Source organism: Polyodon spathula, chromosome 1, assembly GCF_017654505.1.
Source record: "Polyodon spathula isolate WHYD16114869_AA chromosome 1, ASM1765450v1, whole genome shotgun sequence".
NCBI lineage: Eukaryota > Metazoa > Chordata > Actinopteri > Acipenseriformes > Polyodontidae > Polyodon > Polyodon spathula.
In genome coordinates this window covers 84,559,940-84,632,028 of record NC_054534.1, presented here as the reverse complement: position 1 = coordinate 84,632,028, position 72,089 = coordinate 84,559,940, and the positions used below count along the sequence as shown (strand labels likewise).

Sequence of the window (72,089 nt, the reverse complement as noted above, 5' to 3'; positions counted from 1 at the left end):
TATAGCGAGGTGACCAGAACTGAACACAATATTCAAGATGAGGTCTTACTAGTACATTGTACAGTTTTAACATTACTTCCCTTGATTTAAATTCAAATCAAGGGAAGTAGGGGCTGCATGGTGCGATGCTGGGATCTCTGCAGCAAGCACTCCTCCCAGTGTCCAGATATTGTACTAATGTGTTATCATTTGTATGAGATGTTAAACCACATGTATTTATGTATCTCGAGTACACTACACATCGTAAACATACTCAGACCAATTTGTGTACATAGTGTGGTTACATGAGATGGCAAACATGTGATTTAGAGAACCTCGTTTAAAGGGGCTTGGTTTGGACTTGTCGAACATAACATCTATATCTACCGTTATTGTATAAATAACCTTTTGCAACAATGGGGTCCTATACTTTACCCTGACCTAACCAACCTAAATTTAATTCGCATTAATAAAGCTACCAGTACAAAACTATGTTATGTACAATACATTTTTATTATAATCTACACGTGTGTGTTTTATATATATATATATATATATATATATATATATATATATATATATATATATATATATATATATATACATCACATACACGCACACATAGCTAACTGGTTTAAATTACATTAAAATACTGAATAATCACACAGTGGCTCTCAAAAGTATTCACCCCCTCTTGGACTTTTCCACATTTTATTGTGTTACAACATGGAATCAAAATGGATTTAATTAGGAGTTTTTGCCACTGATCAACACAAAAAAAGTCCATAATGTCAAACTAAAAAATGAAATCTACAAATTATTTTAAATTAATTTCAGATATAAAACAGAAAATAATTGATTGCATAAGTATTCACCCCCTTTGCTATGACACACCTAAATAAGCTTGGGTGCAACCAATTGTCTTTAGAAGTCAAATAATTAGCTGAATGGAGTCTACCTGTGTGCAATTAAGGTGTTTCACATACTTTCAGGTTAAATACACCTGTGTCTGGGAGGTCCCACAGTTGGTTAGTACATTTCCTAACAAAAACTACATCATGAAGATGAAGGAACATTCAAAGCAAATCCGGAATAAGCTTCTTTAAAAGCACCAATCAGGGGTAGGATATGGTCTGATGAGAACAAAATAGAGCTTTTTGGCCTCAATGCTAAGAGCTATGTTTGGCGCAAGCCTAACACCACACATCATCCTGAGAACACCATCCCTACCGTGAAGCATGGTGGTGGCAGCATCATATACAGTATAATTTGAAATTTATTAAGGTGAGTAATAAACTGACTTCATTACGATTTAGCAGTTAGTTCAAACAATTTAACAGCAAATGCTGGAATGTTTCTGTATAAATAAACAAAACTATTAAGAAGGGGCAACAATATTAATCCAGAAATAGGACAATAATATATTATATATATATATATATATATATATATATATATATATATATATATATATATATATATATTGTTTTTTGGTTAATAATACAACAACAATATAATACAAATTTCACTTACATAGCGCTCTTCATGCAAGCATTCCAGGGTGCTTGACAAAATAAATAAAAAAAAGCCTGTGTCTAATATATAATCATAGCTACAAATAAACAGACCCAAACAAATATGTTTTCTAATAGGATTTAAAAGATTCAATTCATCCTGATATGAACTGGGAGCAGGTTCCAAAGATGAGGGGCATTATAACTAAATGCCCTGGCTGCAACAGAGTTCAAACAAATCTTAGGGACTGTCAAAAGATTTAGCATTTCGGAACGACCAGGGGCATATGGGGTCAGATCTTAAAGATAAGAAGGTCCAAGACCATATAAGGCCTTATAGGTAATAAGAAGAACTTTTAAAATAGTAATAATAATCAGTAATAAAATAAACTAATGAGATGGATGCAGTAATTGTATCAATTAAATATGTGATTAAAACCAAGATTAAGATTACAATTTTTAATTGAGATTAATCAAATGTTAATCAAGATTGATCTCTTGACAGCCCTACTGTAAATAGATTAAATAGGGATTTTGAAATTATATAATGATGGGATTTTTGAAGCTGCGTTCACATCACTTCCTGAATGCTGTTAATTGAGAAGGATTGCAAATATGCAGTTTGTAGATGTGCTGAATACAATGCCCTATTGTAGTGTAATTTATATATAAATGTGTGGTCATGTCAAATAATATAAGAGTATTTTTGGAGTGTGCAACCAGTCTTGTCTACAAATATCAACACTCAAGCAAGAAGGCGAGATCCTGGGTTAAACAATCGATCAACCCACACTACACCTTACATATCACAATGCTGAGCTTTGATCTTTGAATAAACAAAACACTCAAAGGAAATACAAATGCAATTCCTCGCAGTTGCATCAGGAAAAAAAATCAAATCTAATGCAAGATGTGAATTAGTTTAACTGAATCAAGACAATTGTAAGAAGGGCCTTCTGTATGAGTGATTGAGTACTTTAATGTTTATGCTAGTACTATATATTAATCAAAACAGTTCAGTTAGAAAGAATATCCTATTGAGAGAAGTATTTTTGTAGAAGAGGGGTGGAGTCAATGGTGTAAAAAAAACAATTAGGAGTTGTTAAATTTATAGCAAAACATTGTTAAATTATGAACAAATAATAATATGCCTTTATCCAACTTTTTAATCCATCTTAAAAGAAGTGCGTTTATATATTAATCATCATCACATTCATACCAATGGCAATCAAGACAGACATAACTAGGAACCAGATTGAAGTTAGACTATAGCATTGCTTCAAATACTGTATCTTTGCTTCGGTTTTCTTTCCCTGGGAGACGTGGTCTATCGTCTTCATTGCCTGACTAGAGTATGGGGAGAAAGAACCCACCACATGGTTGTGGTGGGGAGGTTGAGGCTGGATGATGAAAAGACAAGTTATAAAATAGCATATATGGTCAGAGGAAATACAGAAATTCTGATTTGGATAGGTGAAAGTCTTATTTCTGAACCTCAACCACAGCCACTCTAACCCTAAACTACACTCCTCCAGAACCCCCCCCCCCCCCCCCCAAAAAAAAAGAAACTAATTTCTGACAATTAAGTGAAATATTAAAGGTTCTCCCAAACCATTCCTGCAGTTTCAACAACCAGATCTTCATTTCAGTGTGTCAGTGTTTATTTAGAATGGATCGCAGCCATTGGTGTTCTACATATTATCCAGTAATTGAATCACTCTCTCCTAAAATGTCAACCACCTGAAACTCACTCTTTTACACTGACACCGTTGTTTGTTCAGGCCCATGCTCAATGAGGTAACATCTCAACATCAACAACCTGGATCTCTGTATGGACAACTAATACTAATACAAGGCTCCAAGTTAATGTACATTTGGTAGCATTTGGCTACCCAAAGCTCTAAATTTGCTATTATATTTTTTTGTGCTGTAGCATTTTTCTGATACCTTACATTGCAGTTTATATGACTGGCCCTGAGTGAACACGTACATAATTACCAGTAATAGTTTTTTTAAACATGTACATTATTAGTATCTTTCACAAAAAGGGAAATACTGTATATATCCCCCATGTAGATAAATGTGAGGCCCACAATGTAAATCGTATTGGACTCAGAATAACATGGATACAATTACAAGATATAAAGTTTATTTCATAGAATATAGAATATTTTAAAATAAAATTAAATAACTGTTAAAACATTGATTTTATAAGATAATGACCTAACAGAGAACCTTACGTTTATTCAGTGTCTAAAATGTTAATTTAATCTGATTGGTTGATATTCTTTATTCTGTTATTACTTCTTAGTTAATTTCTTTAATTGTATGGCATTTAAAAATGCAATGAAAAGTCAGGGTACATATTTATGAACAAACCAGTTAGCATACCAAGCCATACATTATGATTTTCTTGTAGTGTAGAGGTACCATGCTGGAATTAGCCTTCATTTTCAAAACGGCTTGGTTGTGGTTGTAACCTTATAATTTATAAGGTCATACAATGCAGGATTTAATGATAATGTGGCACATGGTACTTTATTATTATTTTTTAAAATCAGGTCTTTATAGGTGTGTAATTTGTTAGTCTGAAATCTCAGTCAACAACCGATGACAGATAAGAGCATAATTTCGTACCACTTAATTTGTACAGATGAAACATAACCTCGTTAACCATACTGATGGCATATCAAATGCTTAGATGACAGATACGGTTACATTCTTGAAGAATTTAAGGATTAAACAAAATACATTTTCAGAAAGAATAATTCCATTAGTTTCATTACTTAGTTGAGCACAAGGTGGTTTCATTAAATGCTTTCTGATTTAAATATAGGCCTGCATTGTGATCATTTGGGATATTCAGTATATTTAAAACAGTAGGTACAGTAGTTTAATTTAAAACTATTTTTATATATATATATATTATTTGGATAAACTGCTACAGAAGAAGACCATTCAGCTACCTACTTTCCAGGCAGGTAGCAAATCCTCACTACTGCATTAAACCGTTAACTTCCATCCCTGCTAATATCACAGCAAGATTTACTGGAAGATGGTTCTTTGTGAACTGTCCAATTTCTTGTTACTTTTGTATTGACAAAAACAGTGGAGGTAAGTTATCTGTATTTCACTTTCACACACAAATTTAGAAGTGCATTGAATGTGTTCAATGGGTTTTGGCTGTGACTCGCCATCGCCGTTGGCTGTATTGGCACACATCACTAACAAAGGATTGTTGAAAGGCTCATCTTCCATATGTCTCTGCCAGGCTTCCTGGCTGAAGTATCTTGGGATGTCTAATTACCTTCTGCTTAATCATCCCTTTAAAACTCATTCACACTCGCAAACATTTTGCCTACTTCACTCTGCAATTTTGATGTTTATCTGAGATGCATTTTGGAATTCAGAAGAGAAATAATTCTGTTTTGCAGATGTGCACATGTGAGTTTAAGGCCCGTCACTCCTGTTGTATCTTCACAACTTGAGAGCAACGAGGAATCTGGGAACTGGAGTTTTTTTCTGAACACTTTGCAGTATGAAAATAGCTGAAGTTCAATGATTCACTGGTTTGTTCAAGTCGCTAGATTCGAACAGCAGATGTTTGAGTTTGCATCCTGCCTCAAACTGAATTTGAGTACTGAAATGTTCTGGTTAAATGTCCATAAAATGCAATAACTTCTAAATAACATATTGTTTTACAACAGATATTGACTAAGTCTTGTCATTCATACTTGGAGCAATGGATGCCAGTATATTAACCTTGTATGTGTTGTCATCCATTTGAAGCTCAATCTATTTCTGCAGTAGAAAATCTGGCAATACTCTTCTTGAATTTTTCTAGTGATTAAACATGTTTTACAAGCAATATCACTGGCATTTAACTTAACTTGCAATTGATGCCATTAGACAGTTTTCTGTCTGCAGAGCATGTACCATGTACATTTGAGGACTTTGCATCAGAGAGGTATAAAGTAGTAGTAATACATTTTGAGTTGTTTAAAAAAAATGCACCAAAGCATTAGGGGTTTTTAAGCATAATGTTCTGTTCTGAATACATGTCTTGAGAAACACAGGTTTTAAAGCAAATTATGTCTTTAGTCAAAATAAAAGCTGTCTGAAGCACATAGTGATGGCACTTCAACAACACCATGTCCTGCAGTCACAGTCTTTCTATGTGATTAGGTAAGCTTGCAGATAAAACATGCAGATAACGGTCCTTCTCACTTACAAAAGCTAGTGGCAGAACCTAAAATGTGCATCAGAAGACACACATATATCAGTGAGAACAGTACTAGCTTACAAATTTGATACTGAAACACATTAGACCCAACATATCAGGTCATCTCCATCCTCAATCATAATCCTAGATGAAATATGAACTGCTAATAATTTTACATGAGCCCATTTAAGTAAAGTCAAAAGAAAGTTAAATCTACTGCAGTTTCACAAGACACACTTCATGTGAAAAGGGATTATATAAGAGTCGTTACACAGGTTTTAATATACATGTTATGATAAGTCCCTACTCATGCAAGTAAGTTTCCTCTGTTCCTTGGTTAACTATTCAATAAGGGCAATGACTATGCAGGAGAGTTTTCAAGAAAATAGTATGAAAAACAATATAGATTTCATCTATCAGCATTGTATAGCTGCATGGTTGTACATCCTTAATTAAAAACTTAAAGTGCCCTTTTTACCCCAAACAAAATCAGAATATGTGCCAAGCGTTTTCAGTATAATTCCTTTCACTAACAGAAATATGTTCCAAACGATTACTTTGCTTTATTGAAGCTGCGAGATCTTGTTTTTAATTGCATTGTAATTATGGCAGACTGCCCATGCATTTGCAAGTGGGGAATTATAACTGTTAAGCGATCAGTAGCTAAGCATATTAGCACATTAGTCTACTGGTGCCCTCTGCTACTGCTGTAGATTTATATCAATCAAAAGTTTATGGAACAAATCAGGTCTAATTTAGGTTACATTAGTTTTCATTCAATAACAGGGTTTGGCAGCTTAAATATTTTATCAGTAAAAAAAAACAGTGAAAGGGCCATGTATTTGTATGACTTGGTCACATGCACTGTAATTCTGTATGGCCCTGTAACACCTGTATGTAGCCTTGGATAAAGGCTTCTGTTAAATAAATACTAAAAACAATAACTTGAAAAATATACAATTTATTGGTGCACGGCATTATGTTATGCTTTTACCAGTAAATAACTATAGCCATTTAGAAACCTCAAAACTATAATGCACCGTGGCAAGACAGAAACCCTGCGTGTAAATAGTGTGAGTCTGTTTTAAATGAAGATTGAATTATTTTGAATGTAAGTATGGGAGAGATGGGGCAAATATCTACTATGTAGAAGATCTTTGGATAAGGTTACTTCCCGAGCAAGTAACTTAACCTCCTTGTGCTCCGTCTTTCAGGTGAAACGTTCTTGTAAGTGACTCTGCAGCTGATGCATAGTTCACACGCCGTAGTCTCGTATCTTGTAAAGTGCTTTGTGATGGTGGTCCACTACGAAAGGCGCTATGTAAAAAATAAAGATTATTATTATTATTATTATTATTATTATTATTATTATTATTATTATTATTATTATTATTATTATTCCTGCCAAAGTCCATGTGTGGAATGTGTCTGGGTCTTGATAGAATAGTTAATCATCAATCTTACCATATGGTATACAAGGGAGACAAATATTTTGTTTAGTGGGAGAATTTTCAGTGAAGTCGACTGCTCAGCCTGACATGATAAGTTGTGTTTATTTAAAGTATTGTAGTGTTTTGGTTAAACATTTTATTTTGGCCCCTGAACCCTGTTTATTGGTTCCAGTGTTTCGTTCCTGTTTGGTTTTGTTTGGTAATAAATGTGCACAACAGTGCTTTCACTGCAGCTCTCCCATCTCTGAGTCGCTAGGGGGCGCTATCCCACTTCTAAAACCAAGTGTGACAGGATAGCATCATGACCCAAACTGAGACTTGTAAAGTAAACATATTCAGTGTCTGTTTCAGGGTGTCACTAACACAAGACATGCTAGTGAGTTCAAATAATAAAGCATTTTTATTTATTAGCAAAATAATGTACATAGATGACAGATGATGGACAAACCCTAATGTTCCTATGCGCAAGAACAATATTTATTACCAATAAGATATCCAGAAGTGTAAAACAGATCTTGTTGATGCAAAACAAGATTTTTAAGGATTTCTTTTTTTTTTTTTTTTTTTTTTTTTGTGTAACCTTGAGTCAGTGTTGGGATTTATCTGATTAATTAAGGAATACAATTTGTTTGAACTCTAGCATTTATTTATAGTTCACAATATAGGCAACAGCAGGTATTTTATTTTAGGCATATTTTGAAAGTCACAGAAGTGTAATTTTTATTATACAGCGCTGCTTTGCTATAGCGCAGGTCTCGGGACACACAATATCAGCGTTATAAGCCGAGGGACACATAACAACACACATCTAACTAAAATACAAAATAAAATAACTCCCTCTCTATAGTGCACATATAGTGAAGCAAAAATGTAACTTTCCTTGAATTAACCATAAAGCACCATGTAATCAATCCTATATTTTTTACCTAAAAGGTAACGTTCCCGCTCGTGGATTATTTTAATTATAAATATAAATATAACTATAAATAGCCTGGCTGAACAACAGTCGGGTGTTCAGTTCTAAGCGACAGACAAGCAAACCAAAAGTGTGAGAATGAGAGCGGGTCGGGAGAGGGGAAGAGGAATGGGCTCGCCCCAAGTTCGGCTGCCGGAGCGGGGCTGAAGCGAAGCTGAAGCGTCTCGTCTCCCCGAGAAAGCTGCAGCTCCTCTCGCAACAAAACAGTGAATACATTAGGAAAGATAACCACATAATAGACCTAATATTTATTTAGTTATAAAACGAATGCTGAATAAGATGTCTGTGTTATAAAGTGCCAGTGCAGCTTTTCTTCAGTTCAGATACTGTATCAAAAGGGAGAGACAAAGTTATACATTCCTATGTTGCATTGCACTGAATGTTGTCAGAATAGGTATCATATATTGCAATAGATGCTTAAAAAAAAACATTTTTGCATTCTCTACTACTCAAAATATTAACACCTATGAATTGCTATAAACAGAAAATGTGTTTTACAATTTCTCTTTTTTGTCGTTGCTTTTCTACCCCCTGACCAGGAAGGGCGCTAAGTAAGGTTGGTTGTACGCCTTCACAGGGATGGACCGGCTCGATGGTACGACAGAACCAGAAGTTGGCCATCTTGGGGAAAGGGCGTAGCTGTAAGACTGCTGAACGGGTCTATTGTGATCAGCTGTGTTGTGTGCGGCTGTTGGATAGAGTGTGGTGCTGTACTGCTCATGGGAAGGAGTTTAGCAGTACAAAGGGGATGCAGCTAGGTGAGTACAGCCCCTTACGCTGAAACGTTAATTCAGCCGGAGCACTGTGTTGTTGTTGGTAGGCGGAGACCATTTCGGGAGCTTTGGCTATCAAGCCAGCACTTACACTTGGAGCACCTGCACTGCCACACCACCACAAGCTGTACCTGCACCTGGAGCACCTTCCCTTGCACAACCCTTCAACCCATGCTCATGTGGACCACAGTTTTGTTATTTATTGTTGTGAAAGCTTTTTGTTTGGGACTGTAAACCCTCCATATGACCCCCAGCTGAAGCTACAGCAGATGATCCTGGAGGATGATCCTGAGGTCTACCTTGTCACTTTTGAGTGTGTGGCAATGGTGGCGAGATGGCCTCGGGAATGGTGGGCCACCCAATGCCTCCTGCTTGATCTGGGAAGAACAGGTGGCTTACCGAGCCGTGGTGGATGAGGCCGCCTTGTATTACAACCTGTTCAAGCAGGCAATCCTCCAGCATCTAAATGTCACCTTGGGAGACCTATTGCTGCTGACTCCGGGAGTACCAACGCCACCTCTGGAGTCAAGTCCCACCCGAACTGTCGATGAGGTGGTTCAACTTGTAGCCATGGAACAGTTGTATGTTACTGTTGTCATGAGTCCGGTCGCGTCACTCAGAACTGCCCCGCAGCCATGGAGTGTGTAACGCAATTGCGTGTCAACATCGCAGGTGCCTCGCCTTGTGATAAGATGTGATTTCATTATTTTTAATTTCAAGCAGAAATGAAAAAAAAACAGCAATTTAATTTTGTTTAGGAATAAAAAAACAAAAACAAAAACAAAACATTGACTCGGATTTTAAATTATGTATCTTTTTTTCATTAAGAAACAAAAAAAAAATTTAACTAAGGTCCTCCCAAATGCCTCTCGTTTAATTTGGACAGCTGCTAAAGTGGTGCCGACTGTATCTTGTTTATTATACTACAGCACGGAAAACTTGAAAAGCTTTGTTAAATCTGTTCTAGTTGTATTTCACTTTAGAACAGAAACCCGAGTAAATTATGCTAATGCTTTAATTACATTCAGGTCACATTCGGAAATAATTTATTTTACACAGTACATTAGTTTGGTAGGCTATATGACATGCGCCAAACTGTGAAAAGAAGAAAATCAGAGCATAAGGTTGATTTGTACTTTCAATTCATTATTTTATTAGTTTGGAATGGGTATCATAACTGACCCAACTCAAGTCCTTCAGCATTTGTTTCATTATTTATGCATTTGGAACATATTCCATCAGTCTGGTTGTGTAACTATATGCAGATGACCAGGTATGTTGCAACAAGGTAAACACAGTACTAGTTTGCATTAAAGTTGTCAATTTTGTATCCTCCAGTATCCCAAAATGCTCTTTGATATGTTTGGTGAATTACAGGTGGCTGTAGGACTTGCCATCAGTGTATACTTTGTACTGGGTATTCATTTTTATGCTTAAAAAAAAAAAAAAATCTGCCAGGACATCTCTGTTGAACTAGTGGGAAAAATAACAAAAGCACAACGTTAAATTAGATGACTGTAAAAATGAAATGCAAGTAGGAGGGTTGAATGATTTGCATAATTTGTCAGCTATGCTTGAAATAAAATGAGGGGACCAGAGTTAGGCTCAGGCAAGTTATGAAGGTAAAAACAAAGATTGTTTTGTAATTAACAGCTCTGAGTTAAATTATGAAACAGAATCAGCTCAATTTGTTTAAAGGGACGTCACCTGATTAAAAATAAAACCTGAAAACTTCAAGCCCTACTTGTGTGTGGGCAGGTTTTACTGTGGCGTCAAAATTTGAGAAAATGTCCCAACAAAGATAGTAACTCCTGAAAAAACAACTTTGTGGGGACATCCCCACTTTGTAAAACACCTTCTAAGAAATAAATATGCTTTTAAAAAAAAAAAAAAAAAAAAAAAAAAGTACCAAAATATTTAGTTTGTCGACTTTCACCTTGTGTGGAGTTTGTCCGAATTGAGTTAGAAATAGTAATATATAGTGAGAGTCAATGAGAAGTCCCCATAAATACAGGAATACAAACGTGTGCGTGTGTTAGCATTTACTTTTTCAATAATACTTGTTTTATTTATTTTTAGCAATATGGACCTCTATTAAAATGGATCATAGCACATTATTTTGAATTAAAAGTACAGTGGGATACTATTGTATTCATTTCCACTGTTCATTGTGCTGCTAGGAACTGTAACTGAACTGTTTTAATAATGGTTGCGTTAAGCCAGACTAAACATGAACTGGTACTTCAGTGTGGGCGATTTGAGCTGGACTAAACAGAACGGCATTGAGTACGGTTCTCAAGATCCATTATGTAGTGTGGAAAAGACAACTAGCATCCCATTACATTTTCATTTTTGTAAGCTTGTTATTTACAGTAAACAAAACAATGCACGTTAAATTAACTTGAAATTACTGCCTGAAGGTTTCAGGTATGCTTAGCGAAGCCATAGGCAACGAAACACTACACTCAAAGGTACATTATTTGCCTAATGGGTGATACAAATCAAAACTCATTAATTACAAACTGTTTAATACCTTTTTTTCTTGTGGAAGTACATTGAAAAGAGCGAGACTTGAGTCAGACTTGACTGTCTGCCATAGAGGTAAAACACCTGCGACCCCCAAGTGTCACATATCCAAATTAAAAAAAAACAAGCATGTACATTTTAGATTTTTAATTAAACTAATAAAGTAGCATTTCAAAAAGTTTTGTTGCATCTTCCCAACAATCCTTCAGCAAGCCCTTTTTTTTTTATAAAACCTGCGATTTCATGTTACTTTAATGTTTTGTCAAGTCATACCATTAAAGTGTTTTTTGTTTGTTTTTTAATGGACATATCAGTCACAAAAAGGACTTCACATCCCAGGTCTTCTGTAACATGAACATTGTGTCACATGCTTGGCAGCTTGAGTCACTTTAAATCAAGTTGTTCCTTGTCTGATATACAGTTTTGCATGGCCTGTACTACGGCTACCTACAATGTAAGGACACTGAACACAGACTGCATAGAAGTTCTTATGAGAACACATGCCCCTTTTCAAATAAGATACTGTATCTCTAAATTATGCCTATTCATAATTAATGCATAGAAAGCTAAATGCATCACTGCGCCTAAATCAATTAAGTGGCAGTTTAGGATGCTAATTTGTACCGTACATTGTGTTTAGAAGGAGTTAGTGTGGAAAAACAACTGTCAAGCACTCTTCCTTTATAGTCACAATGACAAACATACGATCAAAGAAGGCAATCTGCAGGTTTTCAATTCATCCTGAGCAACCACACTTGGAATAACATTTGTTATACTATCTAAGACTGAATAGCAATTTTGCAATCTGATATTGACTTTAAGGGTAGGATTATAAATATCATATGGGAGATACTGAAATTGGAGAAGGAATCCATGAAAAAGACCTAGGAGTTTTTGTGGGGAAGCTATAAAAAAGGCCAACAAGATGTTCGGATACATTGTTAAAAGTGTTGAATTTAAATCAAGGGAAGTAATGTTAAAACTGTACAGTGCATTAGTAAGACCTCATCTTGAATATTGTGTTCAGTTCTGGTCACCTCGCTATAAAAAAGATATTGCTACTCTAGAAAGAGTGCAAAGAAGAGCGACCAGAATTATTCCAGGTTTAAAAGGCATGTCAATGCAGACAGGCTAAAATAATTGAATCTGTTCAGTCTTGAACAAAGAAGACTACGCGGCGACCTATTTCAAGCATTCAAAATTCTAACTCAAAAATGTCGACCCAAGGGACTTTTTCGACCTGAAAAAAAAACAAGGACCAGGGGTCACAGATGGAGATTAGACAAAGGAGCATTCAGAACAGAAAATAGGAGGCACTTTTTTACACAGAGAATTGTGAGGGTCTGGAATCAACTCCCCAGTAATGTTATTGAAGCCGACACCCTGGGATCCTTCAAGAAGCTGCTTGATGAGATTCTGGGATCAATAAGCTATAACAACCAAACGAGCAAGATGGGCTGAATGGCCTCCTCTTGTTTGTAAACTTTCATATGATTAAGCTAAAGATTTAGTGTAACATTGTGAAGGTTTGTATGTAGATGATCAAGGAAGGCTGGATGGTTCTGAAGCATCTGTCACTAGTGAAGCAACAACAGTTAATGAGCATAATGGTGTGAAGCGGCTTCATAATGAACCGTTCCTGTGATTCAGTCAAATTAGATCTCAGAAAAAGAAGTATGTTAAAAAAAATCATCAGACTATGCTGTGCCTCTCTTCGGTTTATTGAGATGGTAAACTAATGATTTTGGCCTCAGAAATATACAGTACCTAGATGAACCACTAAAAACATTGTATAGTGCTGAAGTGACTCCCGAGAACATGTGAATAAGGCATAAACCACGATGGGTCGTGCGGTTTCCATTAAATATACGCACGCCTGGGTGGTGATAAGGCCCGAGGCAAAGCCAAGGGCTTTTAACCACCCACACGTGCATTTATACTGCTTATAACATGTCTAGAATTGTTATTTGGATGAAGAGAAATAATTAAACCCTTTTTAAATAAAATAAAAAAAAAAAAAAAACTTTTATTGTGTATAGATCCACAGTGTTATACAGTCCTAAAGGACATAACCTTTAATTTGCATTCAAGAATTAGTATTACGTTTCAATTGTTAAAAATAAACTGCACATTTCCATGAAGTGTCATCTCAAAATATATTAAAGAAAATGGGTGCAGTGTCGCTCATTTTGGAGCAGTGGTTTTCTAAATAAAATAGCAGGTTGTCATGGAATTTTGGGATGGAGTTTATAATGTGGTGCGTGTTGATTTATACAGTGTGAAGTGGCTCATTAGTATGCAAGCCGTGCATATTCGCTATTTTTACAGCGCGGTCAAGTGATGCTGTTTTCAATCAGAGATTGTTATTTTTCCAAGTCGTTTTCTAAATGTATAATAATAAATCATAAATGGGAATCACACATATTGTATATTGTAAAGCAATCAAAGTTATTGTTAATATTATAAAAAATGGGTTGTCTATTCATCACTGTATTTTTGGTATAGTTTTCTTCTTTGCTAGCCCAATGCTAGTGTAGAGCTACAAATCTTAAAATGCAAGTTTACATTATGAGTATAATATACTCGCATTCAAATATTGACAATTGCTGAATCCTGACACACAAGCAGCAAGCATTGTATTCACTAATAGTTTCATTGGAAATATAACTCAGGAATAAAACACAAGCTAACGATGTCCCCAACAGCAAGACCACCATGTGAAAACAAACCGTGGTGCAGACAACAAAAATAAATCATTAAATTAACTTCAAATTGAACTCAAGTTAACTTGAATTTTCCAGATGTGAAATGTACTAAAACAAATCTGTTATTTTGTTTAGTTTGAAAACTTCTTAACAATTTTTAAAGGACATGATCCTCCCGCTGTGGTTTCTTGAAACCCAGTTACAGTATATTGCACATTATACAAAACTCAACTACAGCTGTCTATGAATAGGTATATGTTTAGTCGCCGTTTGAGTAAATTAAATATGTTTTGTTAAAATCAATAAAAAGGCTTTTTGTAAAACAGTCTGGTACAAAACTTTTTTTGCAATCAGTTTCTGGATCCAAAAGAAATTATGTTTCAAAATTGCAATTTGAAATTAATTCCCCCTATTTCAATAGTAATTTGCTGAAACTAGAGTGACATGAGATTTCTATATTAAGTACCTATTGCAGTCAGGTGTGATTTATCTGACCTCTCTTATGACCTGTCACATTAAATTCCAGTCATTCACATAAAATAGTTCTTATACAAAAAATCTGCAGCTGCAATACGCACCTTTCCATATTCCTGAGATTTGCTTCAAAAAATAAGTCAAACAGGATACAGTACATCCTGGTTAATGTAAATTCTGCATATAAATTGTGCCATTGACAAAAAAAATAAAAACTAACTACAGTGCTCCCTGTTTATTTTGTTTACACATAAAAAAATGGAACTATTGAACATAGTGAATTACAGAAGGGCCTAACTGTAAATGAATGTGAATTATCTAGCATTATTTTTTATTAGTATTTACAGTCCTTCTGGTCTTTTTAGTTTGTTTATAGTTTTGGTTCAGTTTCGATTGTCAATTTCATATTCAAGAAAAGTTTTATTTAAACTATTCATAAAACATTGTTCTATTTGTTTTGCCTGAGGACAATAAAGGGTTACTAGGTAGGCTGAATGAGGGCTATTCTGCAGCTGGATAGACATGCGTTTAGGTTTGTAAAATATGATTTGGAAAAACTGAGAACAGACACCCTATAAAAGCCAATACAAGCTAATTTATTAGAAGTATGATAACACTGTGTAATAAAATTTTTGTTCCTGGGTAGTAAGTGTTATTTCCTAATTGCTTATGCCTCAAAAGTATAGAAAATGGCTATTATTCCCCACAAACTTTGCTTTTGTGACCAAGACAGTGATATTTCAAAATATCACTATTTCCAATGGGAAAACTGGCAAATGTGTGTCTTTTCTTTCACATAAAGTCAGAAAAAAACAACATATGAATCCAAATTAACATGTATTTATACTAAAGTAATACAGAGATGACTACAAAAGATTTAGAAGTGAGTAGTTTTTCGAGATTTACAATTATACTGTAAATACCATTTGCAGTAACCTATAATAATACCATAATCTGCATGTTGAAAACCATTGACACACTGCAGAATGAATGAATGGTGTTTTGGCTCCATTTAAACTAAGCAGTATTAAGTGTTTTCTGTGATAGGACAGCCACGAACAAGAAGGCTATTTAGCTTCAGAGTGTTTGTTTATTCAACAATAAAAATTTTCAAAAGGCAAGTAAATGCTTGATCTCTGTATCAGTGAAACCTACAGTAAAAATGTGTACTCTAACCTCTATAAGTAACAAGCCTCCATTTATATATTTTAATTTGTTGATTTTAATAATGCAACATTTTTTTCTTAAAACTGACATTCAAGAAGAAAATGCATTTGAGGTCACAAAATTGCTATGGATAGTAAATTGATATGATACATTTCTGGTTATGGAATTTCAAGACCGCTTGCTGACAACATATGTGGATAACAGCCAGCACAAGGGCTGAATGAACTGAAACCATGAATGCGTCTCCCAAGAATTTCTCTTTGGACAGATTCAAGACTATCCCTGCGAACATGCTTACATTTTCCAGGTGACAGTGGTGATGTGGGCTGCAGGCAATAAAATCAGTTACAAACACAATAGTCCCTGTGCAATAGTAACTTCTAGAAACTTTTTTTTGAAACAAGAGTTATTTATGTCCTTTGAAGTCTCATCTCTGTATAAGAGGATACAGAACAAAGACTTTTTTCCAAATAGCACTGATGTGCAGCTAAAATGTAGAAGTGGGGGAAAAGAGCACATAAAACACATGTGTAAATAACAGTATTATTGCACTCCTATCAATTCGCTCTTTAAGCCACAGAACTGAGGCAGAATATTGATGAACAGCAGCAGGAGCCATCACTTTGCTTCAAGGCTAGCGGAAAGCCTTTAATACTGCATGCTTGAGGAAGCATGCCATTTCCAGTCCATTTTTAATCACTTTTTTCATTCTCACCTGACAGGTGTTTTGAAATGAACAACTGACAGAAATCTGTGTCATATATGATTTATAAACAGCTATTGTATTTGCTTATACAGTAGTGTCATATTTAAAATGATAACAAACCCTTACAGAGAAGTTTGCAAAATCCCACTGGGATGCCATAATAATAATAGTGTACTACCCAAAATAACTTAAAGTATAAAATAACCTTTTATAATTGTGAATTTATACTGGTTAATTGCACTCTTCCAGAGCACTTTGCTTTGCTACATGCTGCTGACACCTTGCCACATCAAATTGAAGCTTTTAGTTTACGGGGTTACAATTTCTGTAATAGACGCTGTTGTTGTCATCAGACTGCAGACAGTATCAATGAAATCTGATCTCATAACAATTAACAGAAAACAGACACACAGATTTCAAAAAAGATTTTCCATAATGGCCTTGAACATAAAAAAATTAAAATAATAAATCAACTTTTTTTTTTTAAAGTAATTTTAGAATCAATTAAGAAATTAATAAATAAATAGACAAACACATTTGGCTTACCACATCTCTTTGAGTTTCTGTTAACTGATCTTTTCTCACAGGTGACACCAAGTAACTTACTTTTCTCTTCGGTTCCTTTTAATGGATTTTAGAAAAAACATTTCTGGTAGTGTCATTTATTTATTTATTTGTTTTTAAGGATGCTCCCTTTGCAATTAAGCACAATAAAATGGTACTGGCTTATTGTCAATACCAAATACAGTAAACCAGTGATATAGTAATAAAAACAATAAAGAATAATAGTAAATGTGTACAACCTTTTTAGAAAGGACGGATGAATTTTCTAGTGCTCGTTATGCTGCTAATTACATGCCATCGAGCTGCTCAGATGAATCCAGTCACCCTGGGCTTTATTATTAAAACATTAGCTTGCCAATGAATGCAGTGACACTCAATTCATTTACTGTGCTTCCAGGTCATCTCAGTTCTACATTCAGCTATGGGATCACACAGGGCTGAAGATCATTAAATTATAATTACGACACCTAGAATTGAAGTTTTTACTGGGAGGGATGACGCCTCAGGACCACCAAACTAGAGTTTATTTTAAAGCTTAAAAAGGATCCTTTTTAAATATTGTCACAAAGACGGCCGGAGTGGGGGATGTCAGACCAGAAACAGGAACCAGGAAATAAACGACAGAGAGGTGGAGTTTGGTGGAGCTGAGCAAATGGTCTCGCACAGCATTTAATAAATGAACAGACAGTCAGAAAATAAACAGTTGTAAGACAAACAAAAACACAGGACACGGCACTGGTAGCCAAAATAAACAGACAAACAAAATGGACTAACACTAAACAACACGGTGAGCTTCTATTTTACTTTACGTTATTATTTGTATTATTACCTCCGTCTCCAATCCCATTCTCCACTCACCGAACACTCAACCCCGAGTAAGTGAAAACATGCTGCTTTTATGCAGCTGTACCGAGACTCGATTGCTAATCAATCATTCAATTGGAGTCACGGTACAACTGCACGTAAATTAATAAAGTGCAATTCCCCGTGCTCACATATTATTACTTTTTACTTGCACGTGAAGTGCTGTGCAATCCTTGTGCCTAAATACAAGTATACATTTTAAACACTTGTGTTACACAGAGCCGTTTATATCCCGTGTACCAATGACATACACCAACATTAACACACAACATAGAACACAAAATACACACAGGGGTGGGCACTTTGCCACAATATGTATCTAAACATGATGAAATCTAGCATGGCAAAAAAGCACCCAGAGCCATACCAAACATAATCCCACTTCCAACAGCAAAGTGGCTCATTCATTCATGTGTTGAATAGACAGAAGTTACAGAACTAAGCTTTAAAAAAATGCTTTTAATGCTTTTAAGTTAATCACAAAACCACTATGAACATGACGCAAGTCAGAACCCAACATGTACACTATTTAAAGTTTAGAAAATGGTATAGTGTATGAGAACAGAGATCAGTTACAGGAATGTATAACATATCAAGGACCAGTTGTATACTGTATTAATTAATAACGTAAGGAAAAGTGTAACCTTCCTTTGTCATACAATTAAAGCAGCGCTCCATTCAATAAATATAATTCACATAATAATAGTTTGTAGCGTTGTAAAGCCCTGTTGAAAGAAGCAGCTCGAGATACTTCCTGTAAAAGGATATTAGACACCCAGGACAGTGAAAGTTATGCATAAAACATACTATCTGGTGGCTGGGGTTGTTGTTACTTTGAGCTTTTTTCTTATTCATAAAGTTGGTCTATAGGCATTTTAGTCTCAGCAACAATTTAATGGTTGCATTTATTTTTCTATAAAAGTATACAATTATTAAACATGCTACATACCTATATTTACCTATGCATTTGAGTGGTATGCGGTACCTTGCAGATCGGTGCAACAGCTTACAGTATATAGGTTGCCCATGTGGCAAAATAAAAACAAAAAGCAATAAATAATAAAATGTAAGTAACTGTAATTTAGATTGTCCCTCAGCTAGTAATGCACATTTCAAATTGAATGGGACTCATAAGGATTTCATTGGAATTCACAAGAATCATAAAAGAACGGACACCCTTCCATGTTCACTAGATGAGTCTTGACTCTCAGAAAGAAATGGCTACTGCACGCAAGTTTATTTTCTCTTCTACCTGTTTGTTTGTTTTTTTTTTATTGTAATTTTTGTATTGCAAAATATTTGTGAACTGTTTTGGTACTTGTAGAACCAGACGAGGATACAACAACTGCCAACATATACAATTACAAACAATCATATGTATGAGACCTTTTTAATTTGATCAGTTATAAAAGTATTGTGCCTAGCATTACATTTCAATATTGCTATTTGAAAGGTCAGCATCAGCCTGCAGTATTGCAGACAATATACCAAATCAATGTAAAAAAGAAATGTCTATTGTACAGGCAGATGAATGGGAACCCATCAAGCATTATGCTTTCCATAAGCATGCAATGTATTCTCACCTGATTTTTGACCTTTTTTCAGACAATTACTAATCAAATACAATTTAGATTTCAGCTCATCTTACTGCTAAGCTATAAGATTTATAGTGGAAATCCTGTCAAAAGTGCTAATTCTCTTTCCCAGTTATGGTTTGCTGGTAGCTAAACTACACATCTACATGTCATTGGTAAGACATGCTCCATGGTGGTTCACGCTCCTCTAGGTCAAATCACCTCTACATGTAATCATGTAATCTTTAAAGTTCAATAGGGTTTCCTGGCAGTGTTTCTGTAATTCAGAAACCATCTAAGCACAGAGACACCTCAAGGAGTTCAGGCTGTGTATCTGTCTGCACAAGTAACAAATATGCACAAAAGACTGAATACAACATTTCCAGAGGAAGTCATTTTTTTTTTTTATCATTCATGTTCAACTTTACCTGAAATATATTTTCTTTGTGTCAGTTCAATACATTGTTCCATATGTTAGCCTTCCGTGCATTCTATTCTATTCTAAACATAATAGAGGTGTTTGTTTACATTCCCCAAGGGTTGTTTTAGCTGCACAGTCTGAAGCATCCTCTTCCTCGAAACTTGCTTGTCCTTACTGTGTGTTGCACTTTGATTCAAATACCCAGACTACTGCTACTGTTTGCTTGCAGCAGATATTGGGTATAAATGATATTTTCATAATTAATGGACTTCCCGTTTTGGAACCACAGAAAGTTCTACAGGCCTCTAGGTGGCTCTGGCTGCAAAAGACAAAGCAAAGAAAAAATTAATTGAATCATTTACAGCATGAATTATTTTTGGCCCATATTAAAAAAAAAAAAAAAAAAAAAAAAAAAAAATTAAATTAAAAAAAAAGTGAGAGACTTAATTTAAATAATTAAGATACTATACAGTATGGGTGGATGCAAGACTGTCAACATGAGGTGGAACTAACACAGTGTAAGCATAGCTCAGAGTAGGACAACTTGCCAACTTTTTGAAGCCGAAACATCAGGCAGGCAGACGTATTCTGAGCAACCAGAATTAGAGAGTTGGCAGAACAATGCCTCTTTCCCAGAACAGAACAGGCGAGACTAATTGTGGTTTTTACAATAGAGATGAGATTTGTATAGAATTAACCATTTCTGGGTGTACATGTACAGGCGTTGCCCTCCACAGGCATATTCAAGTTATTATTGGGACTATGCTAATTGCTTTGCTTTGTCTTTCCTTACTTTGTGAATTTGCTAAATTCATGGTGGTGCATTTTTGTGTTTGCAAACAGTATAGACTGTGTCCTGTACATATCACTATGCACATGAAACATCACTGTAAATAGCCCTGCATTGCCAAGGATTTGTATCAATTAATTTCTGAGATTTGTATCAATTAATTTCTGCTGTGCATTGGAAATCAAAGGCAATGTTTCTTATAAATGCAAGACAGGTCTCCTGGAATATTACTCAACTAAATTGTTAACATTATTGTACAGTATTTAAAAAGTTATTCTGAGCAACCAGAGTTAAAGATACAATCTGAAATGAAGTATGCATTTGATTATATAGTAATGGAGGACAATGGGTCCATAAAAAATGTATAAGAAATTTCAAGACATTTGATGTGTAAGGGTCCATACAGAGTTAGCACATGCTCGATTGGCAGGTGCTTCAGTATCCAAGACTGTACAGATTATTTATGTTTTCTCAAGGCTGCAATATGACTGGAACAATATTGCAGGAGACCACAATTAGCAATATGTAGGAAATAAATGGTGTTTGCATGGATCTCTTGTCAAATCTGGCCCTGATTTGATACCATGGGTCTTCAGGTGCTAAAGGACAGTGATAGAGAAACAACCATATAAACTGTGATTATGGTATCCTTTTCTACTACAGTACTGGCTACTCAAAGGTAAGGATTCTAATATATACCTTATACAGTACAAGATCTGTTTAAAATGTATTTGGTTAAAAAAAGGCTATTCATGCTTACTTCAGTATTATAATTAAATCTCTATAGCATGGTCTCAAAAAGGCGAATTTATTAATGTATTATAAACTTGGCTGATTTACAAACAAATAAGAACATATTGTAAACATCGCAAAGAACAAAAACGGCCTTTGGATTGTTTTAAAATGTTTTTTAAATACATGCACCATGCCTTTAAACGGCTGTTATATTTGCATATATAGCTGATGATATGCAATAAACGTTAGCTCTAGAGAGGCAAGGAGAGCGTTGAAGGTTTCAACTTTTCAAACTGGAATATTGATAATGTGGGCTCTTATCATTGACGGCGCACAAGTGCTACGACATAAGAAAATACGAAAGCAATTTACAAAGACCCTGCGTACCGGTATTGATTCATTTTAGTAGAGAATTTCACCCAAATTCAGTCTGTGCAATATAAACCTTTTATGTTACTCCCAGAGCAGATTAATGCTCTCCTGCAGTATTTTATACAGCAGAAAACAATCGATCTAGAACATTATCCTACATTAGAAAGAATGGAACAATTGGAGGGGCTTGTACAATCCCACTTTTAAATTAATTTTCACGATGTAGTTGCTTTCATAAATGTTTGAATGGGGGGTGGATATCATGGGATTAACCATGAACATTAGGCTTGATTTATGGAGCTCTTTCTGCAGACACAGCCGGTTATTCCCATCAATAATTAATCAATTTGTAAAGTAGCGGGAAGGGAGAGAGAGAGCAGCTACAGAGATCCTCTTTTTGAAGAGTAATCATCTGCGAATCATGTCACAATCTGACAGATCTCAAAGTAAAGCTGATGAGGACAAAAGAGGATGAAGCAGGGAAGGGAAACGGGAGAGGTAGAGGAGGAATATAATGAAGTTGAATGGGAAAGGACTGTTTGCCATCGTATCCAGCTGTCTCCTCTTCGCCTGTGCCGTGAGTACTGTTGCAGTCGGAATCAAATGCTTCTTGCTGGGAACAGAAGTGAAAGGGGATTTTCACCTGGGCGCCGCGGCCGGGGCTTTTTATTCGGGACTGCTTATCTGCCTTGGGCAGGTGCTGCTCGGAACTGCCTTGGTTTGCTGCAAAGGAAAACCGAGGAGTCAGAATTTCTTCCTGCTGGGTGTCTTGGTGTTTATGCTGGGAGTCCTTACTGCCTTCTCGGGAGCAGTTATAGATGGAGATACAGTGTCCCTGGTGGATGGGAAGCATTCCCATTACTGTTTGAACTCGCCAAACCCAATCTGTGACAAACTAAAGGATTACCAAAGGAGCCTGGTTATATCTGCTATCCTTAACACCTTAGAGTGCCTACTTGGGCTTATAAACTTGATAATCATGAAGAGGTACAAATCAGCTGAGTTCTACAGAGGGAGACACTCGTCTCAGAGACAAAGCGTCGGGGCTATACTTTTCAATGAAGAGCAGGACTTTTCAATGGGGGAGTTTCCATTCCAACCTGTTTCTTATATAAATTTGGGAGTTTTTCAAGTTTTTGACGAAACAGGGGTAGAGGTACAATGTAGAGGCCACCCCTCTATTGAGTTACCCGGCTATTCGCCATCAGATCCAGAGCTAAACCGTTCATACCCCTTTTCTTACCCACTTCCAAACGAGCTGCCCCCCGCATACCAAGAGATTTATTTCGAAGGAAACTAGCAACAAATAGCAAAAGAAGAATTGAAAATTGAGTCTAATCTGCAGTGACAATCAGTAGCTCTCCAAGAGATTTGGACCTCTTGCCTCTAGAAGTGGTAATGTTCACACAATTTGCTTAAGTCATGTTATTTTTCTCTCAACTTAAAATGCTGCAGTTGATCGGCTAGGTAGACTGAATGGTAAACATGTATATGACTGTTGAATGTTGTATTTTGGAGCAAATTGTGGGTATACCAAATACATAGAAAAAAGACAATTTCATCTACAGCAGTAAGAAATACTTTAGAAGTAAATATAATTTATTTGAACTGCACAGCATATTTACTTACTGCAAATGGGACATATCAAGTATGGGTCTACTCTCTTTATTCATACTTTAATTCTAAATATCCCTGGACAATTTGTTTATGTAGATTATAGAGATTCATAAAATGTCTAACCTTTTGAAGTGATGGTTACTGTACAAAAAAATGCTGTTTATTCTCACTTGAAATTTTGGCAAGGTAGCCCTATAGAACAGATAAAATGTATGGTTTTAAAGTACTAACTTGAAAATCAAGAAGCACAAAGTGTATTGGGAAGGAATACTAACTTATTTTACAAATTACTTTTTCTCATTTATAATTATTTACCTGGAAATATTACACAAAATGTCTGCAAAAATCTGAATCACCAATTTTTCAATATTTGACAATTATGTATTGCTTATTATAATTTAATTGTTTATCAAAACGGTATAGACTTTCTATTACAGTCATTTTTTAAATATTTGGTTTAATACAACATTTCTCAAAAATGTTGTATTTGATTGCAAATTTTTTTTTTAGCATAATAGACTAACAAAAAGTCCTTGAATCTTATACATTTTAATTCTAACTAATTAAGGTCCTCAGAACCCTGTTGATTTAGATCCAATACTGATGCAGTAGTACTGAATTTAATACAATTCAGTATGTCCTTTGAAGGTATTGAAACTATAGCCTGCCCTACACTATTGAAGACAATTCTTTTCCATCTTAATTACCAGATTAATCTGAGTTAAAGAAGTGTTGTGCTATATGAGTTATTCTGTGCACTTTTATAATATGTACATTTGTTTTGTAAAAATGTGCAATGAAATACTAAATACATTAAAACGTATTGAGAAAATATTTATATACAAATGTATTTGCACCTTAGTTTTTAAACTTTTAACCCTGATCTAATGTTTGCAAAAGGAACACACCTGAAAACAAACAAACAAAAAAAAAAACATAAAAAAAAACTGTGCCCGTCCATATACTGTGGAAGGTGACATTCTCAAATCCTGAAAAAATGACCAAATGAAGGATACTTTTTTTTTTTTGGTGGAGAAGTTACTGGATAAACCCAGTGTGAGGTTCAGTTCTGCTTTTTAAGAAAAAAAAAAAACTCTTTGAAAATGGAGAGATAAAGACTGTACTTATGTTCTTGCCTGTCTTTTCAACCCTCAACAGAACACCTGGAAATTAAATAACTTAAATACTGTTCTGTCAGTAAGGTATGGGGCCTATGGGCAGCCAGGGCGAGTCTGAAAGGTGACTGAGATGTTCTGGAGGGATAAGTGGTAGATTTGCCACTGGAGCACCCACTAACTATCTTTGTTAGATCTGCTGTCTTGACTATTGTGACCTATCCATACATTGTAGACGACGTACTGATAACACAAATATGCATCTTTATATATATATATATATATATATATATATATATATATATAGATATATATATATATATTAAAAGCAATCCAATCTCTTTTTAATTTGCATCAATCTTGTGTGTATTTAAATAAAACTACAAATGTTGACAGTGTTTTCAATACTGTACTTCGTCTATCAATATGGGTTGCATTCACACCCCAAGGCGACATTATTGTTTGAAACGGACTTACAGTTTTGTATCAGAATTGTATTTCACAAGTACACAAATATAACAAACTTGCTAAAAAAACAAAACAAAACCATTGTATCCTGTTGGGGTCTGTGTTCTGCTGAAGGTTAACTATCATAAAACCAAAGTTTTTATTAGTGCTTAGAATTATCTAGGTGGACCTGCTTTAACAAAATAATAATGATAATAATACAACTGTGGCAGTTTCATCTGTGTAACGTCCGTATGATTTCAATCCGCATGCTTTCAGCTCTTTCCAATGCAATTTAATTTTGTGAAATCAAACACTGCTGAAGCTGTCAATCCTTTCCCGTTTTAATGAATTCGAATTACACTTTAAGGCCAGCATAAAAATTGTGACTATGTTTTATGATGTATTCACTTTAGCCCTGATAAGTGCCCCTTAATAGTTAGGTCACTTTAAAATTGAATGAAATAAAAAAAATAATCATCAATGGTGTTCTCAAAACACTATAAACTATTTTTGGATCATTCATTCAACTGACAATACAGTCTTTTTGACTCCTGCTCTGAAGACTAGTGTGTATGCATTTTCTGTGCGGTATATTTATTAAAAGGTTTGCTGTTACAAAACATGCAATACATTACTATTGCAGTTTTTATTTTGTGCTTGGTATTCAAAATGCCTGTTCTTCGTCTTGGTTTAGTCCAATGAGCATCAAGGAAAACTTGAGTGTAGGGTACAATGTTACCTCCTTCACTATCAGCTCAGAGAGACAGTGGGTAGGGTGGTAAGGTTAATCATTTTGCCACGGTTGACTGTTCGTGGATGAAAGTTAATTCAGTTCTATAGGAAATGTTTATAGAGTGGTATACATGTATGTCTTGGTTAAAACACAATGGGGTATATTCAATTGATCTCAATGGTGTTGGATTGTAAATTAAACTGCAGGAAGTTTTTATTTTATTTTATTTGAATGGTGGTGTTATGAAAATTAAGACCAATTTTACAGCACCTGATATTGAGGAGAAAATAACAATCTCCCTTTACTTGGAGGCTTAGAGCTTCAGCAAAGCTCAAAATAAGTTCCATGCAAAGTAAAGAGAAAACGATTTACAATAAACATTATGGTAATTTGATAATGAAGCAACATAACCACTCAGTGTTTGCATAAATCATAACATAATCCGGGACATGTCAAAATATATATTTAAATGACTTTTGAACATCTTTAATTTTGTCTTCGGTGCTGATTTATACTTACTGAAATCCTGCAAATAGCTTATCATTTCTTATCACTTTTATGTATTAGGTGGTGACAGTCTGTTTACACTTTGGCAAAGATTTTCTCTACATTGGGTTTTCATACTTTATGTAGCTCAGACTAAGGGCATCACTTGATCTGGACTTCCTTTCGGGCTGACCCTGCCAATCCACCCAATTCCATTACATGAACCGGTTTGCTTTACTTAGTGATAACAAATAAAATATATGGACCAGATATTCAAGAGATGCAAGTTTTGTAATGGGCAGGCATGGAGTTTCCCCCTCAATTCTTCCCTGAGAAAAAGTTGCAGGACAAAAAAAAAAAAAAACATGCACATTTTAATAATCGCAAATGTTTTTTTCCTCAGCTCTGGAGGAGGAATTATGAATAATTATGCAAGCACCACTGCCAACAAGTGCAAAATTCCGCAAAACACAATGCTGGGGAACAATTTGTTACAAGTGCTTGACTTCACTTAACTAATTTGGAAACTAGCTAAAATTCTATTTAAATATAATTTACTCCTAACAAGAGGGAGCTTGGAGTTTACCAAGCATTTTTAAATTAACTTTAGTTGTAGTTGTTCAGAGCAGTGTGAGAATTAAAAAAAAAGAAAAAGAAAAGAAAACATAAATAGATACTGCCATTAAATATATATTTTTAATTAACAAAGAAATATGACAAAACAAATACAATATCTGTATCTGAACACATTCCATCTAAGATGTCTGCTGCTTCAACTCTGCCAAAAGAGGATGCTGATGTTCCAGATAAGTTCTCAGTTTGAGTTACTGGCAGAGTCAGCTCGTCAGCCGAGGCAAGTGAGGTATGACCTCACCAATGATTCTCAAAGGATGGCAGAATAACACTAGCACTGGAGATCTTTTAAAAAGACGGTAAACAAACACGGCAAGGAGGGCATAAAATGGCAGTGCTGTGAACAAAATATTGTTGGCCATGTTTCCTTCTTTCAACTAAATAAATCAAAGTTTCATCTCTTTTAATGGCACAACTGTGAATTTCTTTTGAATTTTTTTAAATGAATGATTTTTGTGATATTGTGTTTGTGTCTTTATAGCAAATGTTCCCCGATGGTGTCATTAATGACTTGTAGTAAGTAATACTAAATTTTTTTTAAGTTTCTGATTTGCTAATTGATTATAAAAAACTTCCGCAATTCTGAAAGTTGTGTGTTGTTTATAGTGCCTGTGTTGCTTTTTTGAATTGATCGGGGTATATTTTAAACAGCGACTGCAGTTTATTATTATTCTTATTTATTTATTTATTTATTTATTTATTTATTTTAATTTAGTAGTCGTCAATTGTTTTTTTTCATCATCATCTCTCCATTTAGAATATCCAGTTATTTTTAGGCTCAGCTCTACCACTGCACTGACTTGGGATGGCAAAGACGAAAAGGCGCCCAGCCAGACTACAGGGGTCGCTGGTGCGCGGTGAGCCGAGGGCACCCTGGCCAAAATGTTAAATAAATACATAAATGACAGGTAATTAGTCCAAGTTATTACCTTTCAAATGAGCCATTGACGATCACTCTAGGACTTGTAGAACTGGGTAAATGATGTTTGAAGTGGTGTGTCAGTGGAACTGCTGTGAACAGTGAAAAAAAAACCTGATTTAGCTTAATAAATACATGTTAACAAACTCTTTCTAAATGTGTACATTTTTTTTGGCATTGTATGCAGAGTAGGCGGGGAAGCGGAGACATTGCCAAATCGAATGCTTCAATGGACTCATTTAGCTTGAGCGATAGCTGGCAAAATAATTTGTGAAAACCCAGATTTATTTGTTCAGATTTAAATGCTGAAGATACACAACTTGAATCGCAAGTGTGTGTGTGTATATATATATATATATATATATATATATATATATATATATATATATATATATATATATATATATTTCACTGATTTATTTGTGGAAACCCAGATTTAAGTGTCAGCTAACTGTTGATTCCTAAGTTTAAAAAAATATTTTTATGACTGGTTTTAAATGTTAAATTTACACGTTTTCAACATTTATACATTCTGAAAGTACAATTTTGAAAACTTGTAAGAATGTGTTTGTTACCATTTATGTATTTATCTAAATGTGAAGATTTTGGTGGTTAAATCTAGGGAAAAATATGTAATTTATATTAAATCAGAAAAACAGACACCTGAGAAAATGTTGTGTCAGCATGAGTGCTAAATAAGGGGGTGGCAGATAGATAGATAGATAGAAGGATGGATGCAAGGGCCCTTTCGTAACATTTCTTAGGGAACATTAGTAACATGTAGGGAACATTTGTAATTTGCATAGGGAACATTAGTAACATGTAGGGAACATTTGAAACTTGCATAGGGAATATTTGTAACATGTAGGGAACAGTTGTAACTTGCATAGGGAACATTGGTAACATGAAATAGGGATCATTTGTAACATACTAAAAGGTCATATTTGTAACATATAGGGGACTTTTGTACCGATGTTTTTAATGTTATTTGCAAGGCTTTTTCTATTTTTTTTAATAGCTCTTTTTTTCTCAAGCTGTGTAACCAAAATTATGCAGACATATACTCCAGTCGTGATTTTTTTTTTTTTTTTTTTTTTTTTTTTTTTTAATTTAATCTCCACGTTGTTCACCACAATTAAGTCTGCTGGTAGGTTCTTGGTTTGCAACATGATCTAAGATGCGTCTTCACTTCTCAATGTTTATTTTTGAATGAAAATGAGATCTTGAAAATAGTGATTTAATCTTCAAATCACTTTGACAACATTTGCTCAGTCAACAAATTGTATAAACATCTTCATCCAGAGTTGGTAGCAGGATCCATGTGGCATGATATACATGCTTACTATTGTGGAGGACAAAAAATAGAAATAACAGTCTGAACACCTCTAGAAAATGGACTAAAACAGGAGACAATTCTATTACTACAAGGAGAAAGTTGTTCCTGGAAAACAAATGACTGAACAAAACACTTTTAAAGATTTTAATATATTTATTCAACATATCACAACAACATTATTTACATTGACATTTCCAGATAATTAGTTTAATTGCATTTATTAAAGAGGCCTCTCTTTGTTTTTGTAAACTGTCTAAATGCAAGGTAATGCTAAACACAAACTCAATGCAAAGAAAAGATATGTATCTCTCAATTCAAAATAACTGAAAAAAAAAATTAGATAGATGGTATTACAACAATCATGAAAATGCTTTTAAGAAATTATTTCTTAAGTTGAAGTTTTCGACATTCATACTTCAGTCTTGTTAAAATCTGGTTGATGTTGAATTTGTTCAAAATTGCCATACCCTCAGGACTGCAGCCTAGAGCTTTCTTGGTGAAATCTTGTAGATCTTATAGATTCACTAGGGAGGAAGAGCCCTTTAACAGTACTGTTTCTGGAGGATGGTGGAACTATATATGAAGTACAGCTTTCTTCACCTAATAACCTGCTGACACAGTCATGGAGTGTCTCTGATTCTCTTGGAAACTGGACAGCACCCTCACCTTGCCCTCCTTTCTGACTATCTTTAGGGTAATACCGCAATTCTCCTCTTAATTTGTCATATAGCTTTCTTGCATCAATGTTTGGTAGTAGGTCACTAGTGTTGATCTTTCTTCTACCAAATCAAGACTGATTGTCTGGGATTTCACCTCTTCTTCAAAGTGCAGAAGATCAGTCCAAATAAACTTCCCAGGCAACTGAGCTGGCGTCGCCTCCTGTTTATCCTGGGATGTGGATGGCTGACTTGACTGGCTTGGCTTTCTCATCTCTCATGACTTCTGACAACTGCTTTGCAGCTGCCACTGATGTGTGCTCCCTCTCCACCAACCTGTAGCACTTACTAGCAGTTTCATCTCTGGCACATTAAATCTGCCAAGTTTGCTTTCATGTTGGGGTGCTTTTGGTGTATGGCTGAAACTGCAGTTTTTCTGACAAGTGTACATGTGATGTCTTCCCCCAGTCCAGCTTTCTTCCAAGCTGACTGAACTGCCCTTGGGATATGTCCACTCAGCAGCTTTTCACCATTCCATGTTAAAAACACAGGGCTTGTTTGATCATCTTTTTCCTTGGTAATCTGTATGCGAACTTCTTTGACAAAGATGGATAACCAACTGAAGAGAGCATGATCAAGAATAACCTTGGTAGGGCCCTGGGTATAAGCAGTGCTGAGTTACTGAGATGATAAAATGGTCAACAACTTGGTGATTATTCATAAACTGACCCATTGTCATATTTGCAAGTACCCAGACCTGTTTGCATTACCAATGGCAATCTGTGTTAAAAGGAAGTCCCGCATTAAGACGTAATCACCATGAGAGACAGATGTAGCTGCAGCATTGGACATGGCACGAAATAGTTTGACAGTCATCAAGGCTGGCTGACTCTTTTCAAACACTGCCACTTTGTCTGGGGTGATGAGTTTTTTCAAGTCCTCATCCATCTTTACCAGTCCTCTTTTAGTTGATTCTGTTCAATAGGATGAGAGCCATTGTGCAACACAATCATTCATATACTGGACCTGTTGCTTTCTTGGGATGGACTGTGTTTCATACTTGCAAGATATGATTTGATTGTTCCTGGTAAGAATTTCTTCTTCATCACATATTTGTTCAGAAATACATCCCGTAGCAGTTTTTTGTTTAAGACTGATGATAATCTTTTGTTTTCTCCATCAATTACCAGATGAATGGGTTTGACCTGAAAAGCATGTTGTGTTGCAGACTTAACATTCTTCATGCCACCATCTGCAGATTGTAACCATTTCTCAAAATCAAGAAATACTAAATCTACCTCCTCTGTATTTTGACCCAGAGGTCCTTCATTTTCATCAGCCATGTTATTGTCTTCTTTATCTTGATCTTATATATCTTCCTCAGATTCTTCACCATCATTGTCCTCCTCAAAAGTTTCTTCATCTTCACCCTCATCAATGTCATAGTCTTCATGCTTCTCATTTCTAACTAGTATTTCAATGTATGAATCCATTTCCTGTGTGGGCTCCCTGGATGGGCCACAGCTTACAGTCTCAACTTCATATTTATCTTCTATGTTATTCAAACCTCCTTCTTTTCTTCTTTGGCTTCTACTCTTAACAATACTCAGCAGGTTTTTGAACAACACTTTTTGTCAATCATGTGACATTTACTTAAATGAGCAGGCAACCTCTTCACTACTGATAAACAACCTTCAATAGGACATGGTCTGGGATGGTGGTAATCATTCTTCTTGTTATCATTAGGCTGCTTCACTTTTAAAAAGCTGTATGGTTTCCGTAACTGACATTGCTGTAAGGCAGTTCATGCTCTTTCTTTCTCCCATTTATGACAGTCTTAGATGCCATGGCAAATGAATAACTTTTGTACCACAGTTTGGCACAGGGCAAACTTTACTATTGACTGAATCTCCCTTCCAATTATTCTCCACATTATTGTTCAGTGCATCAGCTTTATTATTATGCTTCTCATTGCTTGAGCAGAATTGCATGACGTCCTCTTTCTTGTATACTCTTTTCTCTTTTTTTTTAATTCTCTTGTGTTCTGATCAAAATTCAGATTCTGAAGTGGACTCCAATCTGCCAGGTTCATAGAGTTCTTCCCTACCATCACAACTTGAGGAGTCATCTTCCATAGCTTATGCAGCAGGTGCCTAAAAATAAACACAAAATTACTCAGACAAGTTTTAAGTAACTGTTAAAAAATACAATTTCAATAATTTATTATGACATAGGTGAAGTCAAATATAATATGACCAAAAGAGCTATTCTAAATCAAACATACAGTATGATTCAACTATATTTTGTACATGTCTTTAAACAGGGAAAACACTTTAAACAGGCTACAGAATTACTATGCATTTTCAAGCTGAAATAATATGTTAAGGCAGATACTGTAAAGCCTACTACCACAGAAGTATACCAAATCCAAATTTCTATCACTACATAATACTCCACCATGTATCTTGTATATAGTGTTTACCCATCAAAGTCAAGGTCAGTAATACTTAATCATAGACAAGAATAATTATTTACAACAATCAAACTATTGATAAACAATTACTCTACAATTATGCAATTAAGATATGGCGATACACAGTTATACAGAGATTTAATTTTAATTGATTATCATCTCAAAAAGATAGTAGGTATTCTTATGTTTAGTAATCAGTTGGGAGTTCCTATCCCAGCTACATCTCAATCCATTTATCAAGAAAAGCCATCCAAATACACAGAATAAAAACAAGTCTATTGGTACTAGCAGACCTGATTAATTGCGTAAGATAAAATACAGAATAGTTATGTAGACATATAGCCAAACACATAACCAAATAATAATAAACAATTTGAACAAACTTAACTTCGATGTTGCACCTCGCACCACTGCAGCCAGTTGTTCTGTCAAATCTTTTTCTCAAGGTGGTATGTCAACATGTCTAATTTCTGCACATAGACAACAGCGATGTGCGAAAATGTGTAGAATTCCTTTAAAAAAAAACTTGATTATGGCCTTTGAATTCACTTGCACTACACTTTCAGTACAACCAGTTGAACAAGCAAACAGTGTCAATGCTTGCTTTTTACAATGCAGATGAAGTTTCCCCAGAAACTTCCACTCTAGTTTACTATATTTTTACATTACATGTAATGTAAATTATATATTATCAGCTGTATGTTATGAGAAATATTTTATCTCGGATCGGAGCTTTAATGATTTCTCTTAATGCATGGCTGCCTGTATCCTACACATACAATAACCTATGCATAATATAATGTATATAATCTTATGTTTAAATTCAAATACCTGTAAATAAATACATAAATAAATACAAATACAAATACATACATATGTAACTTCCAAACCTAAAATAAGCCTGGAAACGTTCAAACTGACATGGAAAAAGGGATTTTCAACATAGTGTTTGGGGTATATAAAACTATTACAGAGACAAGTAGTAGATCCTAATGTGCTTTCAAATTACCGACAATTATAACACGGTTATCTTTTGAAGATGTTACAAAAATCAATGCATTTTTCCTCAGGGAGCTTTTGTAACTTGATAACATAAAAATTTGAAATAACTTTGAAAATATATTTTTTAAAAATTCATGACATATAACATGGTACAGTTCAAGAAAATTGTATTTTCAACAGCCTCACCAAAAATCAAGTCAAAAGACCATGTGGTTCTTGAGAAAAATGAAAATTGCATAAGCAAAAAAAAAAAAACTTCTTGGTTTTTAGCAGCTGGTGTATGAACACTGGTAATACAACAGGGCACTTTTTTTTAACGTTTAAACATTATTTTAAACATCGGTGGTAAGCTAGATAATTGGGGTGGACATTCTATTTACATATCTTCCTCGCCATAACTACAATACATATAATTCGTCTATTTGTGTTTTTTTTAACCCTACTATGGCGCAGGGAACATTTGTAACAACAACGCTAGATAATTGTCCATAAATCCAAGACTACAGAATGTTCAGAAAAATCCACTTAACACGATGTGAAACAAAGTGAAATGCGTCCAACCAACGAGAAACCGATTAAAAAAAAAAACGTTTTTTCAAACTTTTGTAAACAAAAAGAGAGATTGATGCAAAAGTTCCCTACGACGCATCTATAGATAGACATAGCTATAGCATATACAGTTCACTATATATTTTTGTGGTATGGGTTATTTTGGTTTTGTATTACTTTCAAAATCTCTATAATCATAAGAAAGCTATTAACTTGGCCCTCTAAAGATGCAGTTTTATAGAAATGTAAGACATTTTCACGCCATATTTCCCAAAACAGCTTTCATTCTGCTTAAACTTAATAATTTAGAAACCATAAAATATCCTCAATAAAAAATATAATATTATTTTAATTTGGACACAATTTGGCCTTTTTTAAACTTCAAAATATTGAGAGTTACCGAAAGTCAAAGACTTGCATAGAACAAACTGGGCCTATTACTGTTTTTTATGTATATATGCTTGTGAACAGGATGGCTTTGCAGAGGTGACTTCAGACCAGAAATAGACTCCAAACACTGATGGATGGTGGTGAGTTTTATTGCAAATACTAACAAACAAAAAGGTTTAAACAAAACACACTATTGAAAATAACATTAGCCTTGGCCAAACAAACAAAACGGACAACACTAAACAAGACAGTGGACGAACCCAACAAAGAAGTACATTGCTGGCACTTCCAGCACGCTGTAGCAATTGTTATTTTTAACTTCCTTCTCTCTCCTGTTCTCCACTCAGAACACACAACCCAGAGTGAGTGAAAACATGCAGCTTTTATGCAGCTGTACCTAGACTCGATTGCTAATCAATCATTCAATTGGAGTCTCGGTACATCTGGACATGAATTAATAAAAGTGCAATTCCCCATGCTCACATATTATTTTACTTGCACGTGAAGTGCTGTGCAATCCTCGTACCTAAATACGAAGAAACATTTTAAACACTTGTGCTCGTAACCCATATTTATATCCTGTGTATTTTATACATAAACACCAACATTAACTCACTACAGACAACATAAAACACTTAATAAACATAAATGGGAGGGACACTCCACCACATATGCCCCCCTTTGAGCACAGCACACCTGGCCTCAATGGCCGCCTCCCCCCTCATTCCCAAAGTCCCGGGTTATAGTCCCGGCCCAGGAACAGGGGCAGCAACGGGCCAAAGGTGGCGGCCATGGTGGGAGGTCCTCCTCCCACGCCAACAGCTGTAGCGGTCAGGCCGACTGTACCCAGGCTGGTTCCTCCAGCCAAGGCAATCCTGGCTGCTGCCAGGCTGCCTGTTGGGGTGGTCTCCAGACCTCCCCCAAGATCTCCGGCAGCAAAACTGCTGCGGGGGAAGGTGGTCTCTTGACCTCTCCCCCCTTCATAGCTGGCAGCTCCCTCTCGTGAGACTCCAGCCCCCAAAACTCCTGCAGAGAAATTGCTGTGGGGAAAGGTGGTCTTCTGACCTCTCCTCTCTTTTCATAGCCGGCAGCTCCCTCTGGTGGGGCTCCGGCCACACTGACCCCTGCGGCCAAGCAGAGCTGACGGCGACCCCTGGTGAAGCAGTTACAGCGACCCCAGGCGATGCGGAGCAACAGGCAGCCCCAGGCGATAAGGAGCGGCTGGCAACCCCAGGCGATGCGGAGCTGCAGGCAACCACAGGCGATACAGACGTGGCATCTTTGGACGGTGCAAGGCAGGCATCCTTGGGCGGTGTGAGGTAGGCATCCTTGGGCGGAGTGAGGTAGGCATCCTTGGGCGGAGCAAGGCAGGCATCCTTGGGCGGAACCAGCAGGAATTCACCCTCTTCTGGTGGAGGTGGGGCTTGGCAAGTCATGAAAAGTTTTGTATGTATGTCCTGTAATATGAGAGAAAACCCAGAACTTTTCTAAATTCTCCTACAGTGGCAGTCTCTGTAGGGTCCATAGTGTAGCCCTCTTCTGTCATGACCTTCTCCAGAAACCTCCCATTGCGCCGGAACACCTCACATTTCTTGGGTGAGAGCTTCACGCTGTGTGGTTGGTAATGCTGGAGCATGGTTTGGATGTATTGAAAGTGATTGTCGAAAGACTTACTATGCACCAAGTTGTCATCCAGGTAGGGTAGGCGTATGTCATCCCGGAGGCCCAGCAAGCACTGCTCCATACTTCACTGTAACTCAAAAAGGGAGGCATACCCATTCATACAAACCCCATGGTGTGATAAACGCAGTGAGGGGTCGGCTCTCCTCGTTGAGACTCCCTTGGTGATACGCCTTGCTGTGATCCAACACAGAAAACCAGGAACTTCCACTCAAGCTGTCTAACATATCTTGAATCTGTGGAATTGGTTGTTGGTCAGGGACATACCTCTGGTTAAGCTCTCGATAGTCACAGCAAAGAGCCTGTAGGTACTCCTTCGCCTCCTGATATAGTGGTTTTGGCACTGATGTGCACATTCGTTGCACTGGAGTCTTGTGTTGGATGGTTTATGTGCATTTTCAATGATGGGATGAATCCTACATTGTCATCTTGGGCGAATGCGTGACACTTCTTCTTCACCATCTTCTTCGCTATGTCTTGCTGTTCTGCTGTCAAATGGTCAAGGCTTACCAGTGGGTCCCACATGCGGTCATGCTCTTGGATTCCTGTACTGTGTTGTTGGCCACTAGCTCCCTCTGGGGTCCTGGAGTCTGACATCTGCCGGGGTGTCATCCCTGGTACAGGAAAATTCTTGGGCACCTGCAGGGGTCGTACTGCTGTGGGATAGACAGCTTTAACAGGTTGCAGGTGTCCTAAGAGAACATGTTGACCTAAGGTAATGTTGTTTTTGTTCACAACAGGGATGGGTGCTTTGTCAGTGGTCCCTTGGCTGACAGCGACCAGCATTTCACCAATCTCTAGGCCTTCTATGCAACCTGTCTGTGGGAACCAACAGCATTGTCTGATCCCTTTTCAGCTGTCCGAGGTGGGCGTGTCTCCTGATGGTGAACGTCTGACCTGGTGGGATGACCATCTTACCTCTGACCGGTCCGGACTTGGTAACCTTTGCTCCCAAAGTGGTTCATCTGCATCAACTGGCTGAGCACCCTCGCTGTGTTGAAGTTGAGAGAGAAAGCGTCCTTCATCATGTCAGCTGCTGTGTGTGTAATGTTGCTCCTCCTGATCCGCTGATTAACTCCTCAATGATGTTATAGCCGATGATGGGCTCTGCTGCCACGCTGGGGTCAGTCGACACTAATATCGGTATCTGCAACCGGGATCTGCAACCTTCTACTCAGACTCACATGACTGTGTAACTAGAACTACACTTCCATCCAGCCCACAAATGGGATTTCTGTCTGATTCAACACTACGCCAGTGTGCCAGGGTCCAGCAGGTCCTTCACTGGTCTCACTGTAGCCTGTGGCAGATGTTTTCTCCTCCAATTCTCATTGAGCAAGTTGGCTTGGGATTCTGTGTTCCATAGAGTTAAAGTGGCCACAAGAGAGGTAGATTTTATGTATACAAATAGAACTTATAAATGGCTTGGATAATTTAACCAATCTGATTGACTAGCAACATCTATAGGTGTAAATAATTCAGTTCTTGTAGTTTATTTTCATAAGCAGAATAACAAACTACAAGATGTATATTGGTACTGTAACATATATATATATATATATATATATATATATATATATATATATATATATATATATATATATATATTATTGGGATTGTGGCAAAGTGGTTGGTTGTGTACAGGTGCTGGAGTGATGCAGTGTGCAATGAACAGACAGAGATTTGTAATCCAGTTGGAAAAGGGATTTTATTTACTATAGTCCTGGTCTGGTGACCAAACAATAATTCCAGGCAACACACAAAAATGTGTAATGCACTGGAAACAAACAAACAGTTTGCAGTCCCAAATAATAAACACATGTATCTTTCCCACAATATACAATAGGTTTCAAAAGTATTCACCTCCCTTGGACTTTTCCACATTTTATTGTGTTACAACATGGAATCAAAATGGATTTAATTAGGAGTTTTTGCCACTGAGCAACACAAAAAAGTCCATAATGTCAAAGTGAAAAATAAAATCTACAAAGTGTTCTAAATTAATTACAAAGACATATAAAGGCCAGGTCCATTGAGGAACACACCTGGCTCTTACTTTCCATGGTACTGAAGAAAGCAGTTTCTATTTGTATTGAGACAAAGATGGACTTCACATTTTGTGCCCTGCACATGACAGAATCCACCTGGGCAAAGCTTACATTGCTGCCACAGTCCTTGCCATGTTGGGAAGTGGTTACATGACTGAACACTCATTCTATGTTGGTCATATCAGCAGGGAGACTCAGACACCAGAAAGCTTACAGTTTAAGTGCTAAGGCACATTTATTTACAACACATACACACAATGCAAAAACGGCACTCCACACTGTACTGCATTGCACATCACTATCACCATCACCAACCTCTCTAACATCTGTGATCACCCTTTAAATATACCTGTAGCCTAATTAATCATTTCATTATTTATTTAATTGATGGCTCCAGCCACATCCCCACGTGTTTTTGCAGGGAGGAATTTAACCCCTTCCCTGCCACCCAATACTCCCCCATACACACACCTGCATCGGCAGGGCTTTCACACTGCCACATATGCATTTTAATACCATGTACAAGTAAACCTGGAATTGGAATATAATATTCAGAAAACATATCATAATATACAGTATATTTGGAATGCTCACAGATTTGGAACACTGCTGTTAGTAATGGTTTTCTTGAACCAGCAGTTATAGTCAGTTTGATGTGTATAAAATCACACCAGCTGAGCACATGGAAATTGATCTAGATTTTGGATCTACTCACATTAACTATTTATGCAGTCTGTCAATAGTACATGACCTTCATTGATTTTAGGAGGTAAAATTTTATGCTACATGAAAATGGAAACTTTAATGGTTACATAATTGGATAACAACACATTTGCTATTGACTGGCACACTGTCCTTCAGATGCTTTTGAAACTGGCATAGTAAAATAGCAGCCTTTTGTTCATCGCTGGATCACTTTTTATACTGGGATTGCTGAGAGCCATTGAACAAAATTGTACCCCCGGTATATGATGAAAGCCATGCGTTCGGTTGCTATTATGTTAACCATGAAAATAAAACGAAGCCAGCATCACCATCTGTTTATCTGTAAAACATGCTTTAACCACAGTCCTTGCTACCATGTTCACAGCATGCTTACCATAAAACATTTAGGACAAACAAATAAAAAACTAACGTATAATGTTATGATCCACTGAAATACTGCAATTTGGAAAAGTTTACTTGTCAAAACATGTTGAACAGTTGTATTTTATTTACAGTAGTCATTGTAGACAAGGACAGTCAGAAGGCTCCAAAGGTTGACTTACAATGTAATGCTGTAATGTTGTAATGCTATTGATTTTTTTTCATGAGAGAAAGGACATCTAGTGCATCCACAATGTCACTGTGTACATGCAAGTTGTGTCAGTCTCTTTTGGCTTGATGTGCTACATGTCCAAGTTTTAAGGCGGCAGAGGGCGGAAAGATCGCTCTGATCCTGCAACTGACTCTGGTAAACGGACAAAGTTTAATGATATTTCAACTTCTTTAAAAAGTACCTTTCAACTTTCTGTGTTCTACCGTTCTACATATGGTGTACTGTAACTGGAAGTTAGGCAATGCTAGACTTCCTAGGGGTCTTGGTCTTTGTAGGAAAGCCTTGCGAATACACTCTGTCTTTTTGTTCCAAATAAATGCAGAGATCAATTGATCTAAATTGCCAAAAAAATCTGTATTTATGATGATTGAAATGCACTGGAACAGACTTAGAAAGAAATATATTCATTTTAATAGAGTTAATGTGACCAGTTAGAGAGAGAAGGGGCAGAGCAGACCAGCTTAGCGCGCTGTATAAGGGCATAAAGTTTGATTTAAAAAGTGTGAGCGTTTCATTGAAATGCCTAAGTAAGTGAAATATTAGAGGAGATTTGGAGAGGGTACTGTTTGACTAAAGACGTTTGTCAGATATGAAATTAGAAGCAAACACAAACCTCTGGAGGGTGTTGAAGAGATAATTCCACTCCAGGCTGTCAAAAGCTTTTTCTGCGTTCAGCAAAATTAGAACCTTGGGAAGCGGTAGTGATGAAGGAGTGTATAAAACATTAAAATGTGCCTTAAGTTAAAAAAAAGTTAGGGTCTGTTTGGAGTAAAACCAGTCTGAGACGGCGGGTGATCCACAATCTAATGGGTCTTTAATCTTTTTGAGGAGTAGCAAGAATGAAGTCAGTAGATTTAACAATGTAAAAGATTCCAAAAACATTGAGGGATAACTGCCGGGAGAATTTCTTATAAAATTCAATGTGGAATCCATCTGGTCCTGGGGACTTGCCACTCTGCATAAATTTAACAGCCTGAGTTATTTCATCCAAAGAGAAGGGTTTATCCAAATCAACTTTAGATTGTTGATCAATGCAAGGAGTTTCAAGTCGTTCAAAGAAAGAGCTAATTAATGAGGGGTCCGAGGAAGAGTCAGACCCATAGAGGTTGGAGTAGAAATGTTCAAACTGATTATTGATCTCCTGTAATTCAGATGAGAGAGAACAAGAAGATTAGCGAATCTAAGGGATTAAACGAGATGCAGCAGAATGACGAAGTTGATGAGCAAACCTTGTTACTATGCTTATAGTATTTATGACAGGATTTTTGCAGGCGTTACTCCACCTGGTAACTGGAGAAAATATCAAACTTGGCTTGAAGTGCCAGGTGCTCTTTACACAAACTGGGGGAGGGGGTGATTGCATATTTTTTATCAAGATTAAAAATAAGGTTGGTAAACAGACTCTTAATGCGGGTTTTAGTAATTTGGGCTGTGTGGCAAAGTGGTTTGCAAGGATACCAGAGAAATTCAAAGTGAATTGGCTGCAAGGGGGACTGGGGTTTCCGTTTCAGCCACAGGTAGAGTATTGCATGGTGAAGGTCTCAATGGTCTCCTGCCAAGGAAAAATCCACTCTTATGGTCAAAGGTTTTGTGGAGTGATGAAACAAAAATCCAGCTATTTGGTCACGCTGATAGTCGTTACATTTGGAGAAAGTCTGGTGAGGCATACAAGGAAAAGAACACCATACCAACTGTCATATATGGAGGTGGCAAAATCCTTCTATGGGGCTGTTTTTCCTCTAATGGCACAGGAAATTTGGTTCCAATACATGGTAAAATGGATTTCATAGTATACCAAAAGATATTAGTCAATCATCTGAAACCCTCCGCTACAAAACTTGGTTTAAAGCACAACTGGACGTTCCAACTGACGATCCAAAGCACACATCAAGATCTACTTCAGGTTAAAGAGTAATACAATCAAGGTTCTGGAATGGCCTAGTCAAAGTCCTGATCTAAATCTGTTTGGTCAAATCTTTGGTATGAGTTGAAGAAGGCTGTGCACAAGAGAAATCCTCAGAATTTGAATGAAATGGAAAAAAAATTGCATTGAAGAATGGTAAAAAATCACTGAAGAATCATGTCAAAAGCTCATTGACAAATATCTTAATTTTTTAAAAGAGATTATAATGCTAAAGATGCCTCTACTAGCTATTAATTTAATTTTCCTTGTCAGGATATGAATACTTTTGAATTGTAAATACTTTTGAATACTTTTGAGTTGTAACTTTAAAAATTGTAACAGAGACAGAATGGTTCTTGGTGATGAATCTCCCTCCCGACCTGTGAGGGTGCTGTGTAAAGGGAACAGAGTGCTCTGGACTGGATGGCCAGACAATTCATTCCCAAGCTTAGGTGGAAGTTGGCCATCTAGAAAGGAGGTGGAGCTACATTACACCAAGTCATCGACCCTGAAAGGAAGCGATGTGGCAGCCGTGGATTGGAGGAGCGGTTGCAATCGTTTAGTAAGGTAATCTGTTCCTTTTTTATGGTTATTGATGTACCGAAAGGACTTTGAATTGTACTGTGATTGTTCATTTGTTTTTGTTGTGTTTAATTATTGCTCTTTTGTTATTATTACTCAGCGAAACACACACCAGGAGCTGTCGCTAAAGGCCAGCACAAACCTGGAAAACACAGCACTATTGTTCACCTAATAAATTGTATTTCACCACTTGCACGTTAGCACTCACTTTGGACTTGTGACTGTGTTGTGTGTTTTGTGTGTGTTTATACTGTGTTTATTATTTCGGAACTGAACTCCCTGGTTTATACTGTGTAGTACACATCATTGTGTACTACCATTCATATTTACAGTTGTCAAGTGACTTTGGATTATAAATAAACACCATTGCACCTGGATTATTGTTGTCTGTCTTTCATTGATTTCCGCATCACTCCTGCACCTGCGCACTGCAAACCACTTTGCCACATGCATACATGAGACGAACATGTACACCTAATTCTCATTTTATTCACAATCTCATCTCATTAACTTACTCCAACAGTTTATCGTCCATTTTGATTGTCCTTTCGCTATAACAAACCCCTTTATATAACAAACAAAAGGCTTGGACCCCAACATGTTCATTATAGCAAATGTGTACTGTAATAACAATAATAATAATAATAATAATAATAATAATAATAATAATAATAATAATAATAATAATAATAATAATGCAATGGCAAAATAATACACATTTCACTTATATAGCACTCTTCATGCAAGCACTCCAGGGCGTTTTACAAAATAAATATAAAAAATCCTGTGTCTAATTTTCTGTATAATCCAGCTACAAATAAACAGACCCAAACAAATATGTTTTCAAACAGGATTTAACAGATTCAGATTGTGCTAGCATTCCTGATATGAATGAGGAACAAGTTCCAAAGATGAGGGGCATCATAACTAAATGCCCTGGCTCCGACAGAGTTCAAACAAATTTTATGGACTGTCAGAAGATTAACATTAACTCAAGGAATGACCAGGAACATATCAGGTCAGCTGATCTTGAAGATTAGAAGGTCCAAGACCATGTAAGGCCTTATAGGTAATAAGAAGAACTTTAAAATAATAATAATAATAATAATAATAATAATAATAATAATAATAATAATAATAATAATAATAAAAAACTTAAGAATCAGATGGAAGCAGTAATTGCATCAATTAAATATGCAAATAAGATAAATCTTTTTAATTGCCAGATTAATCGTTTGGCAGTCCTAAGAGTTTTATACACTTTTTAATATAGCGGCTGAAAAGACTACTTTGGAAGCTCTAGGTATATATGTACATCAGGAAGTTCTAGTGTTAAGAGCATTTTTAGGAATTTCACTGGCTGGCAATCTGAAGGGCTTCAGACATGGTTTTAACACCAAATTCAAAACATTTAGATTGTAAATCAGTCCAGGCCAGCTGCTACCTTTAATTGCGTTCATGCTATAGTCAAGAAAGGCTAATAGTACCATCATTATTTCAGCTGCATACACTTCTAATGGCTCCTCTGGCTGAAGAGGTCTAGCTTTAACAGAGCTTTGAAATGAAAGAATATCTGACAGCATAATCATATTTTTCACATGGTGATAAAGTGCCACATATTTTTATGCTGCACCATCTAAACGTGTTGGAAGAAGTGCTGATACCATTTCCTCACTGCTGTGATTTCCATTACATAAGAGTATGTGTTAAAACGTCATGCTGATGCTGGACTCAGCTCTCACTAACTAAGACATAGCTTCTTTTACTGTAAATTACTGTGATCCATCTGTGTTTCCTTCCATCTGATGATGTAGATATCCTTCTTCCTTTCTTACTGAGCTGAGTAGGGTACTTCTCTGGGGTCTGGTGTTTCGTCGACTAGCCCACAAAACCTTAAAAGGGCTTGACAGTGATTCTGGTGTGCCAGCATCACCCCCCTCTGTCCCCCACTCAGGTAAGTCCAGCTTATTTACCTTCCTTTACTTACCTTCCTGTGCTTGAGATTCTCAACCACAATATTTTTGTCTCAACTAGAGCCAGTTGCTGCTCCTCTCTGCTGCTTCAGATAAGTTCTTCACTATGCGTTGCAACTCTTGACCACTGAATCCAATGTCTCTGAGAAACCAGGTTGTGGAGTGTGCCACAAATCCTCGATAACCCACCTCCACTGGGTAAACCTGGACTTTCCATCCTCGCTGTTCCAATTAATTGTTGGAATTGGTGGCAACCTACTGGTCATACTGTGCTTGTCTAGCAATGCTAAGGCCAAACATCACAACACATAGTCATGATGCCAAGTAAACCGTCCTTGGCTAAGACCCACCTTACATCATGTCAACATGTGTATCAATGTAGCTGGAGATGAACACAAAGGACAGGATGGATCCTATCCTACCTATAGATTAAGGGTCTGTGGTGGTGGGAGAACCTGATGAGGAAACTGATCAAGCTCTGTTCCACTGTCCATAGATCTCACCAGACAATCTTGCATTGTTCCACACTCTCCCATCTCGTCCATTCTCCCTGCTTGGTCTGGGAAACTGACTTTATGCACCATATCCTCTACTCCTGCTTTTGCACCTTGTTGACTACCAGCTTCCTCCGTTGAGCTGGGACTGCTTTATGCCATGTAGGACTAGCTGAACTGAGACCAAGGACTCCATTCCATGCTGTACTTGCCCCATGATATCACTAATACAAGGGCAGCCTTTGCATCTTCCACAGCTCCCTTTGCCAACCACTTTCTTTCAGTTTTTAAAACAGGTGATGCCTCCCTCACACATTGATCATGTGACCCTACCAATGTAATTTCCAGTCAAACTTTGGCGCACTTAAACTCCTCGGTTAGAGCTGAGACTGGCAGCTGCAGTATCCCTTTACCATACAGCCCCACTCTGCTGAGGCAGCATGGAACTCCTAACCATGTCCTCACTTATTAACTGATTAATGCTTCTAGCTTCTCTACTGTTGTCAAAAAAACTTCATACACAGTGAGTGGCCACAGTAGTCTTGGTAGTAGAGCAAACTGAAAGCACCAGAGTTTAAGTTTGCCCAGTAAATCACTGCTGTCTATGCTCTTCAACCCACTCGCTGCTTGTTGTCTCACTTCTCCCACACGAACTGTGTCCTTTAAGTCCCCATCATACCATCTCCCAAGACTTTTTACAGGCTTCTCAGACACTGCTGGCATTGCCTCACCGTTAATGTAGAACCTCTTGTAATAATTATAGAGATGCTCCTTAGTGGGCTTGAATTGCATTTGTGCCCATTCAATGTTATTGATTAGTTTGCCCAATAACTGATTAGTGCAGGCTACCGTTGTAGTCATGATTGTCATGTCGTTCATGTATGCTCAAATTGGTGGCAGTCGCATTCCAGAAGCTAAGCATTCTCTTGTCACTACCCTAATAATTACTTCCATTGCCATGGTAAAAGCCAGTGGAAAAATGGTGCATCTTACCATTATTACAATTTCTAGACATTGCCATGAAGTGGTGAACTCTAAAGTTGAAAAACAAAATTGCAAATCTCTGAACTAGACTTTCACTAAGTTTGCTATTGTCCTCGCTACACTGAAAAATCAAATGCTGCCCAAAGAAGCTCATGTGATACTGAATCGTATGCATTAGCTAAATCCAGGAATGTCACATGGCACGCCTTCCTCTCCTTTTAGCTGATTGAATTAGTTGCCAGATCACACTGATATATTCTAAGCATCCTGGGAAGCCAGGAATAGCAGCTATCTGTACTGAAGTGTCAATGAAGCAGTTTGTTAATAGGTAATTTGACAATCTCAGAGCAATAATGTTGAAGAAAATTTTGCCTTCTACATTTAACAGGGAAATAGGGCGAAACTTAATGATACTTTTTTTTTCTTTGGGTATAAAAACACCACTTGCTCGGTGCCGTGCTCTTGGTACAACCTGTTTTTCCCATGATACTTTCATCAATGTCCACAGGATTCGCACAATACCAGGGGCACTCTTGCGCACTCTTGTACACTCTGGACGGAACTCCGTTAGGCTCTGGAGATGATGATGCCTTTGCCTTTTTCACAGCTTGCTCTACTTCTTTCCCCTAGTTGTACAGTTCTCCATTTGGTATTCTGGTGGATTGCTAGGTGGGATGTCTTAAGGAATCGACAAAAGGCTCCTGTCTTTTTGAATCTGTGTGCGTTTCCTCAAGATATCTCTCCAGCTCAGACTTAGTTGCTCTTAGTGTGACATTTTTCTCCCTGGTGAATAACTTCTTTGCATAATTTGAATGGTTCAATATAAAAGTTAGTTCAAGCATGCTCCTTCTTTTTGGAGTGTTTCCGTAGGCGCTCAGCTCTGTGAAATGGTGCAAGCTTATCTTTTATGACCCTTTGTAATAGATTGAGTGCCTCCTTCTGACTTTGTTCTGCACTCCTCCATTGCTTCCTCAGATGCCTCGTTTCTCTAACTAAGCGCTCAATCTCCTGCTGCCGTCTAGACTTTACAGGAATAGTTTGTACTTTCTCCTTTATTTTTTAACTCCAAACCTCTCACTTCCATATGCATAAATGGTATCCCCAAATTTATCAAGCTTCTTTGACTGTTCCACCTAGCCTTTTCAATACAAAACAAAGATCTATGTTTACTGTGTCCCACATTGCTTTCTCAGACTGCTAATTGCATTGGGATACACACTCTCCCCTCTGCTGTGCTGTGTGCTGTCACCTTCCCATTGCAGCGACATTATCAGTGTGTAGTTAGTATTTTCCTGAACAGTTTAATGTTGTTAATACTAAAATATGGCACTGCCTCTACCACTTTGTATTGTATTGTATTGGAGACTTCATGTGGGTTTAGAAATCAAGACCATTCCAGATATCATCTTCAACAAGACGACTTTAATCAGAGTCCAACATTGAAGGCATTCAACATTTTCACTGACTGTTTGGTCACTGCATAACGTAAGTACACACAACAGCAAGCGCCACTCACTCTTTTTTGTACTGAGGGCGGAACTGCACTACTGCTGTATCACAACTTATTGATTTACTTTTAAACTTGGTTCCACTTTCAGTTAACAATTTCAGCTTTCGAATTATTATAGCCTCTACCCCTTGATTAACCATTTCAATACAACCTAAAACTTACACATCTTTTGGAATGGATTCTAATGCTGGCATTTTGTCTGCCATTCCCATCTTTTTGTTTGAGATTATACTGAAAAAGAATGGTGTGTAGAGAATTGATTGCTTTTAATCGTAATTAGGAAATTAATTCCCGTTTGAATATTCGTACTTGGGTTTACTTGGATGACGTCGCTAAAGTGGGTAGGGATAAACAGGAAGTGACATTAAAATGCATCTCTGGCCCTGATGTTCACTTAGAAAGTGACCATACAGAGTTTTGATGTTTATTTGACAATGGTTTGTATTGTTTGTTATGTACAAATGTGATGTGATGTACACATTAGGGCATCTGATCTTGTTAATTCCTGCCACCCAGACACAAATGCCAATTCCCTGACTGTCCGGGTCAAACCTGGACAGGTGGCAAAGGGGTGCATTGAGGTCACTTTATAAAGGGGAACAGCCAGTTTAAAACAATTCATTGAATAATTACACAGCTGTTTTAACACTAGAACCACCATGAATTTGATGTTTATATTTTTAAACAGCTTCGATATGAAAATGAAAGACAAACTATCGGATACAACTCAAAGTTTTATTCATGAATATCATATCTAACATTTGCATAGCAGTATCACCGTATTTAAATGGAAACAAAAGGCTATAGATGCATATAGCAGAATTCTGTAAGAATACCATCTGACACATTTAACTTCGCTCCTGGATATTATGTAGTGTCAGCTACATAATAATAATAATAATAATAATAATAATAATAATAATAATAATAATAATAATAATAACGTTACCATTTCTATTTCATGACTCTGCAGCAGAGTGCTTCTGTGGGGAAACAGTAGCACCTCCATTGTTGTGGGCAAATCCTTGTTGCCCTTGTTGCCAGGGCAAATGCTTCTAATTTCTCTCAAATCAAAACTATTCTGAGACATCCGTGACAACACTATCCTTGTTTCCCCAAAATTTTACAAGTGTAGTTTTCCATTTTTCTGTTTACTTACAATATTTTAATTTTTAACAGCAACTGCTCTTACATCCTGCTTCTCTCTCTCTCTCTCTCTCTCTCTCTCTCTCTCTCTCTCTCTCTCTCTCTCTCTCAACAAATGGAAAGCCTCAGTTTCGATAAAGACTGTAATCGGGTGCATCTGATTCCAATTACCAATTGAGGTGTTAAGGGATTAAGCTGCTAATCTGCTCAATCACCTCAGCCACCTTGCCCATACTTCTTCAGGTTAACCCTGGCTTCACCTGCTCTTACCAAAGATGGAGTGTATACTCCTTATGCCCAGGGTCATAATACCTGCCCAATTATAGGGAACATACTGATAGTGTAAGGATTATTACCCACAGTGTAGAACAGGTAACACAGCAATAACAATCCATGATGTGGTATTGAACAGGAAAGCCAGAACACTTTTTGTTGTTGTTTTTTTTTTTTTTGTTCTTGCAATGATTTGGAGGACAGATGTCAAACCCCAGTGCACTAGAACAGACATTTTGAAAAGAGCTTTAAAAGATACTTTAAAGTTATAATTGCCCACATGTCCTCCGTGGCCAGATCTTCTTTCTACCATCTTCGAAACATCTCCAAAATCCGTCCCTACCTTTCCCTCCAAGATGCGGAGATACTTTGTCATGCATTTGTCTCCTCTTGACTCGACTTCTGCAACTCTTTATATTGTGGTCTCCCTGCACGCACCATAAAGCAACTGCAGCTAGTTGACAATGCCGCTGCCAGGATCCTTACCAGATGTAAAAAATCTGGTAAGGACTATTTTCAAAACTTTCCTGCTCACCTACAATGCCCTTCATCAGACAGGTCCCGAGTACCTCCTCAATCTGATGACCCGCTACCCTGCCTGCAAGCTGAGGTCCTCTGACTCTGGCCTGCTTGTTATCCACAAGCAAAAGTGCACCACACTTGCAGAACGCTCGTTTAGCTTCATGTCTCCGAATCTCTGGAACTCTCTCCCAGCTTTGGTGCGTGATGTGTTATGCACTTTCCATTGTATTTAATGTACTATTTCATGTATTATGCTACTATTATGTATTATGCACTTTCCACTGTATTTAATGTATTATGCCTTGTTTTTTTACTGTGTCATGTATTATGCATTTGTTTGTATTTAAAGTATTATGGATTTTCTTGTTGTTACTACATCTTGTAAAGCGCTTTGTGATGGTGGTCCACTATGAAAGGCGCTATATTAAATAAAGATAGTGTAAAAAGTTGTCAGGATATTAACACTCAAAAGAAAAATAACAGGTATGTTATTTAAACAGTTGTAGCAACACAAGGGGACGTGTAACACTATATTTTTGGGGACCCTGCTACTTACTCTTTAAAAGCTAATGTAAAACAGACAATAGCGTTTGTGTGCAAAGTACAGTGGGTTCCATGGAAAATGTCCCCAGTACTAGGGTACATGCAGGTTGCTGATTTTTGCGTCAACTACATTTGTGAAGAATCTCCAGAAAAACGCCCAATTGGCGAGTTTTTCTTGAAGTTTAAAAAACAAAAAACAAAAAAAAAAAAAAGGGGACCGACACTGTGGCACCAGCAATGTTTGTCGTACATCATGTGATACTATAGCACGTTTTAAAATTTGTCCCTCCCATCTGAGGTAGACTTTTTTCTTATATATATATATATAATATATATATATATATATAATATATATATATATATATATATATATAATATATTATTACCCTCTTTCTTTAATATTGACAATAACATCTAACCTAAACGTAACATAAAAGCAATATAAGATTTAAAGTTACTTTGGTGAGAAAACTGAATATGTATTATCATGACCAAGGTTTAGACATTTATTATTTTTCCTGTCAAGTCCTTTTGCAAAAATTTTAATTAAAAAAAAAAAAAAAAATGAGTCAGCACACCGGTGGGCTGTTTGTATTTTTGGAAAAAGGTTTGATTGAACAAAATTAATATTTATTATATTAATACTATACTGTACAGTGTGTTACAATGCCTATCGTGAGGTCAGTGCTATGTTGTACAAAATAACAACAGGTAAGCCTACTACAGTAAAGAAAATTATTTTATTATTGTTATAACTTAGGTTTGCCTTAAATAGCTAAGCTTGTGCAAAATATGTGACTCTAGAGGAGTGGGGAAGGAGGGGGGGTTCTATAAATGTTGGTTCAAGACAGAACTGCCCAGACAGGGTGAAATGTCTTGAAAACTATACCACACAATTAAAAAAGTGTAAAAACTCATATTCCCATTGAAGACCGTCAACTTTGCACAGCCAGAATGCGAACCAGTGCATCCCTGACTGTATGACTCACCCGGCACTGCACACAGCTGTGCTTTTACCAGGTAAGCCACTCTAGGATCCAGGTACTGCAAGTATGGCATGGTACAGAGGACATTTTCCACCGAACCCACTGTAAACTAAAAGCAGTTATTTGTTATTTTACAGGGATGTAGCTTAAATGTTGTCAGTGTGTACCAGTACTACTAGTACAGAATATAACCGTGCACTTGCTCTCAAATTTAAAAAAAAAAAACAAGGAAAATGACATTTCAAATCACGTTACATTAGGTCAACGAGAAGGTTTCCATGCCTTACTCTTAGGAAATCTGTAAGACTTGCACTTCCTAGGTAATTTCACCTCAGTATGTGTTTTCTGTCTCAAAGCAAGCTACTGGCTGAAAGCATGTTAGTCAATAGGGGAAGTAACTGGTTTGTTAGTGACAGGAAATATACTGTTAAAGGGGCGGTGAACTGACCAAGGAAGTTGCAAAAAGAGAGTTCTTAACCTAGCGTAGTACCAGATATCATGTTTAAAAATGTTTAATATAAAATATGTTTTTTCCAAATGGTATATTGGAACCCTATGTAACCAATACATGATTGTGGCAAGACAGAGCCCTGCTTGTAAATAATGTTTGGTTTGTGTGTTGGTGGTGGTGGTTGGGATGGGGTTAATTGCCAAAAACATGTTAGAATGTGGCTGGAGCCTTAATTGAATAATTGATGATTAATTGGGTTCCAGCCACATAGGATATAAGAGGAGGAAATCGTTTGTTTGGGGAGTGAGGTGAGTCTTACTGGGTGCTGTGTAATTTTGTTTATGGGTCAGTGAAGGCGAATGCCCAGTTTGACATTAGTATTTACCCGATTTACTTTGTTCTGTGAGCAGTGTTTTGATTTAATTTGTGGTTAATAAATGTGCACCCCAGCAGTTGAAAACATAATTACTATCTCTGAGTCTTTCTAACCCTTTGTCATCCTGTCACAATGATATATGGAATTATGTTGGCTACTATCACTGTAACTAATGAATGATTTAAAGAATTACACTTTTATTAATTTGATTGAAAATTCTTGTAACCAGCAGCTGGATAGAACAGTTTTGTAATCATCAAAATGCATTTTACAGATAAAAGCAGCCTGAAAATATTCTTTAAATGACTTGAGTAAAGCTTGTTTTATGGGAAAGTAATGAAAGAAAATAAGTGCCAGAAGATGTGTTCACAGCTGAGTCTTTTTTTTTTTTTTTTCTTTACAAATTACCACAGAAACTTGACATCAGTGGACAAATTGACATGCAAAGACTCGTATTGCCTCAGGTAATTACATCAGATTGCTAAATGCTTATATGTTCTCAATGTCTGTGTTGAATGTTAGTTTTTTTTTTACATCCCACTTGTATTGTCAGGCTCCTAATACAATCTGTCATCTCCTTCCCCAAGGTCAGAGAGAACTGATCCTAAACACCACTTTTTAGTACATAAGGTTAAAATTGAATCTGAAATAAAATGATATCATTTATTTTCACACTTTGGTATTACACTACCTTTAACAACTTTCTGAGCTGATGCAGTTATGTGCCTCTGTCACAGGAACCCAGGATAAATGATGGTGTTGGGGGGGGGAGGGGGAGGGGGGGGGGGGGGGGGGGGGGGGGGGGTCTACAAGAAGGTGATTTAGTCTGTGTTGCCAGATTGAGATTGAAGTCACTTGAAATATCAACTTGCAATACCATCTTCAATCACTTTTGTGTTGACATCTAACACCACCACATGAAAGCAGTAACAGATAATTATTTTGCCAGTTTAACTGTCTCCCGTTTCTCGTTGCTAGAATTTGAATACCGCAGTGAGAATAAAGCATGATTGGCACTGGTTGAAAATGGACTCTGGCATTGTTATTCATGAGAAGAGTTACCTTGGGTTACAGAGGAATGTTCTAGAAAAGGCACACCATCACTGGGGGAAGTGTATTAGAAAAGGTAACGATTTTTCTGCTGTCTTTTTTTTTACAGCACTCTTACCAAATGATCTTCAAAGAAAACATGCAATGATTCTTTCCTTATTTAATCAAAATATGTAAAATTGTGACTAATTTAACCTATGATGCAAAAAAGAGGTGAGTTTCTGGTCTGTGTTCTATTCCATCAGCCCTGTCTATGTGGGACAAGTGAACCTGGATTTGTGTTATAATAATTAATAGTGATAATTTGTTTGTTGTTCGCACTTTTCAGGAAGAAAGTATAACACACTTTTATATTTTGAATGCTAACTCTTTATACAATGCTGGTTTGTTTGTCTTTTTCTCAGTTTTGGTTTGTAAAGATAACAATTCTGCAATTAAAATTGAATCCTAGGGTAAGTTCCACTCTGTTCACATTAAATTCTGCAGGTGAACTATTTTATTTCTATGATATAGGAATATTATGTATTCCTTGTGCTTTGCAATTCCTCATCCAAAATATCCCATGTTCTTACCATACATTTTGGCCACTAAATAGCTTCTAATATAATTGTGTCCACTTTAACACAATTTGAAGAGTAAAGAAAAGGGGATACTGTGCTGACCACAACAATCAACTTAACAATCAAATTTCTCTTGTTGTTATGATACCTTCCTATAAAGCCCATCTCCAGAGTTATGGGCACATTGATTTTTGATGCGATTGTGGTTTGCTCTAAGTAAATTAGATTAGAGATGGGCAGGCAAGAAACAGATGGTATACAGAAGAGGTTTGACTGCAGAAGTGGACTGAAGTGCTGTAAAAAAAAAAAAAGCATCTATGAAACAATATTCCATTCAAAACCCATTGCAGTGCTGTCATATAAGGACTACTATTCAAAATCCAAGTTGGTCAGCAATCCTGTGGTTTGCTAATAGCTCAGCTTAGGTTTCTTCAGGGTAATACACTGATACGATCACTGCGTCACACTTTGTAAGGGAAGTCACACTTTGCTGACTGTGGATCTTTTAGTCCCAGCCATGTCATGAAAAGAGGCTATTCCACTTTGCTGCTACAAAGTGAATGCATACATGATTTTGTATTTACATATTCAACCATTTGATTTGAAAAATGAGTATGTCTGCTCTTCAAAATAGATTGAAAACCCATAAAGGCTATTAAACATAACTTGGCATGAGCCATTCATTTATTATGATACAGGGGAACTGGTTCTGTACCAATAGTCTATGCAAGATTTTAATTTTATTTACTGCAGCTGCTTTTACTGGAATTTTGCAGTAAAATAGCTAAAGTACAACTTCCTAATCTAAAGGCACTAACACACCTGTACATATATTGAAGGGCTGGCATCATTGTAACATCTTGCAAAATCATTGAAAACACCTTTTTAAGCAATTTATATTTGATTAATTTGGTACTTGTAATAGGTGATAAACACAATATTATCATGGTCCCTGCTTAATAGCCATTCACAGGACAGGAGCAAGGGCTGCATGTTGTGGAAGAACCTCAGCAATTGAAATAGGAGAGAGGAGACAGGGTTTCCCCTTGGCTCACAGAAAACCACCCTCACAGAGGTGAGACTGAATTGATCGACCTCCAAGGCTGGGAAGCAAGTGTTACTTCCCCCAAGGGGAACTGAAAATAGGAGATCAGACAAATCAAAAAGATGAAGAGAAGTTCAAAGATCTCCCCAGCTTTCAAGGATTGCTGATGGTCAACATGATCGAACTTTTAAGGTAAGTAGGTCTTCAATTCTCTTGTGGGGACGCTGGAAAAGAGAAAATAAATAATATGCAAAGAGGGCCAGGGGTCTCCCCCGACTCGCAGAAAGCTGCCTCTGAGGAGCCCGAATGACTGGGCTCTGAGTCTCAGAAGGGGAAGGAGCTCTCTAGAGGGGAAGACTAGCACAGGTGAAAATGGATAGAGTGGGCAGAAAATGGGAAAACAAAAGTTAGGATAGATTTTGCCTGGGGTCCGCTCTAACTCATGGAGAACCTTTCTGGTGCACCCTAAAAAGGACCCCCGACTCCCTGTAACTGCGCAGGGCATTTAGCAATATTCTGTTGGGCGAAATAGATACCAGGGAGAGAAGAACTAATGTAAGACTCAACTGCAATGGAAGACCAGCCCTATTTTATAATGTGTTGGTTAACATCACTTGGCTTCTGAGGTTGCTGCACCTATACGAAAGACCACCTTTAGAAATGAGAGAGGAAAGACAAGTAGAAAAACAATTTTTTGTTATGATAGTATGGCTTGCATTAATGAACAGGAGATCAGAAAGGTTGGCGGCATTGCTACATGAAAGATAGTGGGACAGAGAGGAATAATGGCAAATAGGTGAGTTAAGTTTACAGAGCTGTATGAATTGACCTTGGCAGAGCTGGTCTGTTTTGGAGATGCATAGGAAGAGGAGATATTGAGAGTCGGGGATGAGAGAGATCACAGAAACGAAGACCCTGGAGGGAGAGGAGACCGTGAACTGAGAACAGCAGAGAAAAATCAAAGACAGAAAGGCAAATATATTCCAAGATGATCATCAAAAGGAAAGAAACAACCTTGCTGGAAGATTGTGATGAAGTGAAAGAATATTATTAGTAGTGGGTAGACAGGAGGGGGACACTTTGCATCCCCTGAAGGAGAAGGCAAACAGCGGGGATGGATGAGAGAGGAAGGGAAGAATTGCAGAATAGGCGATATTGGTATTGCTTGCCAGCTAGGTTGAGAGTTCCCAAGGAGAGGTAAAAATTATTTTGCGTGAACAAAGAAAAACAATTAAATCCTGGGTGTAGGGGAGATCCAGTTCTTGTAGAAGATTGGGAAGGCAGACCAGCTGTTTGCGAAGGAGGAGCAAGTAGATGGAGCGAGGGCATTGGCCATCTTGTGCAGACCAGAGGAGATTACCAAGGGATGCATTTGGTGATACCTGGAAGGTGATGAGCTTACAGGATAATGTTATTGGTAACAGAAATCCAGATGAGCCGGCAGAGGAGTTGCATGATGAGGGGGATAAAGAAGGGCCTTTATTAATAAAATCTACGGTGGATTGATTGTCACAGAAAAATAAGATAGATTTTTTTCTGTCAGTAAAGGGCCCCCAAGGTAGACTGCGACAAAGATAGGAAATAACTTAAGGAGGGCTGTGGATTTAAGATGTGGGGGGAGAAACTGAATGTCCAGAGACCATGCACTGGAGAACCATTGATTATGGAAAATATCGGCGAAACTAAAGGAGGAGGCATCGGTATGTAAAAAGAGGTTGTGGGGGGCAGTGGAAGTAGTTGTAGAACAGAGACGGGCCATTCCAGTGCTTCAGAAAGGAAGACCACATCCTGATGTGGATGTTGGTATGTATTTATTATAGCGAGGAGAGTTGAAATTCCTGCCTTGAGGAATGATGCGAAATTTAAATGTTTCAAGAAGCAAAAAAAAGGTCCTGTTTTGAAACGGTGCAGTTGATGTAGAACGAATTCTTACTCATCATTTTCTGTTTGTCAGTTACAATCGGTGTATACTTTCGAAAAAAAAAAAAAAAAAAAAACTTCCACAACCTACACTGACCACAGGGTACATGACACACTTTATGACTGCACTGAATACATTCTGACACGTGAGGGCAAACACCATATCAATAATATCTACAGGGTCATCTTAACTGCTCTTAAGTGCATCTTTTATGCTGTTGCTTATACAGCAACACAAATGAATGCATTTCTACAATTTTTAGCAGTGGTACATTAACACTAGCTTATTTTAACAGATTTGTATTCACAGATGGTCATGTCTGTTATCTCCAGTGGATTAAACAGTCGGCCAAGCAATGTCAGGAATTGAATTGCTGTGTTTCCGGACTTATTTTTTTCAGCTATCAAGTGACTTTTGAATGACCACTTTCAGACACTGGGTAGCTCTTTCTTTTGAGTCTGGCTCCATAGTCACCACGCTATTTTCATCTGGAGCTTCTACAGTGGTGCTTAAGGGAACAAAGTTTTGCTTCAACTTTTGCATTAGTGAGGGTGCCCAAGGCTTTTTGATTTCTTCTAATTGTGTAATCAAGTCTGCATTTGCATACAATTAGCCTTAATGAAGCTCCACTGAAGCTTTATGACTCTGTAGAAGCACAGATCTTTCAAAATTAATAGGAGGGTTTTCATGCCAGCCTTTTCTGCTCACATTGATCAAAGAAAGCATCCAAGTATTATGTAGATAAAAGACTGACCTGAGCAAAACTAACAAGTTTTATTTTCTGATGTATGACCTCCCCTGGATGCATAAAGTACAGCAGCAATGGGGCAAATCAATAGGCAAAAACAGTAATAATATCTACAATTTTGGCTAGAAGACGATGTAACGTGATCCTGAAACCACACATGACTGAAGACATGCACGTATCCTCTCTATTTAACATGTCCTTGGTACTGCTGCAGGTGAACCGGTTGTTGGTGCAGAAGACGATACAGGCAAAGTGGTAGGCATTGCAGAGAATGCACCAGGACTGCTGCTTCTGCCATGACCTCTTCTCCACCTGGAGAGCCCTCTTTTTAGTTGTAGCACTTCAATGAAATCTTCCTCTCTTTCACTAGTGGAATTGCCTGTTTCACAAATCCAGGATTTATCACTTATCACTCACATTCCCTGCATCAGAATCATATCCAGACACGGCGGTAAGCATATCAATCACTTCTTGAGTGGTCAGATTCCCAGGTCAGCAAGAGAGGATAGGAGAATAGAATGATTGACAGTGTCAAAGACAGCAGAGAGATTGAGGAGAATTAGGACAGAGGAGAGAGAGGCAGCATGGGCAGAGATTAGCGAGTTAGTGACACAGTGGAGCAGTTTCACTGGAGTGAGCAGAGCAGAAACCGGATTGGAGAGGGTCGAGTAGAAAGTGGGTGGACAGGAAAGCAGAGAGCTGACAGTCTACAGTCTGCTTGAGGGTTTTAGAGAGGAAGGGTAAGAGGGAGACAGGACGTTTTGGGTGGAGGGTAGGTTTTTTGAGGAGGGGGGTGATAGGCTTGTTTGAAGGCAGAAGGAAAGAGGCCAGAGAGGAGAGAGAGGTGTTGAGAAGGGAGGAGATGAAGGGGAGTAGAGCAGGAGCAGCAGAAAGTGAGCGAGAGGTCCAGGGAACTGTACAGTACAATTAGCAGGAGTTGACAGGGAGACGTTAGTTGGACAGTGTGAAATTCAAAAGGTGTTAACAGAGAGTCAGAGGGGACAGTAAAGAGTAAGGAGGGAGAGAGAAGACCAGTCCAATCTCCCTGTCCAGTGAGACACGGAGTATGGGACAGGATGTAGAGAGGACAGGGCAGCAGAAGTTAGTGTTATCAGGAGAAAGCCAGGTTTCACTGAGAGCAAGGAAATCGAGAGAGGTAGGAGGCAAAGGCAGAGGTTAAATCAGCTTTGTTAGCAGATGAGTGACAGTTTGAGGGAACCAGAGAGAGAGTAGAGAGTTGGGGGGGGGCACAGGGATGATGTTAGAAGGGTTAGGGGGACAGTGGCGGAGAGAGGACGGAGGTAAGAGGACAGAATAACAGGGATGCGAGAGACAGTCATAGCAAGACAGGTGAGACAGATAGGTACAGTATTAATGGGAGCAGGAGTGGTGGGGGGGGGGGGGGGGGGGGTACACACCTGTCTAGCAGTTGGCATCTTCCAGAGCGCTGCTGGGTTTGGATTTTCTCCAACAGCCTCTCTTCACTGGATTCCCACAGCTAGACTCACAGTTCTTTCGTAGAGAAGCTGTTCTATTATATAAACTGCGCTAAAGACAATACTTAAACAATAACAGTTTCAATGCACTTCAATGGGATCACACAACTACAAAACGCTGTGTGGAAACCGATCAAATTGCAAATCAGCCTCTACTCAATTTAACCACACTCACCTGGTACTAATCACAAACAGTAATTAAATTAATTAAAACACCACCTTTTTATAATGTTACTGTGGAAGGGTGGTAGGTAATTCACTGACACAGGAGACAGACAGGTGGATTTGGCAACACAGCACAGGTGCCCAGTTTTATTTCGGGGGTGCTATTTTTCTTTTAGCCCACAGATGGTGCTGTGGGTCCGTGGTCTGATTTACCAACGATGGTAAACAGAACCACGGGCATACCAAGCGATGGTACACAATACCAACGCCCTTGCAGGTGCTTTGAAACAATAATTCAAAACAGAAGGCACAGGAAAAATAAAACAGTAACAAAACTACAAAGAAAAGGTGCTGCACTTGACAGCTATATCCCAGTCGCAGTTACCCGTGCGACCCGGATCACCGTCCTACATTGCCGGGTAACTAGCCTGCTCCGTTACAATACTCCGGGGTCTGCCCAAGGGTTCCCCGCTCTCAGTGTCTCGCTCGTCCTCGACCAGCGCTTCTGCACTCTCGGCGCGTTTAAAGGGCAGACCTGAGGAAACAGCAGAGCATTATTTTATAGGGCTAACAATCTCCCAAGACTCACCTCTCAGCCATTCAGAGAGGGGGAAAGTCCACACACCCACTTTCCCACCTCCCCGTGTCACTGCCATGACTCACAGGCGGTTGTTGGATGACTGCCGCCCTCTTCCTGCAGCCCTGTGAACACGCCAGCAGAGTCAACACAGATCTCCCCCTGCTAAAGTTACTTTAATACAACTAATGTTAAGAGATGGAATGAGGCCTCTAGTAGCCGCTGGGAGAGATTTGGAAAAGGTCCTCTCTATCTGTCCTCATTTTGACTGCCACAGCTCGGACTGCCTTTGGACATGTGGCCCTTCGACGGCTGGCGTTCCAAGACACTGCCAATTTTATACTGTCCTGCAAGTCTAGAGCTGGTCCAGTTTATACGCTATCTAAAGTCACTTCAATCAACCACAGCTCTCAACACTTTAGAAAATGTGTTCCTTGAACCAGCTAATGTAGCTACATCAGCAAAAAGCATTCAATTGTACTTCCCAAAATCACTGGTTTCTTCCTTCTGACTGCAAACAAACAGCAAAACAATCCAAGCAGGTCAGTTGCTAGAACATATAATGCCTTTTATAGTGGACCACCATCACCAAGCACTTTACTGTGTATTATATGCGGAGTCATTTGCAATAGGACACTGATTTAACATCTCATCCGCAGGATGGAGCACAAGGAGGTTAAGTGACTTGCTTAGGGTCACACAGTGAGTCAGTTAGTGGCAGTGGTGTGATTTGAACCAGTGCCCTTCTGGTTACAAGCCCTGGACTTTAACTGCTGGATCACACTGCCTCCAGAATGATGTTTGAAGCAGAGAAATGTTTACAGGACAACTTTCAAAGCTTTAAAAAATGTGCTTCACTTTTTCCAACTGCAAATAAGCTCCAGCTAATTTTAAAAACTGAAAAAACTGTAAGTGGGGGGAAAAAAAAAATTATTAAAAATTGTTTCTCGGTTCCATGCCTTGTCGTCTCTTGATAGATTTGCACCTTTCAACTTTTATAATTACTTTCAGAAAATCAGGATTAAATTTTGCTTTGGAGGGAAAGCTTTGAAAATCACCTGGTTACTATATTAGCTAAATTAATCTGACAATGTACAGGTTTATCAACATTTTAATTGTAAGGGAGGTAAATAAATAATTCCCTATCTTTTAAGATGTACTGTCACTCTAAAATATTTATTTCACCCTTCTCCATAATTACTAAGAATCCAGAAACTGTAATTCATTGCAATGTTGTTTGTACATTGTCTTTTAAATTATGTTTCATGTCATAAGGGAATTAAATAATAAATGGAATTCCGCTGTAAATGGTGAAATGGGACATACTAAGTACTCACAATCAATATTCATAGCTATAAATCCAAGCCCTGTTTCACAGCTGTAGATATGGGTACCTTTCAAAGCAATTTTTATGCATTAAAAGATTCACAATTCTCCACCTTAGAGCTGTGCAAACTATGAAAATGAAAGTGAGATTTCTTATTAAAGATAAAATACCATTAATAAAAACACAGTACTTCTTGAAAAAAAAAAAAGTCTGAATGTACTGATATTTCCCCTAATGTCTGCCAAAATGAAATCCTATGAGACATGCAGGGCTATTTACAGATGGAATGACGATTCACGTGCATGTCTGGGAGAATTACTGGAATAAATCAGGTTTGTGGCTGAAAAAAACAACCAAAGAGAGATGTAGGGTAACTCTCATTTACTCATGTAAATAATGAAAATCGAGGGAAAATCCATGCCCAGTTTTGCATGGAAACACGCATTTCACGTTTAAATGTTAATGAGCTTGTTTATCCTTAAGTGACATCACTATAAATAATTCAAGGGAGCAGGTCAGTTGTTTTTAGTTAGAGTTTTTTTTTTTTTTTTTTTTTTACTGTCGATGAATCGTTTCAATAAAGACCAGATGCATAATTTTTTCATAACGAGGAAGAAATGTGTAAATAAGTACATACATTTTCATCAAATCTAATCACAAAGTTAAAGTTTCTCCAGTTGAACTTAAAATTACACATTTGTAATTATGTCTAGTCACACTGTCGGTGAGGTTCCCCACAAAGTTAATAAAATATTATAAATATTACAGTACTGTCTTGCCTGAAGATGGATTAGAAAAAAAAAAAAATCTCCAATGGAAAACACAAGAATAACTCTTTACAAGTCCAATGTAACAAAGTCTGTGCTCTCCAGAGGTTTTTTCTGTTTTTATTCAGAAATACTATGGCATCTGCATTCTCCGGTTTCAAAGAACGAAGTTTGTTCACAAGCATCCCTGCTTTGTTGAACACAAGCTCGCTCGGGACCGATGTTGCAGGGATACTTAACATGCTCTTTGCCAAGACTGCTAGGTTGGGAAAGCGTGTCTGGTTATTTTTTCCTCCAAAACAGGGGAACTTCACTGTTTAATGGAGTTTCAGAAACTTAAATAGTCATCTCTCGTTGGATTAAGGTTTCTTTGCACGTACTGTGTGTTTGTTGCCGTCCATGAAATAACATTTCCATTGCTTGTTCGGTCTTGACACGATTTCCATAATTTTCGAGGTTGTCCTCCACCAGCCTCACTAGTTTGGAAGACAGTGTTTCAGACACGCGGGCTTTGGCCTGTTTGGATAGGAAATCCAGATGGCAAAATTGTGGGGTCAAGAAATGGACAAAAAGCAGTGGCATGACCTCATTACTTGGGTCATTCAGCTGATGTAAACAAAATCTCAGATACAAACTATGCACTAGCTTCTCTCAATCTCCGTGTAACTGCAGTAAGCAAACCAGTTGAATTTGAAGAAGACTGTGTCTCATCTTCATCAGGAACTTCAGTCAGTCTGTGTTTTATCCCTGTTGCAAGTGGGTACAAAGAACTAGCCGTAATGTTTTTCTCTGCACTCAAAAGTACTGTAGCCGGTTCGAATAGCTGTAGTAAAGGTAATATCTCAGCGATTACCTTCCACTGCTCAGTCATGAGACCGAGAAGCTGAGTCAGACTTTTTGGTCAAATCTGGGTTTGACAACAGCAATAACTCGCCATTTTAATTAAAGGGTGCATTCCAACATATAGTATACAGTGTTCCACATTGTTTGTACGTCCTGTATTATTTTTAGTGGTGCTTTTCTGTGTTCAGCATTTCTGTTTGTTTCCTATTTAAAGCACTTGTTCCCATTTCACTCTTTAAAATGTGCAACCAGTCTCCTTGCTGCTGCCATTAATGTGTGGACTTGTACACCCTCCAAGCTTTTCTGAATGTAGAGATTTATATTGTGCCCTGCACAGCTCACATTTGCCACGCTACTAAAAAGCAACACAGCACGGTCGCTTGCAGAAAGCAAAGACATTGCTCTGCACACGTTGTCATAAACACAAGCTATTACTTTTGTTGCCACTTCAAAATTCTCGTGTAGTTGTGTTGCTAATACTTCTGACTCGAGTTCCCAATTTTGCTTATTGTAATGGCAGGTGACTGATAAACGCTTCTTGTGTCACGCTTTTCCACACATCGACAGTGGTGGACATTGAATTGCACTCCTGCCTTAAATCCTGTCAAAGCCTTTCCTTTGCACGTTTGTGATCCAGAGTAATGAATTTGGAGATTGTCTTTCGCATTTCATAGCCCGGAGGAAAATTTGCAATCAAATTTTTAAACGCAACTCCCTCTACTATTCTAACAGGTCTAATATCTTGTGTGACAACATCCACTATTAGTCCTGTTATTTCTTTTGCTCTGATGCTTTTTGGATCAACTTTCTTTCCAAAATAAGCTGTCACTGAAGGGGTTGCTTCCTTTTTGTTTTCTACTTGTGTGCTGGTGGTCATATTTTGTTGGGTGCTGTCTTACTAAATGATCCTGCAGGTTGGTGGTATTGCCACAGAAGCTTATTAAAACTCCACAAACAGCGCATTTTACCTTTCCGTTGTGTTCTCTAGTAAAAAACAAAAACCTTCCAAACGTCTGATGGCATTATTTAAAATTAAATTGACAATTTAACCAGAAAAATCTGATCCTGAAATGCAGCCTACCTCGAGTCTCTAATCTAGATTTAGTCTTTTTGTCATGCTTACTCTGAAAACGTACATGCAGAGTAGTGGGCGGGGAGGCTAATCAATGATAGATACAAGTCAGGAAGGCGGGACATTGTCCATCAGCACTGAGAAATGTATTTATTATTTTGTAGTAAGTTTTATTTTTTTAATGAGAAGGGTAAAGTCATTTTTTAATTTTATATAAAGGCTATATAAATGACTTGGACCAAGACATAATCCAGTAAATTATGCATATTTGCAGATGACAAAACTGGGCGGGGTAGCCAGCTCACAAATCAGCAACTTCAATAATACAAAGATATATGTTTAGACAAAATTCAAGCTGGGGATGACACATGGCAGGTGACATTTTAATGTGAATAAATGCAAAGTTTTGCACATAAGATGCAAAAACATTAGAGGCAAGTACATGAATAGAGGAAGCTATGTACAAAAAGGACTTGGGGGGGGGGGGGGGGTAGTAGTAGTGGATGAATCTCTTAAGCAAACTAGACAGTGTAGAGAAGCTATAAAGGCAAACAGAATGTTAGGTTATATAGCCAAGGCAGCTGAATTAAAATCTAGAGAAGTTACATTAAAATGATATAATGCATTGGTACGACCATACAGGCCTTGGAAAGAGTACAGAGTAGAGCAACATGATTAATTCTGGGATTTAAAGGTATGTCATATGAAGACAGACTGAAAGAGCTGCATCTGCATAGCCTAGAAAGGAGAGTCAGAGGTGAATTAAGAGGTATTTTTTTAACTGTCAAGGGGTTTAACAAAGTAACTGCTGAGCATTATTTTTCACAGGTCACAAAGAACAGAAGCACAGGCCACGGTGGAAGCTAAAGAAGGGCATATTCAGAACCGAGGGGAGGAGCTTTCTCACAGAAAGGTTGTTTAAGCAGAGAATGTCAGATCCTACAAGAAAAGACTGTCTGCTGTCATGAATAAGGATCAACCTAATTCACAATTTCACAAAAATCGGGGAAATGGAGGGGTCACCATGAAATTCACCTCCTTCAGGGGCCAACATATACCGGACTAGTACAGAGAGAAGAAAAAAAAGAAGCCTATTGATTTAAATGAACTACTGCACACCACAAGGGACACAAACTTATGTATCTTAATTCTATAGATGGGCATTTTTTTATCCCTTCACCATCCTGTGTGCATTGCACTTGGGCAAATAAAGAAAACATCCTTAGACAAATAAAATAAAATACTCTGAAGCAGTTAGTAGGTGAACTTTCTTGTTTAAATTCACATGAAAATAATGTTTCATTCAGCCTAATCAGTGCGTCTGTACTAGCTTTTCTTTGACCTGTATGTACTGTACAGTAGGATTTGAGACAAAGTCAGTGTTGCATTGTTATTTTGATTTAGCTTGCTAAAATCTAGTTTTCAGCATTGGAGGTAAAATACAAAAAATGGATGACAAAGCAAAGTGTATTACAGCTAAGGGTCATGTCAAGACATTTCCCAAGGAAATTTTAAATGCAGATGCAGATTTAAATTTACATCTTGTAAAGTGACTTTGGATTATTTTTCAGAAAAAATAGGATCGATAGTTTTTAGCTTCAGAATTGCACATTAAACCAATTGTGTGTGGTTGTGCAAACACAACCACACACACATTTATCTGGCAGGGACAGAAATTAACCCTATCCCAGCCAACCACCAACGCCCTGCCACACTACTTAGATTTATTTAACGTTTGAACAGGTCCACAAAATCTTAATTGTATTACATATTCTTATCTGGGGAAAAATATGAAAATTCTCTGCAATTCAAGTAGATCCCTAGTCATGAACAACATTGTATAACCCTCTCTGTGACCACAATAAAACCTTTATCTAGCCACCTGGAAGAAGGGTAGTCCAGTCTAACCACAGATTCCCAAAGGTTTTATTTTCCCCTACTAAGCTGGTTAGGGTTTCTTTTTTTTTTTCCCCCCTCTCATGAGAGTTAATGGACCATGCTGGCACCAAAGCGAGTGAGCTGTAGACGTAATTGCCTTGAATTAATAAACTATTTTTGATCTAAATGCATATCTGGATTCATCTCTGTCATTAATTTTGGTTAAGCACAGAGCATGCAGGACAGCACATTGAACTTGCAACTGAAGCAGCGTCCGGCCACGCCGCACATGGGACAAAGGAGATAATGTGGTTTTATAGCTTAAGTGAACTTTAAATGAACCCGACCTGAAGGGGGGTGGGAAGTCCACAATATTGCCTATAGATCAAAGCCATCCAGAAAGATATACAGTAAGGATAGGAGGATGGATCATGAGACAATTTGATCATGCAAAAGCAGGATGAGGCAACCAGTTGCCCAAACACATGGAAGACAGTCAGAAGGTACAGCAATAGATAGGTCTTCCTTCAAAAGTCCTGTATAAATGGATAGTTTGCAGCCAGTATTTAAAATCTGAGTCTAACATGGCTCCATAAGAGAAGTAAGTGCAAGGCTTTATACCTGCAAGATGATTCTGGACCCAGCAATAAACGAACGTCAAGAAAGTTCCATATCGGACTCCTGCTGGAAGGAAAAAGACATCTGCGAGTCGGTTTATCTACTTGTCAAAAATAATCATTCCTGGCTGTGACTAGCTTCTGTTTCAGCTGCAAGCAGCAGCTTGAGAGACTCTTGTCTACCTATAGATGAAGCAATCAAAGAAAGAAGAAACACTTGGTGTGCAAAAACCCCAACTTGGGTTTTTAAGATAAAGGAGCCCCAGCTTGGGTTTGAAGATTTGTTGCAACAACGTGAAAACTGAACTACAACAGAAGATTTATTCTGAAGACTTTTGGGTCTTCGTCAAGGAACCATTGAGTATAATTTACTTATCTTTCCCTTGTGGAACTAGAGTTATTCATTGTAGTTGCAAACAGATAAAGTTGATAAAACAGTTATGCTAATTGGTGCTTTTAATGAGTGTATGAAAAACTTCAGAGTTTAAACCTTGTTAAAAAGTAACTATAAGCTGCTTAACTTTTTTATTGAAGTGCTTGTTTGAAAGTATACTTGACCAGCATTAGCTGTGACATATTACTAAAGGAAATGTAATTGAATAATGTTTGTTTTGTGTGTAAGCAACAGGCAGATTTGCCTATGTAGCACTGTCTGTGTTGCTCAGTAGGGAACTGTCAGCAGTGTGACGTCATCACAGGCTGAGAAATCCACGCAGGTTAGACTGGCATTGATACAGCAGAAGAGTCAATGTACTGTGTTAGAATGAAATGTTGAACCTATATTTAAAGCTAGTAAAGCAATATGAGTTAAATACATTATTGGGGAACCATATATATATATATATATATATATATATATATATATATATATATATATATATATATATGTGTGTGTGTGTGTGTGTGTGTGTGTATATATATATATATATATATATATATATATATATATATATATATATATATATATATAAATTACACAGAATGAATTAGCATTTGCTCTTACTGTATTGGTGTGTATATTGAACTGTTACCTTACAACGACTTTCTAGATTTTTCCTTTCTGTACCATTAGTATTTTCTAATAAACTGCTACTATATTTTAACCTGCCTTGTTGTGGTTGAGGGTGTTTTGTGTGTTCATTATAGCTCCTCGATCTTATACACGTCATTAAATAAAAATTATTATGATGAGGTCTTAATGTGAATAAATACTCACATTATTTAACAGATAACTAATTGTCTTTATTTAGTCAGTGATCTAATATGGTAATGGTCATATAGTGTTCATTCAGGTTAATTAACACACAGAAATTTTAACTATTCAAATTACTCAAAGTAATTAATTGTTGATTATTAAACAGAGTAAACAGAGGCCTTTTGATGTTCTTGAATTTCTTGTGTTCTTAAGTGTCATTCAGGTTGAGATTACAAAGTTGTCTAAGTTTAAATTAGAAATTGTGGAGCTTTATTTAATATTTTTTTTTTTTTTTTTTTGACTTGGAGGCTGAATTGCCTCAAATTATGATCCAACGTTTATGGTGTATGTTTGAAGGAATACTGACTGATCCATGAAAAAAAGCATAGACTATGATATTCTTCTACAGACTTTTCCTGAATAGGCATGTCAATAGTACAGCCTAGGTGTAATATACCGTATAAGCAGTGTAATAGATAAGGTTGTTTATGCATGATTTGTTTTCTGCAGGGAGTGTACAGTACATATCTATTATACAGTGTGTTATGCTCAGTTATCTAATACTACACGTTTACAAGTATTCATAAAAAGTATATGGTGATTATGTGCATGTTTTATTCATCAGTTTATTTCTTCATACCACTTATTGGCTATTGACAGATAGACTGACAGTGTCTAAGCACAAATATTCCACCAGTTCAACACATCCCATGAATTTGCTATTGCTGCCTTCTGTGCTGTATGCTGCTACACTTAATCATCTAGTTCTTCTGTGCTGTATACCGCTACACTTCATCATCTAGTCCTTCATCACCATGTGCACTCTCCCATTCGTTAAAGTCAGTCAGTACTTTTTTGGTAGCTGGTAGTAGATCGTCAACAATATTGCTTTGCTTTACAGCAGAGGTTTCCAATCCAGGGCCGGTGCCCCTTCTACTTTTTGTTCCAGCTCCACCCTAAATTAATTAATTGGACCAAATAGGCTTCTTATAAGCACTTCATTAGTCAAATTAATCCTCCAGGACCAGGATTGGAGACCCCTGCTTTACAGGATCTCTTCCTTTTGAAGTTTTTGATTAGCCTGTGCATTTCGAAATAACCCTTTCCAGCAACAGAACTTTCCACTGTTACACGTCTCCTACATATACAGCTTTTCAGTTAAATTAACGTACAGAATTACAAGTAAACAGACTACTATATGTATATTTCTTCAAGGTAACTTCACTCACTTTAACAAAAAAGGAAGTCGGATGAGGGCTTTAGGCACCATTTGCACACACAAGAAAAAAAAATGGAAAAGTAAGGAAGGACTCACTGCCTTAAAACTGCAAACAATGGCATAGTTGGCACACTCCCAATAAGAGACTACCCGATCTGAACTGGGCCAGAATGTGTGCCGACCTGGACCCAACACCTGTAGTCTGGTCACAGAATTACATTTTAAAAATGCAATGTGACCACAAACCAAGAGCATGCAGATTTTTACCTTGCAAAGACTCCTGTCCAGTCCAGGAGCATATAGTAGAAGCAGAAAGGAAACACCTCTCTGAATTAAACAAAAACTGGTAAGCTTTGATGTGCATTTACACCCAATCACTACTACAAGGATAATGTGATAATGCACTTTGATGCGCAATGACTAATGGTATTCTTTAACTTTTCATTATTGTTCATTTTAAAAAAAGTGGTTACAGTTGAGATTTGGCATATTAAAACACAATGGGTACATTTACTTTAGCTCAAGTGCAAATAGAAAAAAAACAAAACGGTAAATGAGTTGTAGATCAGCAGCAAAAAGACAATGTAACCACAGACATTTTGGGTTTTTTTTTTTTCATTGTTACAGTAGTTTACTTTTTTTATAGAAAAGTATTTAATGCTCACCTGGAAAAAGCACAACTGCGTGCGTGGTGTGCAGGATGACTCCTGCAATGTAAAAGAGGAAAACAACGTAGTCAATGTCAGTGATTCTGACTCTTTGGCTGCTGTTTGGCCGCTAGATAGTTGGAGGTGAAGATTTTAATTAATGGCAGTGCGTGAGAAAGCCAGAAACTGATCGGAAGAAACAGTGTGACAGGATGGATGCTACCGAATTTAAAAGATGCCATAGTCCGAGGTTCTATAGAGTCATATGTTTGCAGGCTGATGAGAGTAGATGACTGGGAAAGGCATTTATTTAATCTTTTTAAGTATATGGTATCCAAGGTGATGCCTAGAAATTCTCTTGTTGAAGGAGGTCATTTATGTTTTTTTCTTCTGATTTGAGCAATGTTTTGCTTTTGAAAAAACAACTAGAGTGTTATTATTTGTTGGGCCGCAGGCAAAGATGGAAAATCAATGAGAGAAAAATCATTTAAAAGGTGTAACAGAAAAGGCACTTTTGTAGTTATTTAGAAAAGATCCAACAGAGGGCTTCTGAGATTGTCTTGAACAGGTAGGGGATACTTTTACACTCAAAAGACAGGCAGACAGAAAAATAGAATTTTATCTCCAGTGACACTCCAAACAAGTGCCATTGTTCAAGGTAGGCTGGCATCACTTTGAAAATACATTTAAAAATCAGGCTCCTCTGCTGGTTTCTTTAAGGATACCAAAACAAACAGACATATATTTTTATTTTTTCAGTGCTGTTAAAAACGTTATATTTTGGAATATGAGTTAAATATTGAGACAGCATTAGACACTGACATATTTTTTTTTATTATTTTTTTTATTTTTTTTACTGTTTGAGATTTCTATTGAAAGTAAAATACTCTTCTGTTTCCTCCATTATATTACATTTGTGATATTGAGGTTTTTGTCAGTGTTCTAGGAAAGCTGCTTAGTTAATGTGCTTTGTGTAAAGTAGTATATTTGAGTATATTGGCCTACATACAATTTATATAGACAAAAAAAAAAAAAAAAAAAAAAAAAAAAAAGTAATAACCATAACCAAGTAATTCAGCAAGATGTATTTATTTTGCAATAGTGAATTAAACAAACAAATCTGTTTGAATTGATTCACTAAATTGAAGGAATCAAATGAATTGAGTCAGTAAAAACAGGTTTAAATAGCAAGCCTATCAGTGGCTAAAGCCTGGTGCCCAAACAGACTATTGTTCGCTTTAATATACACAATACAATTATCACCCTTTAGTAAATATGGTTTGAAAGAAGCTCATCTCATTATTCAGAGCGGGGTGCATCATTTAAATACATTATCATGCATTACCATACAAACCACATATTCATTCTGATTACCATAGTATGGTACAATAAAATTAGTGTGCACCATAATAAGCTCACTATTTTGCACGATAATGAATACAATTACAGTAGTAAATATGGAAATCATGAACGTGCACAGTACTTGCAATTATCAAGCACCAGAATGTTTAGCACCCTTTCGTAAATGAGGCCCTTAATATCTCATATAAGATGGGGTCTAATCATTATTTCAAGTTTCAATGTAATTTTAATACAAAATCATTCTCTCTGAAAAAGCCTAATACATTCTGAAGCTTGAAAAATGCTAAGCATGCATTCTTTTCCTCTTGCATTTAAGCATACTATACTTAGCTTATTTTCCCACAATAGCAGTTTCAGGCTTTCATATTTAAAAAGTGTAAATTACATGTGCATTTAAAACAATACAGAAACACAACAGCAAGGTTAAAATAAAAATCTAGTGCTAATGAAAAGAGATAGAAATGGCATGGTGCTTGGAGAGGGATAAGAGCTTTCTTTCACAGCTCATTGAGTGCACCTCTATTCTCACCTAAACACCCTCATTCAGTCATTTTGTCCTCGTCCCTTCTCAAGCAGAAACTGACAATGGTGGTAAATTGTATGTTAGTTTTAAGGTGTAGGCTATTGTCTGCTAGGGGAGAAGTTGACATCCTCAAACTCATTACACCTGCTCAGGTTTGCACATGTACATGTGTTTGTTTTAATTGGTTTCTTCAATGACTACAAAAGATTTAGAAGTGAGTAGTTTTTCGAGATTTACGATTATACTGTAAATACAGTATAATCGTAAATCTTGAAAAACTACTCACTTCTATCTTTTGTAGTTATTTTTGTATTACTTTAGTATAAATACATGCTAATTTGAATTCATATGTTGTTTTTTTCTGACTATGTGAACGAAAAGACACACATTTGCCCGTTTTCCCATTGGAAATAGTGACATTTTGAAATATCACTGTCCTGGTCACAAAAGCAAAGTTTGTGGGGAATAATAGCCATTTTCTATACTTTTGAGGCATAAGCAATTAGGAAATAACACTTACTACCCAAGAACAAAAAAAATTAGTTACATGGTGTAATTTTCCATGTTGGATCGTATTATAGTTTCCTTAAGTTTATATATAATAGAAGTCAGGCTTATTTGTCTGTAGTTACCTGGTTCGGTTTTGTCTGTAGAACCCCTGTATCAAGAGACTGTTGCATGATCTTGGTTAGTGGTTTGTAAATAACTTCTTTCCTTTCTTTTAGTACTATTGGGAGGATCTCATCCGGTCCAGGGGATTTGCTTATTTTGAGAGCTCCTAGTCCCTTTAACATTTCTGCCTCTGTTATGCTAAAGTTATTTAAAACTGGATAGGAAAAGGTTGACATGTGGGGCATGTTGTCCGTATCCTCCTTTGTAAAAACTTGTGAAAAGTATTGATTTCATATATTTGCTATTTAAATTAATGATTTAATATATTTGCTGTTTTCTGAGCCTTGGCTGTAATGGAATCTGTCACTGCTGTGTTACCAAAGAATGTTTAATGTGCTGAACTTGGTTTGTAAGATATATTCTGACAAATTATATGAAGTCAGCAACACCAATATTCATAGAACAATATTATAATTGTAGTTCTTATAAGGTCATGGTTTGTGTTTTTTGTAATATACAATGTGTAGAACAGTACTATTTTCTATTTAAGTATAACTTCAGCTTTTAAGAAAAAAGTACTCCAAAACGTCCAAGTAGAAGACAGTAGTAGTATGAACTGAATCTCCTCTCCACACTTCTTTTAGTATCACTGATATAGTTCTGAAAAAGACAACCTTGACTCAATGCCTCTAGCTAATAAGGCATATTTCAATCAATTTACTGTATAACCTGCTAGTATAAGCCAAAGCTCGATTTCAATAGAGCATTTTACAGCACTGGGCAATCACCCTATTTTTAGGTGAAATCCTGAGAAACAAAAATAGGTGGTTGATGTCATTCAGGTACGAGGCTGAACATTCCTGCTACCTAACAGCAGGTAGAACAAGTTGAAAGTCTGGAGCTGTGTCTGGATCTAGTTTTGTTTTCCTAGGTACTTGAATTGCAGGCAATGGCAGCCGGTGAGATAATAATACTGATATCAGGATAAGACATTTGTACCTCACGACTAAATAACTTGTTCTTCTTTGAACCATGAGGTTTACGGTTTGGGTCCAGCCCTTGCCTTTCCATTCAGTATACTGAGCCAATATGCCACTGCATTGCAGTGGTGCCCAACGGGACAGAATCCTGCATCTGTGGTTGAAACAAGTAATTTCATCTGTGTTTTTTGTACTGTATTATAAGTTACAGCACGTATGCTGGCTTGCAAGACACTTAATTCTCTCTAAAGTCTTTCCAGTTCCTGAGGGATGACAAGTTAGTTGGGATGATGACTTTGACGTTGCAACTCACTGTGCCTTGGAGGATGTGCACTTGTTATTATGCTCAAGGACAAGCTTTGATTAAGCGGGGTGGGGAATATAATGCCTCATGAGTTAAGAAATACTGATATAAGCATAACACAACTACATACCTCTCAACAACAGAACTTGCTCTAGAGTTGGATTGTAAGATGTCTTTTCCATTTCATTTAATGGGCTACTTTGCCAATCATTACATATTG

The 72,089-nt window shown here is 37.2% G+C and overlaps 1 protein-coding gene across 1 annotated transcript; it reads left to right on the top strand.

The window, feature by feature from the left end:
- The first annotated feature begins 22,327 nt into the window (after nt 1-22,327).
- On the top strand, nt 22,328-23,113 carry LOC121325551 (transmembrane protein 271-like). Its single transcript, XM_041268258.1, has one exon. The coding sequence runs from the start codon at nt 22,328-22,330 to the stop codon at nt 23,111-23,113; it is 786 nt and encodes a 261-aa protein (XP_041124192.1).
- The last annotated feature ends 48,976 nt before the right edge of the window (nt 23,114-72,089 follow it).

What these genes read in the sequence shown, in the direction of transcription:
- LOC121325551 (XM_041268258.1), top strand. Translation starts at nt 22,328, where the DNA reads ATGAAGTTGAATGGGAAAGGACTGTTTGCCATCGTATCCAGCTGTCTC.